Source organism: Zonotrichia leucophrys, chromosome 2 (genome assembly GCF_028769735.1).
Source record: "Zonotrichia leucophrys gambelii isolate GWCS_2022_RI chromosome 2, RI_Zleu_2.0, whole genome shotgun sequence".
Taxonomy (NCBI): domain Eukaryota; kingdom Metazoa; phylum Chordata; class Aves; order Passeriformes; family Passerellidae; genus Zonotrichia; species Zonotrichia leucophrys.
In genome coordinates this window covers 115050585-115122673 of record NC_088171.1, presented here as the reverse complement: position 1 = coordinate 115122673, position 72089 = coordinate 115050585, and the positions used below count along the sequence as shown (strand labels likewise).

General features: G+C 39.7%; 1 protein-coding gene across 1 annotated transcript; it reads left to right on the top strand.

The window, feature by feature from the left end:
• Positions 1-22607: 22607 nt before the first annotated feature.
• On the top strand, positions 22608-45676 carry BPNT2 (3'(2'), 5'-bisphosphate nucleotidase 2). The gene is made up of 5 exons (XM_064706126.1): positions 22608-23326; positions 35543-35702; positions 36648-36743; positions 38573-38734; positions 39869-45676. The coding sequence occupies exons 1-5, from the start codon at positions 22940-22942 to the stop codon at positions 40138-40140; spliced, it is 1077 nt and encodes a 358-aa protein (XP_064562196.1). The 5' UTR covers positions 22608-22939; the 3' UTR covers positions 40141-45676.
• The last annotated feature ends 26413 nt before the right edge of the window (positions 45677-72089 follow it).

The following is a 72089-nucleotide window of genomic DNA, read 5'->3' as shown; positions in this document are numbered from 1 at the left end:
TTTGTTCAACTTTTTCAAAAATTGCACATTTATAATTTTCCTGGCAAGAATCAAATTAAAATTTTGAATTGCTGATATCATCTCAAAGTCCTGCACTCCTACGTGCTCTCTTTTGATTGGGATAACTGTTTTGTTAATCTTCAGACTTGGAAGATTATTTGTCATATGGGTTTACACTTAATTAAATATCAGTTACTTGCTTTTTGACTGAAGCAATTTGAACTCAAATATGCCCTAGAGGATTCTGAAGCAGAAAATTAGTCTTCTACCTCCCACTTCCAACATGTTGATTAAATTGTTCTGAAATTTCCTGAGGTGGCCAATGCCATATAGACCTTGAAAGAGAGAAGAAAGTTCTTTCAAACACAGGGCTTTTACTTTTTATCCCCCCATCAAATACTGTTGGTTTTCAATTTTATTTTTCTTTTCCTCGAAAAGTTGTCAATAATCACTACTGAGAAATCAAAGTTAGTTAATCAAAATCTACTTTGACACAATATCTGAAATTTACCTGTCCTACAATACAATCTCCTAAAGTTACTCTTCTCTTTTTCCCTCTATTCAAATTCCCTCTGTGTGACTCACAACTGGAACAAAACTTGGCTTATCCACCTCTCGCAAAAGTAGTTTTGTCAGCAGTTTAGACCATCTGAAACAGGTTTCTCCTAATTTCTTCTTTTGGAGCTCTACCCTTGGATGCACTTAATTAAATATTAATTGTACCCAGAGGAAAAAAAATAATGGGGAGAGGGTGACTTCTGCTGGGTGGAAATGGGAAAGTCACATTGCAATCCCTGCTCTAAAAAGTATGTAATTATACATACAAAGCAGAGCAGAGGGGGGTTTTCAGAGAAAAAAAAAACCTTCTGAGACACCCATAGGTGCAACAATTTATCTTTTCACCACTTTGTCTCTCACTGGAAATACTTTCAACAGTGAAAGAACTGGGAGGTGGAGATGCAGCATTAATAGTGCATCTCCCTGGGCTTTTTCTGCAGGACTAAGCATATCCTGAGACTGTTTATCTTGAGACAGCCTTGTCACAAGATGGGTACAGAGGTGTGTGCTAAGCCACAAGCTAGCAAAATTCGAGCAGTTTTTATATGTGCACACAATTTGGGAGCAGCCCAGTCAAGGTCCCAGGCACAAATGAATTTATCACCCCATGTGAGCAGCAGCCCTTCACCACCACTGAGTAAAGGACAAGCTGTGAGCGAGGAAATTGGACAGGGAATTTCATGTGTGACAAATGAGATGGGCTTTCCTCACCAGCACTACAGGCACAGCCATGGATGTCTTCATCACATCTGACCTTAGCCTCTCTGAAGGGGCAATGAGAATTGCAAGACATCTGGACAACAGATGTGAAATGCAATCCACCCTTGTCTACTGTGTTTGTACCATTATATTCTGAGCAGAGCTCAGGGACGTGTATCATCGTAAATCACAACACAAGGTGAAGGATAACTGGGACTCTGGCAATCCACCTCCAGATGGGCAAAGAGATGTGCAGGATCAGAATAATCAGGCAAACAGGAGGAGTGAGTCTGATAATTAATATATGAGAAGGAAAAACTTGTTTCTGTAATAAGAAGTAAATTGAGTGCCTTTGGATGAACCTTGCTGAAGTGATCACTGTCCACACTGTTTGTACTCTTGTGTTTCTTGGCTTCTTGCTTCCCCTAGTGGCAGAGGTGCAAACTCTGGTGACCAGAGATTGGTTTTGGATGCTTGGAAATTTAAGCAGTGATATGACTGGGGGGAAGAACTGTTGCCTCTCACTTGGAGCTGGCAGGGAGCAATGACAAATCCAGTAATGCAGCATGGGAAACTGTAGTGCCTTAGCAAGCTAAACTGAACACAGTGTTAAAACTGGACCATAAATAGGGCATTTCCAACACTGGGCTGGAAATCCCAGTCCTTTGTTTCTTTTTAGGTAGGCACACAAGCCCCAGTAAGAGAACAATACCCCATCTTTCTGTCTGCTATCTAACCATCTATAGAGAGCTCTGCTTGAAAGAGATAACAATGGAAACACGAGATAAATGTTGGATAACAGAAAGTGCACCAATGAACTCCAGCTGACTCAAATTTTCCATAGAGCACTTTTCACACTGGAAAGTGTATGGAAAGGCTGATTTTGAACAGTCTTATGCTGAGTTTATCTGATTGGCTTGGCCTCCCTAGAACTGTAATACAACTTCCAAAATGTTAAAATGTGCCAGTCTGTCATTTTGCATTTTTACACTTTTTTTTCATTCTGAAATACTTTGTTTAATTTTTTTTCCTTAGACATCAAGATAATTTCAGGGAACAAAAGCCCCTTTTATCATTGTCCTCTTGGAATAACCTGAAAATCCTTTTCCAGACAGAAACTGACTTTTGTTTTGTCTTTGTTTAGAACACTTGGAAAGCTGTCATTTCTGTTTTCCTTTTCTTTTTTAAAAAATAAATTAATTTATGAAACTGAAAACTCAGTTACTTACAGAGCTACAAATCAAGATGACCATGCACAAACCACCAGCAGCAGACCAGCAGGGCTGATTGCTTATCAGGTATCACAGAATAAATTAACTTTCAAGAAATCTTAGAAGAAATGTCATACATGGAATTTTGGCATGGGAAACCCTGAGAGAACTAGATGGGGGTTTAAGGCCAGCAGGATCATCAGGAAAACAGAAAAAAGGAGGAAGTTACAGGATATAAATTGGTTACTGGAGGCTGTCTCTATGCAGTATCTCTGTTCTGTGTTCCTTAATAGCCTGTTTGTGTTGTCACTCGCACTTGTCCTTCTGAGGAAACTAAGACCTTGCAAGGACTTGAAGTTACTAAGTCTATAGACACTTTTTAAGAAGATGAAATACACTTTTGTTATCTCATAACAGTTTGATGTAAGTACGGAGCATTGCAACTGTTCAAGCTAACTTGCCCTACCTTCCATCCTGTTTTCTAGTGAGGGTCTTCTGGGGAGAGTCTTTTACAAAATTCTGGAAAGCAAACTAGCAACATAATGAGTGGTGATGTCAAGCTTTATTGACTTGCATATGCCAACAGATTCAGCTGAATTCTGTCATAGACAATATTTGGGGATAAAGGCCTGAAGTTTTATATGACATTGCCTGTCAGGAAAGTTTTAGAAATGCAGGAGGAAATTCCCTATTTCTTATTATCTGTACTGCATTTTTCTACAAGCTATTGGAAAGCATTCAAACAGTCTCATTTTTCATTAAAATGTTGCATCTCTTCATACTGCTGATGCTATGTGAAATAGTGGATCAGGCTTTACTCTCACATAGATCAAGAGTAGATAGCACAGGCTATGAGAAAGGAGATAGCAGATTACCTGCATTTGTTGTGCTTGTATCAGTAAAAGAAGTTTGCATTTAGCACCTCAGCCAAAGGATAAAGATCAAATGTAGCTATTGAACTCAGTGAGTTATTGATCAGCAGATTTAATTCAACATGCTAAGGAAAAAAAGTTGCACAAGAAAGGCATATATTATTACCATTCAATAAGCCACTTTTTCTGACTTTCTGCCTCTAGTGGGTACCAATAAGGAACTCTGCCAGGAAAAAAATTACACAAAAATCTTGTACAGCTATTTTCCCATGCTGTGCTCTGAAATATGTAGAAATCCTTCCTGACACAGATTTTTTCACTTGCATCCAAAAATATCGAGTATATTTTCACTTGATAATCTACAGCAGCTTATAATGTACAAAAATACATGTGAGAATGAATAGAGTGGATGGCAACTCTGCTTCAAAGTCAAGGCAGGCTGATTAAGATTCCCTGTGCAGCTTCCCCGAAGCCTCGTTCTGTGCACTTTTTGTGACATTGTCTCTCATTACATGCTCACATACAGCTCTTTTCACAGGGCATGAGTGCAATCTGTGCCTCAGATGAGCAATGATCACTGACAGAGGAATTACTTCATGTTTTCTGCATTGTTCAGCATGGATTGCACATTTTCTGCATTACACCATGGCAGAGAGCATCTCTTCGCTACTCATTTTGGTCTATTCTCCTCTGCATCAGATTTCTTATCCTATCCATTCCTGGTCCCACCTTTTAGTCTTCCCATCTTAGTCTCAATTTTCCCAGTCAGGCTCAGACTTATCTGGTCTCTGACTCCTGTACATTCATTCCAGGCTGAGTGACATTGCAGTTGCTTCAAGCAGATGGAGCCTTTGGTAAGGCAGCAGAGACAGCTCTAAGCTAATTAACACAGGAAGCATTAAGAGTGAAACCTGGACTAAAATCTGCAGAAGCCCTGAGCAAACACTTGGTAGCCCCATAGGGCTGAGCCCCATGTCACCAGTGTTCAGTGCTGCTACAGCAGCGCAGTGTCCATGGCTGCCTCTCCACTTCCAGTGCCAACTGCTTTCAGTTTCTATCCATTTCTATCTTCCAGTTTCACATCTATTTTCTCTATCAATAATCAAACCAGTTTGGACTACTCTGCATACAAACTGGGATAGATGTCATCATGGAGGGGTCCTGAGACATTATTTTCTAGACAGCAGCAGAAATGGCAGTAATATTGCTATTAATCTCTGTGTCTCCAACACAGCTCTGATATCCCTTTATAGCAAGGCTTCCACTTTGCCTCAAGAGCAGAAATGTTGCCCTATTCACACAGACTGGATCTTGGACACTAGCTCAGAGGCAAAAGCAAAGCTGTTTGGCCACCTTGCCCTGATACTCTGTGGGCCATCAGTGCAGAAAGCAGATGCTTACAGGAGTCCATTCATCAGAGCAGAGCTGTATCTCAGGCTGATTCTCAGCCTGCAGCTCTCAGCATTGCCCAGCTAACAAACACATACAGGGGCTTTCTGCAAAAATGCAGTGCAAACAGGAAAGCTTGAGGCAAAAGAGCACATGATAATCAACATCAATGCACTAAATGCTTCTATTCAGGACAACATAAGCTCATTTTACGTTTGCTTACCCAGGACTTTCAGTGTCAAAAGAAATACTGAAAGACATTTTTTTCCAGCTTTTTCATAAATTTCAGCTTCCAGCTTTTATTACTTTGTAATTAGCCATGCATATTGCTTTAATAAAAGCTATACCCAGAGAGAGAACTCCCTAATAGTCCCTAATTTGGTCCCTCAAAAGGAATTTGGCAACCACCTCAGATGATTAAGTGGTGATCAAGTAACTGCCTAAAACTGAGAAGCAAGATGCTGCTCTGCAGCCTCCCAAGATTTCTGGTAAATAGCTGAGACTTGCATTGCCCCTGTTACCCAGGGAGGAAGGCAATCTGCTGGATGGTGCTGAAAATTAGACTCTTCCCTTATCTCCCTATCTTGCAAACGCAATATATGTTTGGCTCCATGTTTTATTGCTTCCATTCTCATCCTGTAAGGAGCCTTGAGGCTTCATGCAGTTATTGCACAGCTGGGGTCAATGCAGTTCAAGGAGAAGGTACTACCCTGCTGAGTTACCTAAGCCTATTCTCACCAGAAGACTTACCTGAAAAGTTTCCATCCATCTATTTATAAGATTTCGGAGTCAATTAGCCCTTTCATTTGTAGCATCTGTTTCACTCAAAACTTGGTTTTGTTTCTATGTGCTTTTCTGGTGGTCAGAAAAGTTTTGGCAGCCAAGCTTTGAGGGAAATTTTTCAGAACCTTCTAGCCAGATATACACACATATATCTAAACCTGGCAGTTTGAGTTTTTATTTTCAGGATGAAACTGATAATCACTTTTACATTCAGCAAGACACTGCATGAATTGAAGTTATGGGGCTTTCCCATCAATTTTTACTCCCACTTTTTTTTTCCTCCGTCTCAAATTTGCAGATTAGTATGCTGATAACTGCATTGAGATTGCTGATGTTTACTCCAATTTATGCTCAACCTGATGAGAGCAGCTGGGCCTCCTGTTTTTCCTCTGTCAAAGCCACTAGGACTCCATCATGGACTGTCAGCATGAGTTCCAGCTGCATGGATAAGGCAATGAGTGAATTTAGAAACTTCATCTGCAACCAGCTGTATGCCGTGTGTGGCAGTGCAACCTCTTCAAGCTGGTGGTGACCACATCCTCCAAGAACAAACCAGTTCAGAAATATGTTAACAACACCATCATGTGGCACAAAACAGCTCCATCTCTGTGACCTTCCTTAGGAAGCACTCTGGGAATCATTCAGGAAACTCCATCAGGTTTCACAAAAGGTCAAAATGTCTGCCTTGGTGGCAAGTGGAAGTCCTGAAAGGAAACTGTCCTAGTTTTTCTACTGCATTTGTTCCTAAGTGTCAAGTTACTTTCTCTACAGGTATTTGAGCACATAAATGCTTTTGTGCACCCATTACTCTCTCTAGTAGTTTCATTGTTGGAATAGAGCAATGTGCACTTGAATTTCAGATTATTTTTTTCTAAATAAAAAAAAAAAAACAACAACTTTAAACTGAAAGAGTGGAGGTTTAGACAAGATATTAGGACAAAATTCTTTACTGTGAGAGTGGTGAGACACTGGAAAGTTTGCCCAGAGAAGTTGTGGATGCCCCAAACCTGAGACTGTTCAAGACCAGGTTGAATGGGGCTCTGAGCAATCTGGTCTAATGGAAGGTGTCTCTGCATGTGGAAGGGGAGGTGGAACTGGATGATCTTGAAAGTCCACTCCAAGCCAAGCCATTCTATGATTCTATGATTGATTCTATGACTGATTCTATGATTTATTCAATAATTGAAGAATTATTTAATAACTGTGTGCTGTGAGAGGTTATTTGTGTACACAGGCACAAGGTCATACAGACAGAAGTATATGTTTATACACATACTTCTACACAGAAAGGAATTCTACTAACAGTTAAATGCTCAAATATCTGTTTATGATTCTCTGAGTTCTGTTTACTGACAATTCTTCTTTCAGTCGTTAAAAACATGTGCTCATTGATTTCACACTATGAACTCCCTCTGCAGGGAGATAGAGGTTTCACATAAAATAGGACAGAAAATGTAAACAGTGAATAATGAGAACAACATGAGTTTACAGCAATCTCAAACTCAGTTTCTTAAATTCTCTTTGCATGAACTTTATCTATGCAGATTCTCTCTGTCTTCAAGCAAGGAAAATATTGAGCTGAGAATGAACAGAATTATTCACATTTCAATGGCCACAGATAAAAAGGATTCACATATGCTCTTTAATCAGACACCAAGCATCTAAAAAACAAATAAGTTTGCTACATCATTTAGACTGAGTATTCTGTTCTGAATCTTGACAGACTGTTTGAGGAAAATCCTTGTGGCCTTGGCTTCTCTGCTGAACTCAGGAACTAAGATATTATACTGAAGCCAGTAATAGTGTTGTCATTTTCCACAGCTACCAAACATGCCAGACCACTAGACACGAGTCAGAAACATATTCTAGACAGCATGTAAATGAACACATTAATAGGAAAATATTCTCAGGTATGTATGCTAGCTGTTTCAGGAAATCTTACTCTCTTATTCTCGTCTGGGATGCAAATGATGCTTTTTTGTTGCTGTGCTGTCTCTGCCTCGGGCTGTGGGGCAGCCAGAGGGGAGGCTGGGTCAGGGGCATGGCCAGGGGCTGGCACTTCGGTGTGCTTCATGGGAGAAAGGGCCTCCAGGGTTTCCAGTCATGCTAGCCAGAATTAGCCTGAGTTTAGTGCAGTTTTGCTTGCTCTTTGGGGGTTACAGGTGTACAAAAGAGAAAGCAAAACTGAAGGAAATGGACCCCATATGCAAAAATCTACTGAGAAAGGGAAAATTTATTTTTATATCTTCACATATAGAATGCTTCATCAAGCAGATGGGAGGGTGTTTGCTCTAGTTTAGACTTTGTGTCCTAAAATTAGACCTGTGGAGACTAAGAACCCTTTGGCCAGCTCCTTCATAAAACAGGTGGTAGAGCTTTACCTCAAAGTTCTGGCTGATGCAGGATTCCTCACATTTTAAATACTTTGTGCTTAGTATTGTGAAGGAAAGCTACTGAGGCAGTGGGTGGGTGCATTTTTCCTTAGGGATATGGTATAATGTGATCAGAGTACTTTTCAACTGACATTAGCTATGTAAAGAGCTAGCTTGTCCTCTGTTGCCTGTCTACTCAATAGTGAAAACTAATTTGCTTGAGAGAACAATTCACTTCAGTTCATGAGCAGATAAATGCAATCCAGTAGTTTTACTCTGCTTCCACAGACTATGATAGAGCCTAATTACTGAGATTTACAAAGGTAGGTGAGATGAATCCCACACAAGCTGTCTCACCTTTAAAAATGTATGTGGGTCTTGCACAGCCCCTCAAAATCTAAGAAGCATCAGGAGGTTCTTGAAATCAGGCAGCAGGGTGAATATAGGCATGTTCTTGCATGTTTTTAGAAATCCACAGCCTTACTTCCTACAAAACTGAGTGCAAGATTCTTGCCTGTTATAAAATGTATATGCTTAATTTCCCTGGTAAAATATGAAACTCTCAGTCCTGTCTCCTGCTATGCCCAAAATGCTTGGCATTAGGACAAAGAAAATATGTGCCATTTGTCCCTGAAACTGTCTTCCATTCCCACAAAGCAGTGATGGCCCATGGATTAATGCTAGGCAACAGGGGAGATGTGTGAAAAGTACCAAAGGAAAGCACTCCTTAAAGCTGCAAACAGTCATGATGCTTTCTAGCAATATAACCAAATAGCAGCTTTCATTCCAGTTCTTCCCATTCCCTTTATAATATCTACCCAGATAGCACTATTCTCTGGTGTGTGTTTTTCTCATCCTCCAGCTCTCCCACCACAATTTTCATCTGCTCTCTGGCAGAGTCCTGTCCCAAACAACTTTCCCTTGGCTCATGGAGCCCCCTCCCTTATGATCTCCTTTCTGATTGCTTTGGGAAGACAGAAATTGGAGACTTCTCTGAACTACACACACCAAGAATTACAGCAGTTTGAGAGTCTCTAAGTAGAAAATATTTCAACAAGATTGTGCTAAGTCTCAAAAATCCATTAAACAGAAATAACTTTCTGTAACAGCATAGTCCTGCCACAGTTGGGTTTTGTCTTCATGAGACACATCAGCATCTCCTAATACAAATGAGAAAGTTTTACATGACATCAAAATCACACCTTTCTAAACTCAGAGTGTGCTCTGACTGAAGGTGGCATAAATCTCAAGTAATTTCACTTTTATAATTATTCTAGGTTTAAGGCAGTGTAATAGGGAATAAAATATATTCTAGCAGGCACTGCTAGTCCTCACTTTAACATCACATTTTAATTTCACGGAGAATTTTCACTAACACAGTTGAAAGAGGAAGATGAAACTAGAACATGGAAACAAGTCACTTTCAAATGAATTTTTTTATAATGACTTCCTTTGAAGCAGCTTGCAAGCAATGCAATCACTCATCCAAAATGGGGTTATTTTTCTAACTTTAGCTAATGTTAATTTAAATAACATTTTAGTAACAGTGAAAGAAAACTAACACTTGATTCCTTTTAATTTTGATTAATTATTCCAATATTTCTAAATATTTTCTAAATATTTTCTGTGTTAGATTCTAATATCACTTACATTTTGTTTTTCCATTATTTTAATTTCATTAGTTCCAAATAAATTATTACAGATATTTCCCAGGATAATGTGGAACATAAGCATTATTTAATTTTAAATAATCATTAAAAAGTGCTTGATACAAATGTTATTCCCACCTCCTTTTATTTATGCTGAAAACAGGAAAAACCTAGTGACTCCAGGGAGCTGAGCAGCATGCAAAGCATGATTTAAACACTACTAAAATGAAGGTCTAAATAGATTATTTTAATGTGGTTGAACAACCACCAAGGCTGGGATCACATAATTTCTTTACCATCTTAAAAAAAAAGTTTAAATGACAACATTTTGTAGAAAAGGGCCCAAGGACTGAGCATAACGAGTGCTTTGAGATATGCCTGATTCTGCAGCCTGCATTTACAGCCTTGAGACATCAGCTACTGAGCAAGGATCCTCCTTCATCTCAGCAGAGCTGCTGAGCTGAGCCTCCACAAGTAACAATTGTTTTCTCAGGAGTGAAATAACTCTTTCCCCAGAAGTAAGCCTCTTTAAAATGTCCAGATGGCGACATTACCTAAGTAACATTCTAGAGTGATGCTAAATTTACAAGGTGCCCATGGCAAGGGATATGTAGAGAGACATCTGTGTTTCAATGATACTTCACCAATAGTTAGAATTATCAGCAATAACCAAATAGAAAAAAAAATCCCCTCATGTTCATAACTTAAAATATCTCTCACTGATAATAAACTGCCATCCAGACTTCATTGAATGTAGACTCCATATGCAAGTATGGAGACTCAATCAGTGCTTTTGGTAACCTGTGCCAGAATTTGACCACTCTTACAGTAAAAAAAAAATGTTTTCTTGTGTGCAGTTGAAATATTGCATGTTGTAGTTTGTGTCCATCACCTCTTGTCCTATAAGTTGTCATTCAGGTGTGTCAAATGTACCACAAAATGTTCATTTACAAAATATTAGAATGTTCAGACCTTCTTTCACAGAATGTTAGAATGCTCAGGCTATATTTCAAAGAATGTTAGAAGCTTTTATCTTCTTTTCCTTAAGTTAATTTTCCGGTGTGACCTCCAGTTATTCAACACAGACTTATTTCTATAACTGGATTTCTCAATTCAATTTCCCATTAAATAGAGCTCTTACACACAGTTAGCAATGACATGCAACAGATATGTTGCATGAGGAAAGAAGTAAATTTATTGAACTATAGTAACAAAAAAACTCAAAACAGTTTACCTCTTCAGTCATTTTAGCAACTGTCTTTAGCTGAAGTACTGCTAACTCACACACTGTGATTCTTGTTTTTTTTAAACCTTCTGCTGTTTGTGGAAGGTTTTAGAATTCACCACAGTACCTGATTGTTAATGTACCCATCTTTTCACTGTTTCCAACCCACCTCACCTATGAGATGCTTCAGTGGATATTTCCACTAAAGGCTTCCATTAGTATTGACTGTTGCCCGCATCAAATGTTTAATGTGCACTGTCAGGTTTAATCATGTGTTTGCTTGAACAAGATCCATTATTGTCTTTGCTTGTATTACAGAGAGAGCTTAGTAGGGTTTCTCACTTCACAAATTATTGAATTTTTCTTTGATGAGCTGTGCTGTTTGTTTTAATTATTAAGAATCTCAGAGAATTCTGAATGATACAAGACAATGGCTTTTCAGTCAGCACTTTTGACTCTGACTTGCCCCAGCATCTCTTGCCTGCCCTGTGGAACAAATCTAAAATACACAACACAAGGAAGCATCAATGATTGTCTGTGTAATACATACATATATACATACATACATAGAGAGAGAGATCCCTGGAGCACCAGCTAAACCAATTTTGGTTCAGGCAGTGTAGTGTGACAAATTTACACATGGACATTTGCTTCAAACACTTTCTGGACAAATTCAGCTCTGCTGAGATCCAACACCAGTATGTTAAAGTGCTTGTTAAGGCTGCATGTAGCCCTCTGGTGATTGTGTTGATGGATGACAGCTTTCTACTGCAGGAAGAGACTGAGCGCCTAGGGCTGACTCTTTCACATGTGTTAGCCTTATTTTTTTGACCATGGGGTTTTGTTCATATGCCAGTATCTTGGCAACAGCAGACAATCTGATTCTACCAAGTTCACTGTTTCCTCCCTGGGAAATTAATACAATAATGACATCCCCCAGTTTAACCTTCTGTTTGCCTTTTGGGGTATGGAATGTCAGATTATTTAGTGCTGTGCACTACAAAGCAACAGCTCTGGGAGCAATCAGCCAATAAAGGCTCTGAACACTGTTGCTGTGATGGGGACAGCAATCATACCAGAAATATAGCACCAGATACACAAGTACTTTGGCAGAATGTTACATTTGCAACCTAAGAGTTTTAAAGTCCTGAAATTGGGGACCAACAATAAGAAGGTAACCTGCAACTTCATGAAATGTCGTAAAGTGCACCAGAAAGAAATAAAAGTTTCTGGAAATAATATATTACTTAGACTACAGAGGAAGAGGCATAAATTCTTCAGGAGATTGTATCTGCAATCTCTTCAGGAGATTGTATCCTACCTGAGTAGGACTGCAGTCATGTTCAGCAAGGTATTATTTGAATTGTTTGGAAGACAGCATTCATGAAACTTCTGTCTCATCCTTTAAGGTTATCTCTTATGATGTGGAAAGGCACTGATAAAGTTGAATGAAAGAATAACATGACCTATTTTAACTAATTATTCCTTTAGGGTCCTGCTTTAAAAATAGCTTTTTTCTTACCTCTTTGTCATTAGTATCCAAATGTTCAAGATTATGTTGCAAGGTATGTATTCAGAGTTCATTCTGCTGCCCCTATAAGGAAGAAAGCTGAACAGGGTCTGGGAGTGCCACTGGTCTAATGTACAAAATAGGCAAAAAAAACACCCCAAAACATGTACTGATTCCAGGCTGATGGGGTTTTTTAAAAACATGAATATGGTGCACAATGCACTTTTAATATCTGAACAGCTGTGTTCATCTGTCTCCCTCTCTTCTTGTTCAGATTTTCCAGCTACATCTAGAGCCTGGACCCACATATTTGGTTGAACTCAGCTCTAGCACACCCCAACACTTCTGTGTGACTTTCAACAACACTCCTTGTCTCTGATGTTAATGCAGGAATCTGGCTGGTTGGAGACCTGCCCAGTATGTGCTAACAGACCACAGCAAACTTGTATGGGAATGTGAGCCACATCAGCTTCATGAAAACTAGTTTCTCTCTCCTTCTGAAACTACAACACATATTTCATGCTTCCCTGGCTGTTAATTTGCTTCAAAACTCAACATTTCCACACTGTGATTGAAGAACGATAAGAGGCCTTCATAGTGAACTGGCAACATTTTAAAATTGGAATTCTGACCTAAATATATTCATGGTCATCCTGAGACTACACACTGAAGAATGGTTTAGCATAAGGTGCAAAGAATTTTAACAGACGTGTTCACATAAAGATTTTTACTCTCAAAGAAGTGTCTTGCTCATTCACTTGCAGAAAAACAGGTAGAAAAAATGGGATTTGGAAGGAAAATCCTTACTTTATTGGATTCAATGTGCTTCAGACTAAGTGTCTTGGAAGACATTCATTTTATTCCAGAGAAACACTGTCATTAGGAGAAAACTGGCAAAATTTTGTTCACAATTATTCTTAGGAGTAGAAGTCAGATTAACATGGGCCAATTGCAGAAAATAACTAGGACAATATACCAAAATAAGGGATACATTTTTATGAGGACAAAAATAATTTTAAGTAGACTTTTCAAGCTCTTTAATATTAAAATATATGTATCAATCAACAGTATTTTCTTTGACTAACCAGGAAAAATTGTTTAAGGCATCAAATTTTAGCCTCTTTAAAAAATTATTGTTACTCTTACTGCTCAGGAGAATAGTAATAATAGAAATCCATATTACTTGTATAGAACATTTTGTGAGAGTCATAATTACATGTAAAGATAAAATGCCAGTCTGCAATGTTCAAACAAAATATAGTTACTTTTGGAACCATTTTATGATTAACATCTAAAGGTACTTGGGAAAAACATCCACTTGACTGATAAAATTGCTGCATGCAGTTCTACTCGGCTTAACAGAACCATTTATTTGAATACAAAAATATGCTTTTTTATGAGCATGAGAACATTGCCTCCTGTCTGAGAGCACATCTTTTGCTTCTGCAGGGAATGAGATCCTGATTTTGTGCTGCTCCTATCCTTAGCCTACTGTTTTCAAAATTATCATGGAACATGTTCATAATCAAAAAATGACAAAAGAAGACAGCCCACAGTTTGAAGCAAAGGCAAATAAGAGCTTTCTGAAGCAAAGAAAAGGCAAACAAGAACCCCATTGTTTAGATATATTTAACTGACATGAAGATACATGTAGGTGGTGCATGGTTTTCTTTCAGAACTGGGGATCAACTGCCTTCACAATACTAGTAAAAACCAAAAGAACAGCATTCTAGTACACTTGTGTAAAAATTTTATGCAAGCAGAAGGATGCCATTTTTAACAATGGATGTTACTTTTGAATGTCTCAATAAAACATTTCTTGACAATGCTCATCATAACTACAGACAAAAAGTTTCCCATAAATACTTGAGAACAGAACACACTGCTACTTTAAACTCATAATTCTTCAGCTAGCATTCTCCTTTCTTCCCACTGCTCCTTTTCATCTGCCTAGTCTGACAGTTAGAAAAAGTACTAAAAGGACAAAACACCAATTATTATTTCAGTTATGTCTTCCTGTATAGCCCTTAAATCTCACTTTTAATATCCTAATTTTTCTAAATAATGTAATGCAAAATTATTATTAAAAGTCCATCTTTGAAAATTCAGTATTCTAATCAGGACTATACCAGAAAACAGTGAGACATAAACATTTCTTATGGCTATTGGAAGAAAGGGCAGACCACTCAGGAAGACTACAAGGATATTGTGAAGTTATGCAAGGAGAAAATTGGAAAGGCCAAAGCCTAACTAGAATGAAATTTATTAAGCCAGTAAAATGACAAAAAAAGCTTAAAAAATGTTTTTAAAAATACATTGTCAACAAAAGGAGGGCTAGGGAGTATCTCCATCTTTATTCTATGCAAGGGGAAACATAGCAGCAAAGGATGAGAAACAGACTGAGATTCTTAATGCCTTCTTTGCCTCAGTCTTTAGTAGTAAAAACTAGTTATCCTCAGGATATTCAGCCCTCTAAACTGGAAGACAGAGATGGGGAGCAGAATGAAGCCTCCATAATCCAAGGGGAAATGGCCAGTAACCTGCTACACTACTTAGACACACAAAAGTCCACTGTTCATTGAATAAGATCTGGCTGGATAAAACTGATGAAAAACTCTCTGGCCAGGCCCAGAGAGTGGTGGTGAATGGAGTTAAATCCAGCTGGCGGCTGGTCTCTACTGGTGTTCCCCAGGGTTCAGCAGCCGGGCCAGTCCTGTTTAATGTCTTTATTGATAAATTGGATGAGGGGCACTATGCAGCACTACAAGCTGGGGCAGAGTGGCTGGAAAGCAACCCAGCAGAAAAGGACCTGGGAGTGTTGGTGAACAGCTGGCTGAAGACGAGCTATTTTGCGCTCAGGTGGCCAAAGGCATCCTGGCCTGTATCAGCAATAGTGTGGCCAGCAGGACCAGGGCAATGATTGTCCCCCTGTACTCGGCACTGATGAGGCCTCACCTTGAATTCTGTGCTCACTTTTGAGCCCCTCTCTAAAAGGAAGACACTGAGAAGGGGAGCAGAGCTGGGGAAGAATCTCTAGCAGAAATCCTGTGAGGAGCTGGTGACAGAACTGGGATTGTTTAGCCTGGAGAAAAGGAGGCTCAGTGGATACTTTCTTGCTCTCTACAACTCCCTGAAAGGAGGTTGTAGCCTATTCTACCAGGTACAAACAATCAGACAAGAGAGAATGGTCTCCACTTTCAACAGGGAGTTTTAGACTAGATTTTTGGAAAAAGTCATTTCCTAAAAGGTTGTCAATCATTGAAACAAGCTACCCAGGGAACAGATGGAATTATCACCCCTGAAGCCTTTAAAGAAAATGCGGATGTGGCACTTGGGGACATGGTTTATTGAACAGGGTGGTGCTGGGCTAATGGTCAGACTTAATGATCTCTTAGAGATCTTTTCCAAACTGGACCAGTCTGTGATTTTATGATCCTGTAATTCTATAAATATTTCACACAAGACAAAAACTAGCATTATTTTTATTAACAACAAGGTGAACCACTGACAATTTAATTAAGGGAGTATAGAAGATAAAAAAAAAAAAAACAAGATATGGGTGTGGCACAAAGGGAAAAGCCAAAAGCAACTAATTACCATTAGTTTCAAGAAAGGCTAGGGTTTGGAAAATCATAAAGCCTACAGTTCCATGGACATTGGGGCTGCAAAAGGCATGCCAAGGGGCGGTGCCATTGCACCAAAGCAAATTTTGAGGGCTTTTGCCAGGAGTGCTGAACCACCCTAGATTTTTAGATTGCCCTCTTTAGATACATTGTCTTTGGGAAGACCTGGGGTTTATTACTTCCTTTTGAGGTAACCATTGTCAGACATTCAAAGAGCACAAGCCCTTTTCTTGAGGGCATTCACACTCTTTTGTGAAGCTATACTGGAGCTGCAATAGGAAGTACAGGAGGCAGCTTCACAACACAGGATTTTATGGACAATATTTAGGAGCCTTCAAGTGTTCTTAACCCTCACTTTGAGCCCATGACACAACATGACATCCAGTTCCTTAGGACACAACTTCAAACATGAGCAAAATAAAATTTGCCATTCAAAAGAGCAGTTCAACACTGAACCTGCAGGCTATGCCCAATACACACTGTTTGCTTTGCTGGGTTAGTTTTCAGACGGATGAGCTCCCCAGTCTGCATGGAGGAGATGGAAACACAGCTGAGGACATGTTGCAGAGAGATCAGGCAGATTTTGGCTTGTACCCCTGTATCCCTGTGGGCAGCACCACACAGGGATATAAACCTTTAACTGGCTTGGCTTGCAGAAGAGCTCCATGATTAGCTGCCCTGGAACAAATAGGGTAGAGGTGTGCAAGGCCAGAAATAAGCAGTCGTGTATGGCAACAGAGAAGCAAAACCTCCCTTCAGCTGTGATTGCCACCCAACTGCTGAGTAGCTGGCAGCATTCAGTGTCAATTCTGTAGCTTTCTGCAGTGCTGGAAGCAAGAGAATATACTGGCTTGTTTTGGGTGGACAGAAAATCTGTGACCACTCTGGGAGGTGCCTCTGTTAACCAGCATGGTGTTAAAATGAACTTCTGCCTAGCTGAGATGGTCTTGCAATCACAACCCTTTCTGAAAGGCTCTGTTAAAGTCCATCAGCCATTAAGTCCCCCAGGCAATATATCAGACTTTTAGAGAAGACTCTCCACAAAGCTTTGAAATACAGTTTTTCACTGCCTTGAACTTACATGTCATCAATTCCTTTATAAATGGAATGGATATCTCACACTGATAAATATTTCTAACTCATATGCAAATGCTGTTCTAATTTGATACCATTTTTACTTACTTTATGTACTTTTAACTTTTGCATACAAGACCAGAAATTACTATCACGTCATTTACTATTACTCTTTTTCTTGGAAGCTTAATCTTTACTCCATGCTAAGCTAAGTAATTTACTTGATCAAAGTGTAGGCTGTACTTGACAGCTGTCATAAAATCCCTTAATATTCCTGCAGTTTGATGTCTTCTCCACTGCTTTATTGTCAGCACAGCAGTTTCCTTGCTGTCACCAGCAGCTTTTTCTGCTTTCCTTGATTTTTATGGCACTCTCCCAGACGGCTCTGTACAGCTTCAGTGCAGTTCACAAGTGCTGGGCATTTCGTAAGCTGTGGTTTAGAGTCTCCACAGCCTTGGTGTTCAGTTGCCAGTGAAATTACATTTAACTCCCAAGCTGTTTACAATTCAAACAAAAGGATTTCTCTGTACAGCATCCAAACCCGACAAAGTTACAAGCATTTAAGCTTTTTGCACAAAGATCAAATATAAAAAAATCTCCCTCCTCATATTTCCTTTGGTTGCAGTCTTCTGCACACCATATAGCTTAGCTTGTATCTACAGAGCCTCTTTTTATGTATCCCATAAGCTTTTACTGATAAGCTCACTCTTTTAATCCTCTAAGGGTTCCATACAAATTCAGTTTTTTCCCTTCTAAACTTCTTAATTTCTTACTTATTCAGAAGATATTTCTACACTTGACTCCTTAAAGACTTTTTTTTTTCAGAATAGCTGTTAAGCCTTGTACCTAACTGGCCTATTAACAAATCTATCAAAAAAAGCTAAATTCCACTCTTTCCCATTTTCCTGAACCAGGCTTGACTGTACTCACAAGATGGCGTAAGGTCTTGAAGGAGCACATTAAAAAATCTTCAGTTAGCTAAGTGCCAATCTGATTTATAAACCATGTGTCCATTAAAATTTGTTCCAAATATTTCGGCTAAATGCCTTTCTATCAGATCAAGCAGTAGGTGCCTGTATCAAAATTTCCCAGACCCCCTCCACAGATCCTTTTAGGTATCTTCCCACTCCTTGACTCCTGAGCTCACAGCACCTGGCTGCAGCTGCTCTTCTGCAAATCCAGGCTTGGACCACGCTCCTTTCCAGAGCCTCACCATAGACAGCTCTCTTCCCATCACATTTTGCATCTGTTTTCACCTTGGATGCTCTCTCCTGGATCAGGCTCTTCCGTTTTCCCTTAGGCCTTCTACTGTAACAGAGGTACTGCATTCTGTAATCTTGGCATTGCCACAAAGCCAGAACCAAGCCTGGCACAGAGCCTGACTTGCTGCAAGCAGCATTCCCTGGAAACAGCTTAGAGCACTGAGAAACTCCTGAGAGCGAGCAGGCAGGAGGGCAAAGCAGTGTCTCCTGACAATCGGACAAGGAGCATTGCTGCATTGCTGCCGGCAGAATACCTCAGTATCCACGCTAAGCTGACCTGCAGGAATGCAGGAAACACAGCTCATACTTGGGGACCATGTACAACCATGACAGATCTATTTCTGGCGGTGTGACCTCTTGGAAACTATAGGACCTGGATTCTCTCCTAGTGAGGAACACAGATGTAATTCCCACCTGGACTGCAAATTATAGCCCCTTCCTACATTTGTATTTTACAGAATCACACACTTATTGGGGTTAAAAAGGACCTCTGAAGAACATCTATTCCAACTCCTTCTGCCAAAGCAGAGTCACCTAGAGCAGTTAACATAGGCACAAGTCCAAGTGAGCAAATGTCTCCAGAAAGGGAGATTCCACAACTTCCCTGAGCAGCTTGTTCCACTGCTCTGCCACCCCCAGTATAAAAGAGTCAAGGTAATTTTGTGTATTTAAATTTATGGCCATTGGTCCTTGTCCTGTCACTGGGCACACTAGAAAGAGTCTGGCACCATCCTATTTTCACCCACTTTTGGGATACTTATAAATGTTAATAAGATCCCTTCTCTGTCTTCTCCTTTCTAGACTAAACAGGTCCAGCTCCTGAAGTCTTTCCTCATCTGAGAGATGCTCCAAACCCATAATCATCTTTGTGGACCTCCAGTGTAGTGTGTCCAGTAGCTCCTTGTCTTTCCTGAACTTTGGAGGCCAGAACTGAACACAGTAATCCAGGTGGGGCCTCACTAGGGCCCAGTAGAGGGGGAGGATCACCTCTGTTGACCTGCTGGCCACACTCATCCCAATGCACCCAGGATATTATTTGTCCTCCTGGCCACAAGAGCACTGCTGGCTCATGGTCAGCTTGCCATCTACTAAGACTCCCAGTTCTCTGCAGAGCTGCTCTCCAGCAGGTCAGCTCCAGCCTGTCCCAGGGTTATTCCTCCTCAGGTGGAGGACCCTACACCTGCCCCTGTTGAATTTCACTAGTTTCTCTCTGTCCAACTTCCCTGCCAATCAAAATTCTGCTGAATGGCAGCCTAGCCTTCAGGTGTATTTGGAGCCATCCTTTCTCCACAAAGGAAAAGGAAGTATCCATGAAAAAGGAGCACACTATGAGGAGAAAACCTTTGAGAAAAGCTGGACTATAGGTACCTAGGAATTCTTCACTGGGATGCACTCTAAAATAGAGACATTCCTTTTTTTTTGCTTTGTTTAGTCCACCTTCATGCTGCACACATTTTGTAACATTCAGCTTTTATTTTACATAAAATAACACTTTATTTTACATTAAATAAAGGCTTTAATAATACTCTTAGGTTCAGTATATCTTTGCACGATCCTCCCAAGGCTCTCAGCCCTGCATGGTCAGACAGGATATAAAAATGACTTATCCATAACTGCCACTGCTGCTGCAAACAGGATTGGATGAGGTGGTATCACAAACAAAATAACCAGAAAGGAACAGGAACTATGAGAAAAGGGAGAGAAATAAGGAAGAACCTGATTGTGTAAATCAAATGACAACTATGCACAGTTGTCCACACACACATGCTGCTCCAATCAAATGCCCTGTCCAAAGGGGAGCTATGTGTGGCTGTGAAAGAGCTTGGATGGCACTCTGCCATGGACTACCTTCCAGCACTGACAGGGAAATGCCAGCTGGTGCTGGCACTTCCACAGCAGGTTCCCTTCAGGTCCTTTGGTACCACCCGACAGCCATATGCTCTCTCTCTTGGCCTTTTGGAAGCACAGACACAGCAGATCTTTCTCATGCACTGCAGACCAAACTCAGCTCTGAACCTGAGGGACTCCTTGTCTTTTCCACAGACACACTGCAACTGCAGACACAAAAACTGAGCACTCAGGAAGGTTGCCCATGAATGGTTTCATAAAGTGCCAGAGTCACAGAGAAACAACAAGTGCTGCAGCACAGCACTTCTGTGGCTGCTGACACACCCTGTTAACCCGCTTGCGTGGCTGATGCTGCGCAAGATGTGGGCATTGCCTGTTTTCCACGAGTCAGCAACGATGCTGGCAAAGCAGGCATGACAATACACTGCACTGTAAAGTACTGCTGACAACACACTGCTAGCCTGGACAAGGATGGGAGCTCACTAGTTCACACATTCTTGCCATAGGCTCTAAAAGTCAGACACCAAACTCCCTCTGCTCTGGCACACTCCCCATTTTCAAAAGGAACATTTCCATTAAAATTTGTCCTTAGCCCTCATGCAAAGGGATAAATCTGCTTTTGCTAATAACACAGATGTATTTTTTTTCACAAGCTGATTTTATTTTATGTCTACAGCATGGTCTCTGGAAACTCATCTTACAGGTTGAAGCAATAAAGAAACCTTGCCTGAACTATCTTTATACCATCTGCCAAGAGCACTTTGTAAAGATCTCTGGGATGTTCTGGAGCCCAGGTGAAGCCAACAGCACCCTGGATAAACACAGTACCCTGGATAAATATGAAGAACCTGACTTATGGATCTTGGGAAAACAACATGGAAAATGCCAGACTGCAACCTTTATAATGATATAGGTAATTACAGAGTAAGATTGCTACAGAGAAAGACTGGCAGCATATTGTCTGTTGGTTGTGTGATTGCATTCAGTAATGAACAGTCTCTTGTAAAACCTGGCACAGATGGTACACACAGTATCACAGAAATAAGGAGCTCTCTGTCCACCATCTTCTTCAGTTTACATTACTGTTAATATTTTCTATGTTTACTGCAGGCATAAAAATGTAAATAGCAAGTAATAAATCCATTAATTTTCTACACCTCTGTAAGATCTTTGCAAACTTCCGTGGGACAAAAAGCCTAGTATTTCACTTTCTTTCCATTAAGAAACCAGTTCATAAAGTTGCAGGTTTTCTTCCTTCTTCTGGGTTTCCTCTCCCACTGTGGAGTTTAAAGTTCCTGTTTAGTGAACACATACAAAAACTTTTACTGATAGCATCAGGCAGCATTTGCTGCCTAGCTATATTTCTCATTACTGACACAAGACTACCCTGTCTAAGATTAACCCTGTATTGCTGCACAGCTTCTTACTAGTCATTATTATATGAAATGTTGAACTGTAAAATCAATGTTAAAGATCAATGTATCCTTTCAAGCTCCCATTCTGCCAGAGAAGCAACTGCAGAGAAAAAAAAAAAAAACAACAAACAATAAAATCAACAATTTGCACCTTAAAAGGAATGAAAAGCTGGAAAGCACGGATGTTAGTTTTTGCCTAATAGCACATAAAGTTTAACCTCAGCATGGTTGGAGTAAAACCCAATTCCTGAATACAAATTAAATGCTTTCCCATTCCATGATCCTTTAACTTTCACTCCCTGCACATGCACTTCAGGGAGGGGGCAATCCTGCAGGACACTGTATATGTAACCATGTACATGTAGATGCCATTAAAATGGAAATGCAGAGGAGAATATAGGGCAACTTCAGTTTGCAAGGCTGGTCTCAATTTTGGTCTATATATTTTTCACATTCTTGGTTATGTAAGTTTAACATTTAAAAAAATAAATAAAATACCCAAGAAACCTGTTATACTGCATGATCCCTAATAATCACTTCTTCCCACAGTCACTGCCAAGATCTGCTTCTACAACCTGTGTATCAACAGACAAGAACGCTGCTCTAATAAAAAGCATTCAAACAATGCTGAATTAACATGGTTCTTTTGTTTTTAATTTACTGAAAACTAATAAAAGGAATCAGAAATGAGACCAGAAAGAAATCAGAGACTCTTCCTAGTTCCCACTCCAGATGTCCATCCTGGCTATGAAGTTTCACACTCCCCCAAAGCAACTGAGGTGCAAAGAAAAAGTATAAATTAAGCCAGGTAGGCTTTTATCACATCACTTGGCTGAGAAGATAGTTGGATTTGCTTCATTTTACTGAATGAGAGGAATTCCTCGAGGAACAGAGGGGTAGACAGAATGCCACTATGACAGAAACAACAATTTCTCAGCAATGATGCTCAGCACCGCTAACAGTGCACCTTCAGAAATTTAGCAGCAGTTTATGCCAACAGCAATTCCCATCAGAAAACTCCCTCCCAGCGTTCCGGGCGGGCTCGGGGTCCTGCCCCGCGGGCGGAGCACCTCCCTCGGCCCCGCCGCTGCGGGCTCCTGGCGCATCGGCTGCCTAGAGGGAGATGAGGGAAAAACCACCCCAAACCACAGAACTCAGGAGAACCAGCGGGCGATGACCGTGTGTTTCATGGATGAGCTCGGCAGGTAGCGGCGGGACCCGCCGTGCTCCTACCGGGCAGCACAGAGCCCGGGGGCAGCGGGACATGCCCAGTGCGCGGGCCGGGCTCCGCCTCCGCCTGACCCGGATACAGACGGCGCTGCTCCCGGCCGCGAGCGTGGAGCCGGCCCGGCGCCGCCGCAGCAGCAGCCGCGGAGCGGAGCGCCCCGGCCGTGCCATGGGATTGTGGTGACCGCCCGGCCCCGCCGCCCGCCCTCCCGCCCCGCGGCCATGGCCCCCATGGGCATCCGCCTCTCGCCGCTCGGCATGGCCGTGTTCTGCCTGCTGGGGCTGGGCGTCCTCTACCACCTCTACTCCGGCTTCCTGGCCGGCCGCTTCGCCTTCTTCATGCTGAGCGAGCCGGCGGCCGGCGGGCCCGAGGCGCCCCACGGCTCTGCGCCCGGCGGCGCCGTGGACCTGCGGGAGCTGCTGGCCGTGTCCGTGCTGGCCGCCGTCAGGGGCGGGGAGGAGGTGAAGCGGGTCCGCGAGGGGAACGTCCTCAACGCCAAGGCGAAGGGGAAGACGCGGGAGGGGGCCGAGGAGCAGCTGACCACCGGCGACCTCCTCTCCAACCGCAGGATGTTCTACCTGCTGAAGGGCGCCTTCCCCGCCGTGCAGGTGGGTGCCAGGCGCCCTCCGTGGGGCGGGGGCTGCTCTGGGCGCGCTGGGAGCCCGCTGTGGAGCCCCGGTGTGAGGCTGCTCCGCACCGGCGGCTTTCCGGTCTGTAACAGCCGGCGGGAAGCGCTGCCCTCGTTTGCGCTTTTCCTTCCCCTCCCGCTGAATTTGTGGCAGTGCCACCTCACGCTCCTCGCCGTGGGTGTTGGGTTGCAGGGGAAAGAGTTGCAGCGTGTTGCAAGCGAAGCCACGCTGGTGAAACAGTATCAAACACTGCGGGCATGGAGGGGTGCGGGGAACACCGGGTCTCGCTCTTGCGGATCGTGAGCTCTGTGGTTAGGGATGCAGGTAATTGTGCAGCGCAAATTCCGCCTGCGGTTAAGATGCAGAGATTAGGAACGCCGTTGCTTTGGTAGTTATCCGTCCCGCCAGTTGTCCTTGCTGCCGTCAGTTGTGGGGAGAGCCAGGGGCGGGAGCAGCGACGGAGAAATCGAGGCTTGGGAACATAGCGCTGCAATAACCGAGTGATTAGCGCTCGTGGCTGGGGGACAGCTGATAAGCATAGCTGTGTCAATACTGTGGATCACTGCCTACCTGAGCAAAATGAGTTTGCTTTGCTCTCAGAGGTGCACACCCCTTCCTGCTCTCCTTCACTCCTGAAGTCTGGGTCTATCTCTTAAGGTCGCACCCTAAGCTTTGAACTATATTTCGAGGATTTCTGGGGTTTGTTGGCATTGTTTTTACTTTCACTTCAGTCAATGGGAACTTCTGGTTTTTGGTGTTTTTAATTCCTTAGCTTTTCATGGCCATTTGAAATGGATAGAAAGCCCTAAATTTGGATCTCAGAAGTGGTGATTTCTAGAGGGGTTGGGAGAAAAATTTGCTAAGTCCAGTTTTTTGTTATTGAGATACTATTCAATTTTCAGTAGCTGTTTTGAAAGTTGCACGGAAAAATATGTAGTTTTTTGTTTGTTGGCTTTTTTGGGTTTTTTGTTTCTTTGTTTTGGTGGGGTTTTAAAGTGTTGTAAAGAACTTATGGAATATGAAATCTAGAGGAAACAATAAATTCTTCAATGTTTGAAATAAACTTGAGATGTGACTAATCTTCCTCTGCAGAAAGATTATGCAGGTTTTGTTTTGAAGGTTTCCTAGATTTTGTCTGTTGGTGACAAGGCACCTTCACAAGCCCAGTGTTAAAGGAAGAAAAAATATTGATCCCTGTTCTCTTGCATTATTCAGTGCCCTTAGAGATCTTGGCTTTACAGCTTAGCTGGCTTGAAGCCTCTATGCTTTCTCCCCTTTCACAGATGGAGGGACTTAATTAATCTAGATGTAAGAGTTGTCTGTGCTTCTAGAGAAGGCTGTGGGTTCTGTCTGGGCTTGGAGAACACAGTGGACTGTGTATTGCCTGCTCTGTGGTCACATGTAGACTTGCTCTGGAGCCTGGTATTCCTAGCAGTGACAGTCTGACTTGTGTTTTTCTGGCAGAGGGTGTTAACTTTGAAAATCTACTTTTTAAAAACTTGGGTACTCCCTTTTATTTTTCTCACAGGTGATGTGTGCTGCTAGTCTTTAAGAATAGATGGCACTTTCAAAAGTGCAGATGTGTTCTCAAAGGCAGTATAAAACTAAAAATGTGTGCATATGAAAATGTGTGGAACTAAAATACCAGGCATATGTCTTTTCTTTTTCCTAACTCTTCCTTAGACTGACTGAGCTTGAGCACTGAGGTTATCTAGGATGAGTGTACTTGACAAAATTTTCAGGTGATTTGGAGTTATTCAGTCTGACAGATCAGCTGTGGGACATTAAGTATTCTAAGAACATGATGGGGATAACAACAGCTTACCTCATGTGGTGTTTAAAAAATACTCACTAAGCTGTGTATACACTGATAAGCCCATGATGAAAATGTATTCATAAACATTTGCCCAAACTAAAATCAAAGCTTTATTTTACTACTGTGTACATACTATGTGTGCTTCTCAGGTGTGAAGGCAAAGTATCATCTCAATCTACTAATCCTTCAGGTGTAACTTCAGAGCAACCCATCTAAAACTGCAGCTCTTTCATGGAACAGAGCTGCTGAGTCTTGGTGTGAATATAAGGATTATAGAGGATTTTCTGAGGCAGTATAAATTGCATCATATAAGAAATATCTTCTTTATATCTGTAATCTTATCCCCCTTGTACAGAGTGACACTCCAGCGTAAAAGATGCTGCTGAAGTCAGGTAAACCTCCTCTTCTCTCCTTGCTAGAGAAGATGGTGCTAATAAAAGCTGTCAAACAAAAACGGCAATAATTCCAAGAGTAAGCTTATGCAAAATGCCAATTTTCTCACATCCTGTAGCTCTTGAGTTTAACAGGAGAACCTCAGTGTTTAAATTGTTGCCAAATGCTGCATCCAGGAAGAAGATGAACAAACACAAAAACTAGGTGCTAAAATATGCCTGTAAAGCAAAGAAAATGGAGTTGTTCAGTCTTGATGAGAGAAGGCTCCTGTGAGACTTTACAGAGCCTTTCAGTGCCTGCAGGGGGCTGTAGGAGACCTGGAGAGGAATTTTGTACAAGGGCATGTGTTGACAGGACAAGGAAGAATGATTTTCAATTGGAAGAGAGCAGGTTTAGATTGGACATTAGGACAAAATTCTTTACTGTGGGCGTGGTGAGGCACTGGACCAGGTTGCTCAGAGAAGTTGTGGATGACTGCTCCCTGGAAGTGTTCAGGATCAGGCAGGATAAAGCCTTGAGCAACCTGATTTAGTGGAAAGTGTCCCAACCCATGGCAGGGTGAGATCTGGAAGGTACCTTCCAGCCCAAACCATTCTATTACTCTGTGATTCTTTAAGAATAACTGTGGCTTTCCAATATTTCAGAATAACCAAGGGGAGTAGTCATTCGACTGAAATAAACTTAAGTCAGTGAACAGTGTTGTATTCCTTGTTTGGTGCTGCTGGACATAAAAAGGGAAAACATGCAAACAGTTTTTCTGAAGCAGACCTGAATCTCTTAAAGTGTGGTTATTAAGAGAAGATAGAAGAGTTAGGCTTCTCACATGCAGAAGCTGAAATAAATCTGGAAGAAGCCTTATCATACTAAGAGGTGGGATTTATAAAAAAAGCCCTTTCAAAATCTGAGGGGAAAAAAATCCCACAGAACATGTTTGCCTTTGTTCTCTTGAGTAAAGGTATTGTCTCTACAGAGGAAGAGGAACTCCACTGCTGACATCAACTGCTCTGTTTGATATAAATAGATGCATTTGCATCAGTTCAGACTTCTCAAGGCTGTTTTAGGTAAGATCTAGGTAGGAGTGGCTCAACACAGTTTTAAGACTGTGTAGATTTAGATTAGATTTAGAGGTGGTGTTTTTATATCCCTCAGAAACAGGCCTGAGAAAAATAAGGGGCAAGTCACTTACTGCTACCTTGGGTGTTACCCAGTGTTGTGTGATTGCACTCAACAGCAGTAAATATTTGCATGTGTATTCCATGAAGCATCTTTGTACAGTTGATTTGAAAATATACTCAGTGCTAAAACAGATGCATTGCTTTCTCTTGGTGAAGTTCTCAACTGCAGTTACAGGCTTGAGGTGTTACTGCTCCTGCCAATATGTTGTCCTCATTCATTTGTAGTGCTAAGAAAGAGTTAAAGGTCTCATCCAGCTGTAATCATCCCCTCTGCTGCTTTCATTTTTTATTTATTTTGTTTATCATTTCTGGGTTACTTCTTTCCTGGTTGGTTCTCCATGTAGCCTTATTTATTCTTGTGCTGGCACAGTGATGGTGTGATAAGGGCTGGGGTGGGAAATAGGTGAGGAGATTAAGGAGATGCTTGACCCAGCCCTGCTGCTGGGGTGGGAGTGGACTGGGGAAGCATTCTTTCCAAATTCAATGCTGGTATGTTCTGCTTAGAAGAGGTTCTGTGAAGAAATGATCTCATGATAGCAAGGTTTCAGCAGCATTACCTGCTAAAAGATCCCTCTCAGATCATGCCTTAGGGTCTTACTCTTTTAATGTGGCCTGTCCAGGGATCAATGTCAGGACCTTGATAACTGATTGTATCCCGAGTAAAAATTTCAAATAAAAGTTATTTAAAAGAAAGGTATTTAGGAATACCCTGGTTCAGTTCCCACTACAGCCCATCTCCAGCACATCTGAAGGAGCAGCCCTGCTTGATCACAAAGGGAGGAATGACTGACAGACTGCTCCTTAAACTTGCACTTTGACCAGATTACCTCTTATCCTCTGACTGAAAAAGCCAAGTTTAAAGTGACCCACACAATTCTGCTGGAGTTATTTTCACAGGATGCAGAATTCAGTCTTACTGGTCAGATTGTATTCTGCCCTACATTTTCATTTTGAGCTGTTTTGGCTTCTTTATGTTCTAAAGTTGCACCAGCTATATCTGTTGTTTTCTAGTGTAGATACTGAATAGAGTTTCATCTTGTCCTCTCCCTTTTTTTATATTGCGACTGTGGTGGAAATGAAGTCTTCCTCTGTCCCAGTGTTTTTCTTTGAGCATCTTTTTTTGAGTCTTGTCACTATTCTAAATCCAAATGTTCTTATGTCTCTTTCCCAGTTGTGACTGATGATAAATACCACATTTCAAGCTTATGCCTGATAATGCTGCAATCAGCACTTGAAATGAAACTTTAAGAACATGTCACTTTTACTTTGATTTTCTTCTAAATTAATCTGACTTTTGAAGATTAATGACTGCAAGCATTCCTTTTTTATCAGGCTATCTGAAGTACTGTCTAGGTTTCGACTCACTGTTTACAGGCTTCTGATCACAGTGCCAACTACCCTACGTAAAAAACTGGAATTTCATCTGAGGTGGCAAGCTCTGTAAGTGATACTGAGTCTCTGTGAAAGGCAGGTGTATTAAAGAAGTGGGTTTAAAAAAGGAAATACTACTTAAACTTCAGAGGTATTGCGCTTTAATGAGTAGGTTCAGTAATTTGTCTTTTCATGTTGTGAGAATGGCCTCCTCAGGTCTTAGGGAGGAGAACTTTTAATAAAGTTTGTGTTCTTCTGACCCAGATGATCTTTGCAGAACCCATTGCCAGTGGATTTCTAAGTTAAACAAGAAGTGTGCATGTTGATCTGAAATCTCAGTAATAGGTGTTGTCTGGAGGTGATACATCTCCTAATATGGGTTCCAAATGATGCCAGATGACTTATGCCCACTCTCTCTGCATGAAAATAAAGTTAGACTGTAACTTTATGCTAATAAGCTCTGTGATTATCTTTTCAGATGCAATTACAAATAGTTTATTTGGCTTGTTTGTACACTGCAGGTGTTTAATCTATCATCGGAGTGTCTGGAGAGCTGCATTTCTTAGTGTAGCCACTCACAAACAGTGGACTTTTTTGGGTATTATCATTTTTATTGGTAAATTTCTAATCTGTCCTTATTTGGATGTTTTCTTAAAATGAAGTTCTACAACTCTTGTGACAAAGCAAGTCATCTCTTTCTCTTTGCTGGACTTGGGTCTGTATAGAACTGTAATAGAGAATTTTGCCATCTGCTGAAACCACTTGTGTGAGCTAATAAGCAAGTGGTTTTATTTTCCTGGTCTAAAATTCTAGATATTTCTGCAGATTACTGGTGGAAACAGTGAATCCTGTGACCCGTGCTGATTCCCTCAATTCCACTTTGTTGTTTTCACCACACTCTATTCATTGTAAGTCCATAGAAGCAGAGTTGTCATTGGATGTCTTTATCATTTATTAAATCCTGTTTGTTTCAGTCAGCTTCCTGCTGGCTTAATGGCCAAAGTCACCTAATGAGTGTTGATAAGCACTAATTGAGCTTCTTGACTTTTAGACTTGTCCATATTCTTCTTTCCATATTCTGTCATCTTGTTCCTGCATGAAGGAACTTCTTGTTGCTAAAATAAACAAAGATATAGTTGATGATAGAGGAAAACCTCTGTCTGCTTTGACTTAGGTGCCTTGAAAAAGGCTGTGTCCTTTTTCAGTGTTGTGGTATAATTATAGAAATACTTGTTGTTTTCTGATCTAATCAATGGCAACATGAGACCAGTTGGTTTTATGCCTCTGATTATTTTATACATTTGTATGATTTTATACCTTTCACATTTATATACAAATATGCTTTGTTGTTTTAAACTTAATTAAATAAAATTAAAAGTTAAGACTTTAAACTTATAGTTTCTAAACTTAATTACCTTTTAATAAGTTGGGTTTTTTGTGTTTTTTTTTATTTTAGAAAACCATATGATTCTACAAGGTCTTCTTTCCATTCATAATAAAATCTGCCTTGCTAAAACTATGTAAATTGACCCTTGTCAAGAGGAATATTTTTGAGAGGCATGTTGATCACCGCTTATTTTTCCTTTCTAATATGTTGTGGTAATCTAAGGAGGAAAAGAACCTTTTCAAAAGCAAGCAGCTGGCTTTAAAAATGTCAGTGTATTGAATAAAATCTGGGTTGGCTTTTTTTTTTACTATGCTGGTAAGGCTACTAGTCAAATTTTTTAAAGCTTAAAAGCATTTTACATTTACAAAGAGAAGTGGTACTTTGATTTCCCAGTTTGCATTCTTTTCAGAGTTAATTAACCCAAGAAGCAGTTTTCATTCATCACTCCTGAATTTGAAAGTTGGACAGAAGGGATCATAAATGGTCCTGGATGCATGTGAGCTAAGTCTTGGCATGATCTTGTGTGAAAGCACACCCCTCCCTGTGTAACAGATTCTGGAGCCTTGTTTTGTAACCAGGGGAGGTTAGATATTTTCCTCAGATACTGGAAATAATGGTGCTTTGAGTGCTTTTTGCTGTCCTGGAGAGTGCTCTCCTTTTGAGCATATTGATATGTCCTGACTTGTCTAGTGGGTGTTTGCATTCAGAGGTTTTGGCATCTGATTCCTTCACAGATTTTGTGTATGTACAGATGCTGTGAGAAGCTGAGACAGCTTTCACCTCTGATACATTTGAGGAGAAAAACAGAGAAGCAGAGCCAATGGAGGCAGAACAGTCAGTGTAGCACAGTGAGTATAGGGTTGCTCCTCGGCACAGTGCAGCAGCAGTGGTTGAAGGGGTCTTTCAGTGGGGGAAATCCCAAAGACTGCAGGTTGAACCCCTCTCCTCAGAGTTGGGACATCTCTGAAGCACAGTCACATAAGAGCAAATCAATTACAGTCCCATGAAACTACCTTGTAGGTCAGTATGCCTTTCAAGATGTGTAGCTGTAGGTATTGTGGAGTCATAAAAACAACTTGTGTTGGGAGGGACCTTAGAGATCATCTTGTTCCAGCTACCCTGTCATAGGCAGGAATGCCTTCCACTAGACCAAAGCTGCTCAAAGCCTCATCCAGTCTGGTCTTGAACACTTTGAGGGATGAGGCATCCACAACTTCTCTAGGCAATATGCTCCAGTGGCTCACCACCCTTACAATAAAGAATTTCTTCCTAAAATCTAAGCCAAATCTCTCCTCTTTTAGTTTGAAACTATTTCCCCTTGTCCTATCCCTATCTGCCCATGTAAAGAGTTATTCTCCCTCTTTTTTGATAAGCACCATTTAAGCACTGGAAGGCTGCCTTAAGGTCTCCCAGGACCCTTCTCTCCCTTGCAGGCTGAATAAACCCAGCTCTCAGCATGTCTTCATAGGAGAGATGTTCATCCTTCTCATTATCTTTGTGGCCCTTCTCTGGACCCATTCTAACAGGTCCACATCATTATTGTGCTGAGGACTCCATACCTGGTTGCAGCACTCCAGGTGGGGCCTCACCAGAGGAGAGCGGGAGAACCACTTCCCTCCATCTGCTGGCCATGCTGCTTTTTGGATGCATCCCAGGAGGTGTCCCAGGAGGTTGTCTAGGCTGTGAGCACACATCCATAATAAACCACAAGTGTGTCTCTGTTATGCTGCTCTCAGTGAGTTCCTTCAGTCTGTACTCATGCCTGGGATTACCCCAAATCAGGTGCAGCATCTTGCACTTAGATTTGTTGAACTTAAAGAGGTTCTCATGAGCCAGCTTCTCAAGTTTGTCCAGGTCACTCAGGATGGTATCCCTTCCTTCTGCTGGGTCAAGTGCACTGCTTGGCTTCATGTCCTCTGCAAACTTGCTGAGGGTCCATTTGATCTTACCATTGTCATTGATGAAGATATGAGAGAGCACCAGTCCCAAAATGGAGCCTTGATGGGGACCATCACTGACCTCCATGTGGACGTACAAGTTGTTGACCCAAACTTCCTGGCTGTGTCCATCTATCCAATTCCTTATCCACTGAATAATCTTTAAATCCATGTCTCTCCAATTTGGAGATAATGATGTCATGTGGGACCCCATCAAAGGCCTTACAGATGTCTAGGCAGGTGACACCAGCTGGTCTTGGCCCCCTTGTCAACTGTTGCAGTCACTCCATCTAGAAGGCCACCAGGTTGGACAGAGAAGAACATGAACTCTTAGTGGCTGCTCTAGACATTAGTACAGAAGGTATGTGTAATTATAAAGTATCTTCCACCATCCACAGAGGACATCTCTCAGTCTCTCAGAAAGATGGTGTTGAAATCACTGTTGGTTTATTGTTTGCAAATGTTTGCGTTTACTTTTGTCTCTCTCTTCTTTCCTGCATCTCATGTCGGGTTGATACAGGTGGCAGAGTTGAGTCTTGGGCATGCATGATCATGATCTTGGGCATGATAATCACTGGTGAAGTGGCTGCATAGGCCATGCAGCAACAAATTGGTCGTGCACCAACAAACCAAAAACAATCACCTATTAATGTTTTACTAATGCTCCCCTGTGCACACTCCAGGCTTACAGGCCTCCAGGCTTTTAATTTCCTGAGTCCTATTCAAATCAATAGACTTATCTATTGTGTCATAAAATCAGAGTAATGTGGGTTGGAAGAGACCTTAAAGGCCATCTAGCCCAACCTCCTTGCAATGAGCTGAGACATTTTCAACTCAGTCAGATTGCTCAGAGCTCCATCCAACCTGACCTGGAACACTTGAGGGATAGGGCATCTACTACCTCTCTGGGCAACCTGTTCCAATCTCTGGTTTTGGAAGGTAATACCTGGAATACTCCAATGTTCATATTCTGACTGGTAAATGTTTACTCTCCCTGTTACCTGAACTCTGTGTGGGGATGTTGTTTTGGGTTTTTTTTGTTTTGTTTGGGTTTTTTTTTTCAGTTTGAGTAGCTTAATTGGTATTTTTATAATACAGGTGTGATAATATTTGTGTTGTGCTTGTTTTATTTTCTAATGAAACAGCACTAAGATTTGGATTTCAGAGGACATCTGTTTGCATATATTTTTTCACTTTAGCTTACCTTTGATGAGTGAATTCAAAGGCAAAATACAGTTCCACTCTTTCAGACCAGGGAAAAGCCTGAAGTGGTGCACCATGCCAGGGACAGCTAGCTAGTGTTCAAGCAGGCTTTTTTGGGTGATAAGCTGCCATAAAGACAGCATGAAGTGCTGTTAGGGACTGAACCAGCGCAGGACAGAGAGCTGCTGTGAGATTCCTTGAAGTCTTTGGGTGGCCAGGACTGTTGGGTGTTGAGAGCACTGCATTTATCCAGACAAGTTTGTGGTACACTGGAGTTGCTTCCTGTGCTCCTGAGCAGCTCTGTGTTCCAATCACCAGCATGCTGGACAGGAGTGATCTCTGTGCAGAGGTTTCCAAAGGCTGGAAACACCTGACCATATCGGAAGGCACAGCATGGACTGATCCTGGTATTGGTGTTGGACCTCTGCTGCTGGCTTCCATGAGCAGCATCCCTCATTTGTTAAGGAATTCCTGCACCTTATGGGCTGCTTTTGGGGAAGCTCTGTACTGGTGAGATGCAGCCAGACTGCCTTGTTTAGGAAATAATGGGGGTTTTCTTGTTGTTGTTGTGGTTTTTTTTTTTTTCTTTTTAACTTTTCAGCAGTATTCCATGCACTGATTTACATATATAATATTAAACCTTTGTGTTTGATGCAGTTCTTTGTGAGGAGGGCTTTTGCTTCAAGCATAAGTGGGGAAGATTTCCAAAATGTAGTTAACCTTCATGTCAGTGCTCAGCTTCCAGAACTTCCCCAGATGGGCTTTTGCACCTTACAGCTGTTAGGCAATTAACCCCAGAGAGTCTTGCTCAAATAAGATCTAGTGCCTGAAATATCTGGCCTTGTGATTGTCTTTCTACCATAGCTACTCCTAATTTCGGAGTGAGGATTTGGGATTGCAGTGGACTGTATATCCATATTGCTTGAGAAAAGTTTAAAGTGTAAGGTCATGGCTTCTGGAGGCTGCCAGCAAATGAGAATGACAAATAGGAACATGGAGTTAACACAGAGGAATGATTTCCAGGCATATTCTCGTTCATTAACAAAAAAAAAAAAAAAAAAAAAAAAAAAAAAAAAAAACAAAACAAAAAAACCAAGAGGAATAAAAGACGTTTGAAGGGTTGATGAGCCCCTCTCAGGCAAGTATTCAGGCAAAGCTACAGAGTAAATGGTCATGGAATAGAAGAACGAGTGAACCACTTTGGGGTTTTGTTTTTGTGGGTTTTTTACTTTCTCCAGATGTCTTTGCAACCTTATCACTCTTTCCCATATATTTTTCTAGTGAAATAATCATACCTGTTGAGAGAGACTCCTAACAAGCATTATAAATGCAGTGTCACGGCCACTGCTACAAAATCTGAGCTAGCAGGTGATGTTTCTCTGAAAACAGTACCTTTCAGATAGTTTCAGACTTTGCACTCTAGTGTACTGTAACAACAGGTTTAACAAGATATTCTTCCTTTTGCGCATTGGTTCCACCCCCTTAACTTTGTGGAGGCCCCTTTCTTCTGTTGAGGAAATGTTTTTTTTATGATGGTATGTCATGGGCTGTAGTGGAACTTAGACTGCCTAGGGGCTATGTTGAGACTGCCAAGTCTGTGGAACTGCTCATCTTGACTTTGCAGGACTGTTTTCCCCGGGGGAAATGCAATCATCAGGTTTATTGTATAGTGACAGATGTTTAATTTGTAAATGTCACGGCAACTTCAAGAGCTCCGTGTTTGGCATATAATGCTTCAAATACTGGTTTTACGTGAGAAGACAGCTATGATGTATGGCTGGAGTTGCTGCAGTTCTTCTTCCTTTTTCATTTGGAGTTCTCTTGGAGAAAATGGCCCCTAACCCTTGGCTGATACCGTTACAGTTGAGGTGTGTGTGATGTCTTTTCTTGTCATGATGTGAGTTATGTAAAAATCCTGCTCACATAAGGTCTGTCACAGTCAAATGTAGTCTGATAGCTCCTTCATTTTCATTGTCTTTCCATGTCACTTGCCTACAACATTTGGGATAACTGTGTCTCTGGTCATCCAAAACTATTGTGCCACTGCAGTCACAAGGACGTTGTGTTGAGTTTTGGAGTTTTGGAGTTTTACTCCATTCAGTAGATTGGTGCTGTGTGCTCCACTACCTGGCCAAACTCTGCTTTGTACTGAAATGCCTTCTGGTGTGGAGTAAAGTTCATTAAGCTGGGTAGCAGTTGACAACAGGCTTAAAGATGACTTTTGACTGCTGTTAATAAATGTTCTTCATGGGCCATCTTAGGACCTTACCCCAACCTACCCTAAAAATTGGTATGGGATGTTATTACTTGTTTGTGAAATAAATTTGTCTAACAGTTGTGTACTGGTTAAATTCAACTGAGCTGCTTAATCTTCTACTTGTAACTCAATGCTTGCAGCAGGAATATGTATACAAAGATTTCTTCTTGTCCAAGCCATGCAGAGTCTGCACAATATCTGGTGATAGTATATCTCTACATTTCCATGTGCTTCTACTGGTTTGTATAAATTGAATTTTAGACGCCCTACTGTCTGTGTACTGTATGATTTCTCCAGAGTCAAATGTTCTGCCTGTAGTACTTGAAGCAACTGCATTTAAATATTGATTTAAAAAAATGTTATTCATACTGTGCGAATGTTCAGTAGGGAGACCTGCAGCCAAAGCAACAGTGTCAAGCTGTGGTGTGGTTCACAGTAAAATTCTGGATTGTGGTTTTGCATTGCTTATCACATGAGTGTAATAATGAGAAAATGAAAAAAATTCCTGTAATTGAGGTGAAGGAAGGAAATGAAAATGTGAGCAAACCTGTAATTTTCACAAGTGCCACAGTTACTGTATTTGCAGTTAATGCAAATACTTCTGTAGTTACAACATACTTTATGTTAATGCAACTACTTTTGTTGTCTTACCACAGATAAATTCTGAGGAGCGTGTTGATACAGCTGATCAGGAGACAGTCTCCTGGGATCACAGTATTCCTGAGGACATAAAGCAAAAAATACAGCCTAAAGAGGTGCCAGCAGAAAGTGTCACTGTCTGGATCGATCCATTAGATGCTACACAAGAATACACAGGTAACTGATTCTTGTTGATAAATCATGTGTGTAATTATGATGTTTGCCTTTTACACTGGAGACAAGATAGTAAGTAAAAGGACATCTCTTGTTAAAGTGTCTTATGTCAAAGCTAGCATGGTTTAATTGAACAGATTGCATCATGAAATCTCTGTAGTTCTCAATCTACAACATTTGCTTTTATGTATTCCAACTCTGAAATTACTTTGGTGCCTTTACAAGTAACTAGTTGCTATAATAAATGGTAACTGTCAATTATGGATTGTACTGGAATTACACATTTCTTTATTTTAGTCATTACTGTGGTGACTCTAAGTATCTTAGATTTTGGGTTTTGTTTCTTTAAATGGAATACTAAGTAAGTATCCTATTTAACTTGATATAAGAAATTTTTTGTTGTCATTTTTCAAAAAAGCATGTATAATTCAGTCTTCCCCCTTTTAAAATGTTTTAGGATGTCACATAAGCAGTTCAAGGCAATCCAACTAAAGTTCTTGCTGAAAAGTACTAAGGAACAACTGGAAAAGTGGGATTTTTTTTGTGACTATGTAATTGATACAATTATCCTTTCAAGTGGATGTTCTTTGGCTTTTGAATTACCATTTTTGAGCCAATAGAGGATAGGAGGTGAGGCAGAGAAAGGAGAATGGAGGGGCACGGATTGCCATGAAAAGATATGTTGCATAAGACACAGCTGTTAGCGTTAGATCTGGTAGGAGTATAGGTTACATCTACTGAACAGGAAAAATTGCTGGAAACCTGAAAAGTCTTCAAAGTCTATTGAAAACTGAAAGGTTATTTGAAGATACATTAAAGTTCTATAACTGCAAGAGGCAGAATATAAACTAGTCTTCAGAGAATAATCTGAATAATCTCCTGTCTATTTTCCTTTTGTGTTCTTGGCATCTGATTGTAAACTTGCTCACTTTCTTGTTTTGCCCGCAGAGGATCTTCGACAGTATGTCACGACCATGGTTTGTGTGGCTGTAAATGGTAAACCAGTAATAGGTGTGATACACAAGCCCTTCTCGTCATACACAGGTATCTTCATGCCTTCACCTATTTCCATGATAGTCAGTCATAGGATTAATTGAAATTTGATGTTTCAGAGAACATCTCTAGGTATAAATGAGAAAATATACCAGCAGCAAAAGGGCACTGCAGCAGACCACACAACTAGAGCTGTAGGTGTGTTCTGTGCTATAAAACCACAAAGGAAAATGCTGCCCTTGTTTAAAATAAAAATGATGCATTTAGAACAAACAAACTGAAAATATTTTAAAAAGCTAAGATCTCTTCAATTAGAGTGCTTATTGCAAACAAAAAAAAAAGTTAAACCTACAAATATGGTTTGATGTGTGCTTTTAGTTTTTAGCAAAAAGAGTGCTTTGCTCATTTAGCAGAATAGCTTGGATCTGTGATAATATACCCAGGAGCTGCTGTATATTCAGTGTGAATTTAAAAAAGATTGAATAAAGATCTTAATGGCAACTGTTTGTGTGTAGCAGGCAAGACTGTCTAGCATAGCCTTATTGATTATCTGACATGTTTTTAATGCCACAGCTGTGAAGTAATTAATTTTTCAGTATTAATGATGTATCAGCAAGCATTGCTGCAAGTTTGACAATTTGCCTGCACTTCTCAAAGCTTCAAAGTAGTTTCAGTATTCATGTTTTATTGTGTATTTAAAACAGGAATTGCTGTTTACATTTTCCCTTAGGCGATACTGACCTCTAGAGTTCTGAAATTTTGCAGTATCTCTGGAACAAAAATTAAGTCTAAATAAATGCATTTTGTATTTGTTGTCTTTGTTTGGCCCTAAAACACTAAACACTCAACATTTTGTGCTAAATGTTTTGCTGTCTATAAATATGAATTTAATTACCAGTCACTTAAGTATGTACTATATTCCAATATGCTTCAAGAATCTTGGAGATTTTGGAACATATGTTTTTAGGTGTCAATATCTATCTAAAGAAATGGCTTTTTAGTAATGTTGAGAATTTATCTCCTTTGATAAGAGTGAAGTGTGCAATGTTCAGACATGGAATCAGAGGAGATGCAATGAATTCTGTCATTCTGCGTGACAAGTATTCATTTTCCAAGCTGGAAATACCAATATGTTTTGAGTCAGATTGTTCCTAATACTACCACACAAATACAAAGCAATAAAGGGCAGTCAGCATTGTTATTACACAGAGCTCAGTCTGTTGCCAAACAATCTGGTTCTCTGCTGAGATGAAATTGCCGGGTAGTTTACTAAGTAAATGTCAGATTAATGGTTAGGGGATACCACCTACCAAGCTTGGCTTTGAACTTCATGATGAAATAAGAGGGAAGTTGTGGATTCTGAATTCTGTTCTCTGAAACACAACATCAAATATTTTTCTTTGTAGCACCATCCTCCTGAGCTATTTCCTTCTTTAGCATTACTATCCCTCTGAACAAAATGACTCCACAGCATTTTTAGTATCTGCTTTAAAGGGTAGGGGGGCTTTTTGTTCTTGCATGAAAACATTGTCTGAGGAAATACTGGATGTATTTCTGTCTAGGAGCCATCCTTTTAACTTTGGTGGGTTTCTAATTGCAAATTCTGAATATTAACTACTTGGGATTTTTCCTTCTTATTCTGTGTTTTGGAATTATCACACAAGAACAGTCAGTTTTAGGATAATGCCATATGCACCAATGTGTGTGTGGCCTGTGTCACTTCCCTTGTACTCACCCCATCCTCTGTCAGCCCTTTCTCTATTACAGGAGTGAGAGATATTCAGTCAGAAGTATCAATTCCATATTGTTAATAAGTACCCTTTTATCCTTACACTTAGATTGTCTTGTAAATCTTAGTAGAACTTTTGTTTCTCTTGTAGCTTGGGCAATGGTGGATGGTGGGTCAAACGTAAAAGCTCGTTCCTCCTACAACGAGAAGACTCCAAGGATTATTGTGTCCCGCTCCCATGCAGGAAAAGTTGAGCAGGTTGCACGACAGACATTTGGAAATAAAACTGTGATAATCCCCGCTGGTGGAGCAGGTTTGGTTCTTTAAGCATCTTATCCATTTTGTTGCTTCTGGATATTTTAATGGTGTAGCTCTTACTAGACAAAAGGGTATACTGTAGTGTCTTATCTTTTTCCTTTTGTCTTTTGATCTTCACATCACTGAAAGCAAACACTTGACAATAGGGACAAAGTTTTTTCTGTATTTAGGAGCCTACATGCAAACTTGATTCAGACTTCTGGCTGTTCACAAGTCAGTGTGTTACTGAGTCTAAGCCTAGGCCAGCAGTGCTGTTGTGGTCCTTTCATTGATGCACACTGATGTGTGTTCATGGAAGGCACTGATGCCTCAGTGGGAGAAAAAGTGTTGTGTGACCACAGGCACAATCATGAAAGAAAACCTGTTGGTTGTTAGTTAGCTGTTAGTATGGTTGATTTAAAAAAGAGATTAAGAAAAGGGCCATTGAAGTTTGGTATTGTTTATTGCATTTATGTCAAAAGAGGAAAATTAGTATCACTAAAGTCCATTTTTATCTGCCTCATACTCAATTTAAAGGAATTTTAAAATACTTTTTACTTATGCAATGTCCTTGTGCATGTTATTGACAGAACATAAATGGGGAGACACTGGGCTTTTTTTCCTTATTTTCGCAGAAATGTTATCTTTGTGCCTTTAATGTGAAAAGCCAGAATTCCCTTACAGATTGTTTAGTCAAGAATGTCTTGTAGTGCTTCTTGATAATGACTCTAAATGTCAAAGTGAAAGTGTAACTGATTATAGCAGGTCTTGTCCAGGGCTTGACTCTGTTTAAGAAGATAAAGAAATGAACAGATTAATGAATCAAGAATATTGCTTAAGGAGTTGAAAATCTGAAAAAAATCCATAAAAGAATGGATACTAGTTTGAGCAATTACTTTGTAGTGCATAATGAAAGGGGAATGCCCTGGGCTGATTTACTTTATTAAAGAGTGGTATATACATCTTCCTTCTATTGCAGTAAAAAGCCAGGGAGAAAAAGATAGACTTGAGCATGATGTAGAGATTGAGAAATAAATGAGTAAGCATAAGAGCAGAACTATATTTGCGTGTCTGGTCTTCTTCTTGGAATGTGTTTTGACAGGAAAGCTTGGTTTAATTTTTTTTTTTAACCCCTCCCCATTTCTTCCAGGTTATAAAGTGTTGGCCCTCCTTGATGTGCCTGAAAAGAATCAAGAAGAAGCTGATGTGTATATCCATGTCACCTACATTAAGAAGTGGGACATATGTGCTGGAAATGCAGTGTTGAGAGCTTTGGGTGGCCATATGACTACCCTGACTGGTGAAGAAATTAGTTACACTGGCTCAGATGGCAATGAAGGAGGACTTATAGCCAGTATCAACATGAACCATAAAGCACTAATTGAAAAACTTCCAGATCTGGAAAAAACGTCACACAAATAAGCATGACTGATGGAGAAGTACAAGTTGTGCTTTTGTAGCCTCCGGATGCTCTGTCTGAAGAAGCAGGTGTGAAAACCTGCTGGAAAAAATGCACAACAAAGCAGTTTGGTGTGGGTTTGGGGACTATATCTTGCATTGGGTTTTGTCAGTGGTGGTATTTAAAAAGAATAAAATAATAATAATAATTGGAAGTAGGAAGGGGACAATGGTCTCGCACATCAGTTTCCATGTTTTATTTTTTTCAGACTGTTTTCATGCAGTTCTTATACTCAAGGTGCATTTACCGTATATCTTGGTGAACATAGGTGAACTAAGGAAAAGTCCAATTTTTTTGGTAAAATAACCTAAGTATTTCTCACAGGAATTTCTTGAAACCTTTTACATCTTATTGTAGTTTTAGTGATTCCATAATAAATTAGGTAGAAAAAAAGCTTGATTTTTATAGGCATCTGATAACTGTAATTGGTTTATCAGGAGTCATGACCTCGTATTTTGTATCCCCTGAATGGAAAGCACAAGAAGGTTAATTCAAATCTATATGCAGCAACAGTTTATCTTTGACAGTGTGGCACTCTCTGCTTTTTAAGAGAAAAAAGGAAATGTTTTTTGACTTCTTTCCTGAAGATGTAAACCAATTTTAGTTCAGGTGGGTTGTGAATATCGGTGTTTTATTAATCAGTGTAATTATTTCCTTATACCTTTTTAAAAGAAGGCAGCATTTCCTTGTATAGTTTTTAGCAGTTTCTTCTTGTCCTTGATTTCTGCAAGCAATGTTGAAGATGCATGCTAGATTTTTCTCTAATGTAGGGCTTGTTCATCATGTGATGTTTGTGCCTATAGAAGCAGCTTCCTTCAGTATCTCTTATTTTGTTTGTTTGGATTTTCTTTCCATTGGACAGAGTCACAGGAAATGAGTTTTACAGAAATAATAGGTTGACTGGTTAGTTCCATTTCCAACACAAGATATAAACCAGCACTTTTTCTACAACTCCAGGAACAGCTTTTTCTTTTTAGCTTGCAGCACACTCTCTCCTGCAGAAAGCTCTTCAGCCATTCCAAACAGCTTGTGCTTATTTGGTTTGTGGTAATTTACAGAGGGAGAAGAAACCATTTGAACTTGAATCTGCTTAAGCAAGTTTGAAGAACATATGGCACGTGAAGTACAGCAGGGTCTGCAAAATTTTGCTGAAAACAGAATGCAGGTCCTTTGATATCAAATGGCAATTTGTTGTACCTCTAGAAGTTGTGGACTTCTATCTCCAAACATGTAACCATCTGCATTGTTGTTCTCTGCATCTCCCTAAAAGGTTTCAAAAGGTTAAAATATATGTGTTATTTGAATTATCAGAAAATAAGCTGCCCATCTCTCCTCAAGAATGCTAAAATTCTGAGTTAATATAGATGGTTTCTGTTCAAAGTTTGTTCTGTAAAGGCTTAGGCTTCTTGATCCAAACCCTTAATTTTTTAATTTTGACTTCTTTCATATTGTTAATGAGAACTGCTGTTCTGATTAAAAAGAGGTTTTTCTCCTTAGGTCAGTAATGGAGAATGTTTAGATACTACTTTCAACTTCTAGCTGAAGTTCACATTTCCAAAAGACTTCCCAGATGCTGCATAATTACAGATACAGACTTTTATTTCTTAAACTAACTGGCAAAGGAGACTGAAGCTTAGTCCTATGGGCCTTTACAGGTAGTTTTTGGAGAACTTCTTTTCCAACACAGACACTATTGCTGCTCTTTAAAAATAACTTTTACACATGTAGATAATACACAAAGCAATTTTACTTTCAATTCTTAAATTTAAGAAACTTCTATATGCTATAAGTGATCATACCCTTTTTAAAAAGGATTTGATCTATTTCAGAAAGTTGTTGAGCTTCCAAACTTCAGTGAAGACTAAAAGAAACATATTTATCAAGGTTTTAAGATTTTACAAGAAGATTGCAGCTTTTTAAGGCAGATTTAAATGTCTTAAAGCCTAATTTAATAAAAACAGCTGTTTGTATGTTTATTTGTTAAAGAACATGGATTAAAATTTAAATATGAGAAATAGCCATAGTTAGCCTAGTATAAAAACCTGATTGTGTCACAGAGAAGGAATGCACAATATTTAAGTAGGCAATTAAGATAAAATCTGTGGCAAGTTGGGGTTTTAGAATCAGCTTGAAATCCTATGTAAACATACTTCCTAAAAATGGGACTGCTTTTATTCTGGGGAATGCTTCTATCACATCCTTGCATAAGCTGTGATCAGACTTCCTGTATGGGAAATTAAAAATGTTATGTAATGTACCAGGGCTTAGTTGTATCAGTTGAAGGCATAGACCAGTGAACAAAAGTATTTGCCTACATTATTTTTCCTTAGGAAAACAAAGTACCTTAGGAGAGGCCCTCTTTTTCTTCCTCCCACATGCTGGCTAAAATGCCTAGCCTTCCATTAGGAAGACTTGTGCTTGTTTAGACACATTAATATCCTAAATCGCTTTGTTGCAATGGATCACAGTGTTCAGTACCTTTCACAGGGGACCATTATTGGCCTGACCTCACTCCTGGTGAAACTGAGGAGGAGGTGGGAGTGTGGTGCAGGTGCCCAGTTAATTACTTGTAGTAGAGCCTGAGCTCGTTTCCCACAGTTGAGGGCTAAGGTAGTGCTTGTGGTCTCCCAGTGTAATTTAAAGAGCTCTGGTGTGAGAATAGGTGAGCAGTTGGTGAGTATCAGTTTCAGATGCCATTTTGCAATAAATGTAACTCTTATGCAGACCAGCAAGTATTCACAAGTGCTTGCTTAGTGCACACATCCCGGTGCACTTTGTTTGTATGGTGTTAACACTCAGCTTGTCATTTCTTTGACTGTTTACACTCCTTTCTGAAACATTCTGCTTAAATTCTGGCTTGAATATTTGTTTGGTCTCATCAGTGTGGATGTGACTTAACCTTATGCCCAGAGGGTAGGAAATCATCCATATCCAAATCTCACTGCTGGGCTACGTCAGTGTTCTTTATATCTTAGCCTTTTCCACATGAAGCTGTCATACACCATGCTTAGGGATGCTACTTCAAACAAGTGCATGTTGTAGGTAGGTCCTACAAAAGTATATATTTTAAAAAATCTTCATTAAAAAAATCATAGTAGCATTCTAGCTCCAAATAAGGGAAGTAAGAGAATGTATTATTTTAGCATTGGTTTTCCAATGGTGGATATTTTGAGTGGCTATTATGATTAAGGTGGTTGCAAGTGAAATTATTCTAAAGCTGTATGTATTTTCTCTTTTTCATTCTTCTAAAAAGAGTATATGATAGCATAGATAATACGTGGTATTGTACCAAGAGCCCTAGCTTTCATTCCTTGAATGAATATTTTTAAATAAATGGAGACAGAAATTAATGGATTGAATATTGTTTTTAACTGGTTTTGAGATTAACCTGTTTGCCAGACTTTTACAGATGGGTTTAAGAACTGTTTGTTCTGATCTACAGAGCATGTAATGATAATGAAAATACATAGCAGATATGGCATACTTGGAGAGTGAGTTAACGATACAGGTGAAGCTGCAAAGTCATCTAGTGATATTGTTCCATATATTTACTTCATGGTTGTTACAAGGGACAGATTTTCTAAGTGGCTTCAGGTGTGAGAAAAGTTTTGATTTTGTTTTTTTTAAATGGCCAGTGGCTGGAGACCAGAGGTGGGGAGGGGAGTCAGTACAGTATGGGGTTAATCTCTGCTTTTTTGTTTATAAGTAAGTGTATTCCAATGTCTTACTAGCATCCTGTTACCTATTTGGGTTGCACAACAGTAGTGCAGTGTTGGATACTTGTGATTTAATGTCTAAAACAAGGAGTCCACATCTCCCAAGAATTGTGGAATGAGAAGTGACCAGGTGTCATTCTGGGCTTCCGCTGTGTTATGCCAGCAGAGAATGGCTGCTTTGTGGTCTCCTGGATGTCATTCCAGTAGCGCTTTCTCTCACAGAAAACTGTTTTTCCAGGCTACTGTCTCCCCAGTTATGCCCAACTTCTTTGTAAATCTGTTTTCTGAAGTAAACAAGCAGTTGAAAGAAGCAGATGAATGTGCAACAGAGGACAATTATTTTTGTTTCTTTGTTTTTAAATTGCAGTAATTGTTTCATGTCTCTTGTCTTTCAGGAGTTAGTTAATGGTACAGGTAAGGTTCAATGGACCACAAATAAGTGCCTGTGGGATTTTAAGCCCAAGCAGGAGGAGGGCAGGAAGGACTGCCTCTAACCAAGGCAAACCTCAATGGATGATTTTCAGTCAGGCAAATCACGCTGAGTCCTTCATCTCTGCTTTAGCGGTTTAGGCCCTTTCACACAAACAGTTACAAATTTGACTTTGCCAAAATATCACTGATAGTCTTGTCTTCTAATCTGCTGTCCTCAGTGATAAAACTGGACTATATCTGCTTCACTGTAATGTAACTCCTTGAGGCAAGAATGTGCTAACTCTGAGGACCAATTGTGACCTGTGAGCCACACCTTCCTCGTGGCAGCTCTTGCAGTGTTGACCTAGTACTTGCTGCAAGTGTCTTCCCACCCCACAAGCAGGCCATGCATCCCTATTGAGAAGCTGCTGAAGCCTTATATATTTTGGTTTTCAGGTGCCACAGCAGCTCTTTCAGCTCTTCTGTAAGAAGTGCTCATCCAGTTTCCTCTCTCTGGAGCCATTAATTAGTGGCTATTTTTCCCTCTTTGCTCTTCGTCTCTCTTCCATTCTGATCCTTGATCCTTTTTTAGTCAATGTGCACAAGCAAAATGAGAGACCAGAGATGAAGACAGTCCCAGAATAAGAGGACTCCAGCAGTCAACTATCCAACTTATCCTGAAGCTGGTAATGTTTGGGACTAAGGTCTAAAGCAGTGACTGATTCAACCAGAAGTTGCCAACAAAACAATGGGAACATGGAGAGGTTCATGCAATTAGGGGTACTGAACATACGGTTTGGTAGTTAAACACCCAAAAAGAAGAAGAAAATGGTTTTTCATTATAATGTTATCATAATGTTCCAAGCATTTGTCATTTGTGCCCCCCCAGGTGCAGAGCTTCATTGCTTGTGAATGAGACTGCATTGGTCCTCTGTGAAAGAATTTGTCGATTTTGTTGAACTCAGTAGCAGTATTCCACAGAACTCAATGTGAGCAGCACCAACTCAGATAAAACAGGAACAGTAAATAAAGCTAAATTCTGAAAAGCTCAACCTCTGTCAATAGAGCAAATAACCTGGGTTGTGCTAGTTACCTCTTAACAGCTTCAGTCTGCATTTGGAAATGTCATCCCAGTGTCTGAGGTCTTTCAGGGTTTTTTGTGTTCTACAGCTGATAGAGCCCACTTTCAGGTAACATTGTTTTCTACACCAATTGTTCCTTATTTGCAATACATATTTTATTTATTCTCTCCAAAGGATCAGCAACACTCCAGCATTTCTACTCTTGTCCCACCAAATTGTATTAGCATTTTCCAATTGTGTGCCAAATTGAAGTAACAATTCTATAAATAAAGTCTCTGAAAATACTGGTTTGTGAGGGTGTTTGTCTATGTTTTTATTTCTAGGGGGTATTTATTCTTTATGCTCCAGAATTTTTTTTCCAATAATGCACGTCATGTTGCTTCAGTTGCACTGGATCCATCATGTGTGTGAGACTTCCAGCCTGAGGAGTTACTGATAAGTCCAGCCAAGTTTATGGTAAATATAATTCAAGATCTCCACTGGTTTTGTTTTCATATCTGTGTTGCTGTGAAAGCTGGTCAGTTTGTGAAAGTGAGTGCTTAGAAATCCCCCAGATAGTATTGCTCTTTGGATCTAAATTTTTTTTTCCAGCATCATTTCCACATCTCTTCCTAATTATGTTACACCATTCTGCTCAAATCTGTTTCCATGAGGAGTAGCAGGGCAGTAACTGTACCATTATTAACCCTTATTCTATTACTGTACCACTCTTCATATGTGAAACCATGGAGCTAGTTGAAAGATCCTTTAATGTCTCACATCAATATGGCATTTTGGGCAGTTCTTGGATGCAACTGCAAATATGTTTCTTTTCACCCTTACCAATATGTGCAAGACTGGATGTACAATGAAATTGTCATCCTGGACTTAGGCAACATATGCCTAAGTCCAGGATGACAATTGATGACAACAGAGTTGTACACAGATGTTTTGAAAACCCTAGGTCATGTGTGATCTATCAAGATCAGGAATTTGGAGTCTGTTGTGATGCTTCAAACCACTTCAGAGAAGATTCAACCTGTCAGAACCCACAAAATTCCTCTGGCTGCCCTGGAGGACTTGAGCCCCTGCCCAGGGGGTTCGGAGACCTTGGCACGGAGCCCAAGACCCCTGTGCCTTTGATTTAGCCCTTGGAAAAAGCAATTGCCAACCTTATATGAAGAATTACAAGCCACAAAAGTTTAAGTAGAATGATAGTGAATTTATCACAGGGTGAAAAATAGATTTTTTGGGGCTTTTAGAATGGGGGTTCAGTGAGCAAGATGGAGGAATCTGGATGTGTCCAGCCTTTCTCCTTCTTCTTCTTGGCCTCCGTCTTCTGCTGTGATGTCGGCACTTTTAGATTGGTTTAGAGTAGAAGCTCGCTGTCTAACATAGAAGATAGGTATTGGAAAGTAATTGTAAATATTGTACACGTAGTTTTTAGTATAAAAATATAACACCACCCTGGGGGCAGGAAGAGTGCCTCTGATTGTCTTGCTGAGCGGACCTCAGCAGGTTGGGAGAAAGAATTTTGTAGATAAGGAACAATAAACAACCCTGAGACCGAAAGAATTTTGTAGATAAGGAACAATAAACAACCCTGAGACCAAGAAATGAAGAATTCTAACGCCTTCTTCTACAGCCGGGCTGGGAAAAGAGACTTTCTAACACATCTCGGGGTCACTCTGACCAGCTAGAGATCCCGAGAGCAATCCAGAGGAGAAGGCATTCTTCCCACCTTGCACAGTGAGTCAGTGAATGTCTGTGTGCATGTGGTACATGGCTTGTTGTAAACAGCTGTATCTTTTGGGAAGCCTGAAGGGTCCAGATAGAGGCAGATGTGTGCTCCATGCTGACAGCCCTTTCCATGAGGCTCTCAAATGTGCCTTTCTCACACCTGATCTATCAAATCCTGCCCCAGGGCCAGCATTTTGCAAGTTTCATTATTTAAAGTAGCGTGAAAGGTAGTATGTAACACTGCACAAAAACTATACAGCCCATGGTGGGATCCTGCTTCTCAACAACGTAAACCAAATTTGTGTCTCCGGTTTGTCTGTTGAGTCAGCTTCTTGCATATCTTGTGTTCCACAAATTCTTGGTTTTATTTATTCTCTTCAGACAATCATGCTGTCCATATTTGATTTATAAATGTAAGCTAAGCTTGTTAAAAAATGCAGTAAGTTTAGTTTATGCTGTGCATGCCTGAGAGCCATTTGTATCTTTCTTTCTTTGTACAGTAGCAAGATGGTCCTGAGTAGACTTCTCACCTCTTGGCACACAGGCATCCTGCACACTAAGTACAACCTGCACACAGAATATTTTGAGCTGGAAGCAACCCACAAAGAGTCCAGCTCTTAAGTGAACAGCCCATACAGGGACCAAATCCACAAGCTTGGCATCATTTGCAAAACTGTGCTCTAAACAACTGAGCTGAAGGCACTGCTGTCACTAAAAGCCCTCCTACAATGTTGCTTCATTCACACTGCTACAATAACTAAACTGTTTTCCAGGATAAGGCTGCGCAGCACTGTTTTAACTCGGCTTGGGCCCTAACTCAATTGTTTCAAGGTATTCTAGGAGTCTGTCAGTCAAAGAGAATTCCTGATCCCCAGCAAGGGGTTGAAGTCCTGCTGGAGAGGATGGAAGTTTGGCCTGGCACCAGCAGTGGGTACAGAAGCAGAGACTGTTCAGTCAGGTGGCTGGGAAAGGGCTGTGGGAATGCTTTGCAATCAGGGCAGACAAAATGGAGTGGCTGCACATCATCCCTGCTGTGGGCATAATCCTGGTGACCCTTTACTTGTCATACATTTTAAGTAAAATTACAGGAATTCTTCCAAATTAACTGCTGTGTTCTAAATAAAAAGCACAACAAACATTGTGCTAATAGGTAATAATTCTGTTATGGTATGGACAGAAATGAAACTTGACAGATTTGGCTGTTATATTTGAAAACTGCTCATTTTTCTTCCAAATGAATGTGTTTTTTATAGAATTAAGGATGTGTCAAGTTTGCAGTGCTCTCATCTGAAATCCACCTGGGCTGGGTAGATATGTTCTGTTTGTATTTGCAGAGGGCCAATAACATGATGCACGTTCTATTTCTGCAAGGGGATAGTGTTCAACTAAAATAAATAAAGGGGATAAAATAGATATGAGATCTGTACTAGGGGAAAGGAAAGGGCTTTAACCTGCTTCTGATAATATTCTGGAATCTTAATACTTGAACCTGTTGTAAATATTTGTATCAGCAGTAAAGATTTTAGTTTATCTAAGCAAAAGTAAAGTATTTCTTGTATGCAACATTTTCTACTGGAACTGAACTGAAGTAACCCAGATCTCTCTTTGCAATTCTGATAAGATAACAATCTTCTCTTACGAAAATAGTTTTAGGCAGGTGGAACAATGGCTTTTGGAACCTGAACTGCACTCCATCCTGACAGATTTCGACCAAGAACACTACATATGGCAGAAAAGTTTTAGTGTTGACATTGGGATTTCTAAAACGCTTAGAACAGAGGAGAACAGACGGGAGCAGAGGCCAGTAGAGGGCTCTGTCTTTTCATGAATCCCCTGAAGAGCCAAAATGATCTCGATGCCTATGAACTTACACTCCTGTTTAATTTTTACAAAGAAAAGTCACCTTTTATTTCCTTGCTTGTGACATGTCTTCAGTTAAGCGGGCACAACTGATACAATTAGATCTTCCTTCAAGATAACGAAGAACAGGTTTCTTTTTGACCTTTCTTAAACATGAGAGCAATTGTACCCATCCTTATCTGGAATTGTTAAATCTTGAAGCGACTCCATCACAGATTTCCAGGCTCTTTCAGGCCACTGTGCTTGCAAGAACAGTGAACACACTAATATTTTATCAGCTTCTTGCTACTGAAGTTGTTTGGAGTTTATTTTTCTTATCTCTTGCCACTGGCATTTCTTGTCTTTTGTGTTCACTTCTCACATTCAGGGAGAAAACAGAAGTAATTTTCTCTTTCTGCCTTTTGCAGGAAGCTAGTTGTGATTTCATCCACAACTGCCTTCCAGTACTGTATTTAAAATGCGATATTTCTTCTTTCTTTGCATTGCCTTTAATTTGTACCACATGCACTTCTAGCAACTGTCAGCTCCAGGCCTGTGGGACAGAGAAAAAAAAGAAAGGCCCATGTGGCCCTTGCTCCAGCTGCCCAGCTGAAGCAGGGGTGCATTGCTCTCCACAGACTCTCAGTCAGCCAAACCTGAGGCAAGATGAGAGAGAGGAGCAGCTCTGGAGAACATCCATTTGCTACATCCCAAACTTCATTCTCCTGCAGGGATGGTTGCTCTCCTACTGAAAGCCAATGTAAATGTGATATTGTCTGCCAGAGGGATGGTACAGATACCAGAAAATCTAACAACAGCAAAAGGAAGAGCTGGGGAAAGCTAGGCATCCTAACTTTAAACAGAGAGCTTGTTTGGGAGTTGTCATTTATGTGTGCAATTCCTTCTGTTAATTATAAATAGCTGCATATTTGAGTGCAATACTTAAAATGTGAAAATGCTTTGGGAGATTTAAGAGAAAAAGGAAAGGAAAGGAAAGGAAAGGAAAGGAAAGGAAAGGAAAGGAAAGGAAAGGAAAGGAAAGGAAAGGAAAGGAAAGGAAAGGAAAGGAAAGGAAAGGAAAGGAAAGGAAAGGAAAGGAAAGGAAAGGAAAGGAAAGGAAAGGAAAGGAAAGGAAAGGAAAGGAAAGGAAAGGAAAGGAAAGGAAAGGAAAGGGGAAGGGGAAGGGAAAGGCATTGTCTGTTTGTTTGAGCAGCTGTCCACACTATAAATTGAAATACTTTGAATCACTGAGTCTTTCTTGGTCTGTGTTCATCACAGGCACTTTCTGCAGGGCAGTCTCTCTGCATCAGGACTTGGCTGAGCTTCTCTGTGGGGGTGGTGGTTCGTTGTCCTACACATTCACTGGGCTCATCACAGGCAAGGCCATCTGCAAACTTGCTGAGGGTGCACTCAAGCCCACTGTGCCACTGATGGAGGTATAAAACAGCACTGGTCTCAGTGTGGGCCCCCATGGGGCATCGCTGATCACTGAGCTCCATCTGCCCTCTGCCCTCTGGATGGGACCTTCCAGCCAATTCCTCATGCACTGAACACTTCAACTATCAGCTCCACACTTCTGATCCACAGATCCACAACTTGGAGAGAGGGATGATGTAAGGACTATGTCAATGATCACTCAAACCAAATATTTAGTCTGAAAATTTCATGTCAAAATGAGATGAAAAATCATGATGATTACATATTGACAGCCAAGAAGAAAATATCCATCCATGGTATTTAATAAAACTTGCTTTTAAGCCAAAGCAGAAAAAATGCATAGATTAATTACTTAGGTTTTGGTTTGATTTGTGCTTCTTTGTTATTTTGTTTGTAGGTGTTTCTTACTTGAACTAACATGCATCAAAACCAAAATTTATTAAAAATACAAAGTTCACTCTTTTATGCTTCAATATTTCAGTATGATATTGTAAGTGCCTAACAGACAAAGAACAGGGAGTTTGCTTGAAATGGTAATGAATAATTAATGGTTCAAATATGTTTTCCATGTTGGAGAACCCACTCATCTGTATTTGTCTGCCATGCCCTAGTTTGTGGATGACACTATTTAAAAATGGGACAAATAATGTAAAAAAAATAGATTTGCAGGCTTTTCAACATCTCTAGACATATTTTTTATATTGCTATACTGAATATTAAAATTCCTGACAGTAACAGACTGTTAAGAATTGTCCTCCCTTTTTGAGCCATCAAGGGATTTGGGGGTTTCTTTACATTTTAAAAGGCACAGATCTGAGCAATATTACAAATATCATATTCTGAGCCTTTTCACACTTCTACCTTCACAAGTGTGCAATAAAAATGGCTATAAAAAGGGGCTTTCTCAGACCAGTATGATCATATGTTTCTTGTTTTAAGTGGTTCATTGTAGTAATCCTTCTCCTATGTCACCATTATGGTGCCCCTAGTTACAGAGGGGACAGAACATCTGAGGCTCTTCAGATGATGAATTGCATCAATTTCCTGCTGCTTCAGTACAGCCATTTCTCCCTAAAAATTGTGAGCATTAGCCAAAGGGCAAAACTGTATTACTTTAGGTAGAAATTCAGATCATCCTCTGTAAGGACATGAGGTGGGCTCAGGCTCGGTTTCCTTCTTGTAACCCTAAGTGGAAACCCTTGATTTTTATGCAGAGACAGGAGTTTTGTCTCAGGAGTGTTTCATGTCTTGAAGACTCTCCAAAGAATTTATGATGGGATTTGACTCAAATCTAAACTGCTTTATTCAGCTGATTCCTACTGTGGAAGGGTTTGTGAGTCCTTAATCAGAACTCAAATACTTGAGTGATTTGAAAATCCTCCCAGGATGAATTCCCACATAACTCTCTCATAAGAAAATTCAGGATGGGAATTAAAAGTAAAACATCACAAAGTTCTAATTTTTGGCACTAGTAACTTTTGAGTTTCGCTTCTTTGTGTGGATGTTAAAATAGGTATATTTCTGTGCAGTTTTTATCAAAAAAGCTGTTAGACATCTGAAACTTCAGAGACAATTCTGCTTCTCTATTTTTTTTCAGAGCCCTAGGTTCGCTTCAAATTCTTTGTGTGTAAAAAAGAAAAGGATCAAATCTACAGAACAATTTCTATGATGGTGGAGGCAGATTTGAATACAAAATCTGTTTTCAATTTCTCATTTGTTATAAGGCATTAAATGATTTATGTCTGATTAAAAATCAAAACCTTTCCAAATTGCCACTTCCTTTCTTTCCCTTTTAGTTCTTGGCGCATGACTGTGTCCTAGGAAGCAGAAACTTGTGCTGGGAGATTAACTGGGAAAGGATTGGGGTAATGTTAGGTGAATTTAGGTGAGTAATGTTAGGTGAGCAGTTCAAGGAACTTTCAGCTCCTCTGTGCTATAGACAGTAGAAGCAGAGGCAGGAGTGCATTTATCTAGAGGTACAGAGTGTACCTTTCACTTTGCACTGAAAGGGCTAAATTGTAGGGAATGAGAAATTTCTCTTCTTTGGGCTCTCTATCTGGAGTCTGGGGCAGACTTGGCTTGTGAGCTCATAGAGCAATTTGTTCTCCTCTACCTCCATTTTGATGTAGAAAATACTGAAATAAATTTAGAAAATTTATTTTAGAATGCAGAATAATGGCAACTTTAAACATGAGCATGAATTTATATCTATGTCAATCTTACCAAGCTCATTGTCTTGGCCTAACAATGAAGTTAAGGTTTATCTATATTTTTCCTGTTGCGATTTACTCTTTTTGAGAGTGCTAAGGTATCACACAGTTGCTCTATAAGTGCTAAGAGAGGTGTCGAAAAATTGATGTTTCAATGTCTTTTTTTTTTTCATTTTTTGTGAGGTGAAAGAATGAACTATTTATAGAAAAATAAGCCTATGGTGGACACCATAAGATGAGCCAGGATCACTGTCTCATTGCAAAAAAACCCAAAACACATGCAAGGTGTATCATGGCCAGTAGATAACAGAAATTATGACTATTAAAAAATTATGACTGCATTTGTTATTATTACTGTTACTTGGGCTTATAGCAGGGAGAAGGGAAAGAGACAATTTCATAGCAGCTTGAGGCATACCTTCAGAGATATTAGGGTTACACCCTTCTTGGCAAATGCAGATTGTGTAACAAAAGGCTTTTGCAAAACTTCTCTGTGAGAGTAGGATGTGGTTGTGGAGTTTCCAGGCTTGGAAGTTTTCAACATCAGGCTGGATAAAACTATAAACAACCAGATCTAGGTCTGGTAACAGTTGTGTTTGAACAACCTCTGGGACAGTTGGGCTATTGACCTTTAGAAATCCCTTCCTCTCAACAGTTCTTGAGCATGTGAGATTAGGTTAATTTTGTTCTGAATAGCTGTGGGGAAAGCCCTTTGGCAGGACTTTTGGGTTCCCTAGTATTGCAGAAGGTTTCACATGGCAAACACATGGGTTTCATTGCCCCCTTTAAGCTCCTCAAGGTGTGAGCACTCAGCATTTCTGCAAATCCTGGTCAGATCATCAGAGGATGGCTGTGGAAGTTGGTAGCTCTCATTTAGTGCAAGTCAGAAAGCGTTCTGAAACAAAACTGTCTTCCAGGATTTGTTAGTGATTTTTTATTGGGTTATTATTTGCCATATCTGCTGACATTTTTTATTGCAAATTTCTCATCAGTTATTTAAGCTGTTAATAAAAACTAGGATCAGTGTACATGGACTTCAGCCTCTTTCGGAGATAAACCCTCTAGTGAGAATCTCTGCAGCACTGAGTTACTCCCATAAACAACAGCTAAGCCAAGTCAAGCAGGGCAAACAAATCAGTGAGAAAGAAGAACAGGCAAAACTGGGACTATTTCCAAATTCAGCTGTTTCTTCATGGAAAAGAATGACACTCAGTGGACTTTTTTGGGTTGTGTAGAAAACACGTCCTGGGCAGAATAGCTCCAGTTGTTCAGGCACAAGCTTAAGAAGGAAAACGTCCCTGCAGCTGAGAGACTGCAAGGCTGACATTCATGGGAATATTTGCTCCATTTTTTCTTACTCCATTTCTATCAGGCAGAGGTAACAGAGAGAACCTTCAGGAAAGCGTCCTCAGACATATCTCCAAATGCTTCAGGTCAGCTCCTAGCCACATGAATTAAAAGTTGGTTTCAGACCCCCTCTTTTATTTCTCACTTATTGCCTCCCCTCCCCTACATTCCTCACTCTAACCTTGGTAATCAGGCATTGCCCTGCCGTGGATTCCACTGTTATTGTCACAGCAGAACAAACCCATCTGCTGCTGCTTCCCCCCCGGCTTCTTGCTGCCTCAAGCACTCTCCTGACCCTGTGCAGAGCTCCTTTAATCTCTCCAAGGCAACACAACAACTCACCTGGCAAAAAAAAAATAAAAAATAAAAGGAAAACATTTCAGATCTGAGCTGGGTGGTCACTCAGAAGGAGAATGCAGGAGGCAGCAGCTGAATTGCACTTGCTTGACACAAAACTGCCTGCACGACACTGACCTACTGTCATCTTGTGCTCTTGAAATGCAATTGTACAAAATTGTTTTGTTTTTCTATTTCTAGTGAAGTGAAGAAGCAGTGTATATTCTGGTACCTAGGTTGTGTCAGTCTTGGAAAATATTTCACCTTCATATATCCTGACAGCAGAGTCCAATACACTAAAATTAGGAAAGGACCATAGATCATTTTTATAGCTTCATAACTGGTCTCATGAAAAGACTTATGGAAGATGTTTGTGTGAGGAGGCTTCTGCAACCTGCACACAGTGGTGCTTTGGAAAAATCCCAGGCTGGCTGTCTGCTGTTGAACGTGTTCTGTTCCAAATTTTGTGATCTGGTAGCATCGGTGTCAGAAGGATCAGAGAAAGAAGCTTGGACTGTCCCTCCTCTCTCAGCTTCAACTGTAACACTGGTATGAGCCTGAATACTGACCAAAATTCTGATTTTCCTAGGGAAATCAAAACATGAATGTGGTGAATTGCAATTATAGAGATTGAAATTTGTGCCCCTACTTGGTGATTTTGTGCAAGTTTGCTACCCAATACAACCAGTATTCACAGAATTCACAGAATGACTAGGTTGGAAGTCATTAAAGATCATCCAGTCTAACCCATGCCCTAACACCTCAACAAAACCATGGTACTGAGTGCCACATCCAGTCATTTTTTAAACACATCCAGGGATGGTGACTCCACCACCTCCGTGGGCAGACCATTCCAGAACTTTATCACTCTTTCTGTAAAATCTTTTCTCCAGTAATAGTTTCCTGCTCACCTCTCCCAACTCTGCAACACTGAGGGTGCCCAGTTTAGTCAGAATATTTTCTACATTTTTCTATTGCTGGTGAGTTCAGATCTTTATTCCTCTGCCCTGTGACAGCCAATATTGTGTGCTAGTTTTAAATCCATCCATATACCAAGTGTGCAGAGTACCAACCTGACCAACTTCTTGTACCCAGGTCTGTCCAAACAGGAAATGTGTCACAGGAGAGTAGCCAGGAATCTCCCAAAATATCACTTTTTAGCTAAGAGACTAATATTAATATACTCACTCATTAAACCGGAGTATTTCTGGTGTCCCAGATTTGCTAATTTCTGCCTAAGCTGTACAAACATGTCCACTGTGCTTTCTCAGTCTCATTTCCCAGCACATAGTGATAAAAAAACATCCTCTCATCTTCTTTCACATCAGTTAGTGATTTCTTTAGCCAAGGATGACAGCTGCCTCTCCTGTTGCAATGGCAATGCAAATGTGGTCCCCTCTGGTCTGACTGGTCCATGGCCTGACTGGTCTATTCTGGGTTCTCAGGTTATCATTCCACCTGTTCAGATGTGTGCCCACACTGGGATTTAAGCAAGAAATGAAAGTTGTGAGAAATAACAGATGAAACAACACATCTTATTTATTTTGGAAATATTGAGTCTAGTGCTGATGAGACTAAAAAAAAAAAAAAAGAAGAAGGAAAAGGTGAAAATGGACAATAAATGGCCAATGCAGAAGATTAGGAAATCAAGAAATAGTCTGTAGAGTAACCAAAACCATTCTATAAATAACTATAATAAAGAAAATAAAATTTCAGAGATTCACTGGTCAATTTAGTTTGAAAGCTTGATTTTTAATTCTGTGCTGGCATTATTAAAAACACCAATATATTATCTTTTTTGAGATAGTGTAACAATTAGCTTTTAAGATATGGCCATATGCATTGTCTAGAGACATGGAATGCTTTCAGATTATTAAGAGAAATTTGATTTAATAAATTATAGACAACATGCCCACCCCCCCAAATTTGAAGAGTCAGAGCTAGAAGACAGCAAAGAAATTAAAATACCATTTTCCACATTTAAAAGTAAGTAGAGATTACACAAATACTTTTTTTTAAAATTTACTTAAAGTAATAACACTGCCTTCCAGAAACAGCATAAAATAAGCAGACAGTTGTTGCCTATGTGTTTGTTTGGAGTCCTACTCAATCACAGAATTTTTTTTCATCAGGTTTTACTCTGCCTTCTGCCTGTGGGTTGCTGGGGATTTCGCTACAAAGAAGAGTTGGTTGTGTGAAAGATTTACCTGTGCCCCTGGAAAACATTGACTCATATTCCTGGGGCTGGTTTTCCTTGTGCAAAAAGGGCACTGCACACCTGGATGGACCCTCTGTTAAACCCTTCAGCACAGACACTGAAAGCACCCTCGGGGCTGCCTCCTTTTTTTTCCGCTCGTGGTTTGGCATTGGGTGAGCAGGGGAGCAGCTCTGCTGCACCAGGGCACGGAGCTGTCCCACACCATGGCTGTCCCTTCAGCCCACACGTGCCTGGGGCAGGACGGGGCTGCTGAACACCCCCATCCTCAGTGCCAACCCTCCGCCTCACCCTTCCCCTGGCACACAGCTGCCAGACTCAGGTCTGGAGATCTGTAAGATCTCCCTACAGTAACAGGGAGATCTTAAGAAGAATACCTTGCATTGCCATCTATGGTGACAAAAGTAGTCCTGAAACAGGTGGAAGATGGAAATGAATAAAAATGAAAATTTTAAATTATAAAAATGAATGAAAATATAATGAAAATAATGAAATTTAAAAAATGAAAATTTTAAAATTAACTACTGTAGTGAGAGGATGAACACCATTGAAACTGTTTCCGATAGTCATTACTAATTTCCTTTTTTTTATTCTTTCTAATTCAAGTTCTTCAATAAGTACAAACCTCCTCCATTCCATTAATGTTTCTGCAGGACTGGTGAGCTACCAAATTCTGCCACAGAGTGGAAGCAGAGTATCATTGTAAACCCATGCTGGTGTAAGCAGCAGCTCCAGCTTTCTAATGGAGTAAAAGCTGTGTCAGTAAAAGACAAAACTTCAAACTTTTTCCTGCACCAACTTTTTTGCAGCATTTCCCTCTCAATAGTATTTGTTATGAATGATGACAAAGTACCTGGAAACAGGATGCTCACAGGTTGGCTCCCCTTTTGGACTGTGATGTATTGTTTGGCTGCAGGAAAAACTTCCTTAGCCTTGTGCTAGGATGTCAGGATTGTAGCTTAAAATGAAAACAGTTCTTTTAGAAGGTACTGATTAAGTGTTAAACAGGTTTCCTTTCTGAAATGGCTGATGAGTAACTCAGAAGTTTCATGTCAGTGGAATAGAAGTGGGTTTAATGTCACACAAACAGGCTGAAATTTGTGACTGCATTATTGGATGGTGTTTTTTATAGTCAGACCTTTGGGTGAGTGCTTGCTAGAACATCTGTCATTTACAGATGTGAACATGACCTAGACCAAGCTATCTCCATGCAGAGTTCTTTCAAATAAATCTTTGAGGTAGTAGATGAACCTAAAAATTCCTTTACTTTGGGTGATGAGTAAAAGGGTTCTAATACCATTGAGTCCTAGGTATGTGAGAGCTTGTTGCTTTTCCTAATATTTGTGTGTGCATGTTTCAGAGTGAAAATCATCAGGGATGTCAACAGCCTGGAAAGTTACAAAGTGAGCTCAGGGAGTTAATTTGCCTTTTCCAAAGAAGAGGAGACTAAAAATACATGCATGGTTAGAGGGATGAATTGAAAAGACAAAAACTGTGTAAGTTATTTCAAGTGATATCTGCTAGGAGGAAGCTGAATTTGGAAATTAGGTCCTACTAATGCCACCAGTTTTACTGACATCATTAGATTAATGTTATTTTTCTTTTAGAATTGCATGTGAATTGACAAGGAAAACTAATCATAGCCCTGTTGCATTTTTAGGAAGCATTGTATACTCTCAGATAAATACGACAAAATCAGTGCTACAGCCCAAAGAAATTCTCGTGTGTAAAACTGTCCCCTCTGAAGAGAGTGGAAAGGATTGGTTTTGCACAGATGTTAACATGGCAGGACACATCCTCTGATGCAGACAGGCTGCTGAGGGGGGTGCTAATAAGCATCAAAAGCATGCTCTGAAACATCTTTTTCATAATATGCTGTCTGGTGAAGGTTAAGGAGAAAAACTTAAATGTTTATCTGGGTAAGGCCCTGATTCCTTTGTTTCTTCTTCCTGTCTGATACCAAATTGTGGAGTGCTTTGAGCGTCCGAGGAGAAAGATACTTATACTAACAGAAAGATGCTTATACTAACAGAAAGGCAGGAGTTAGAGCACAGCACCTGCAATGGTGAGACAGCAGATGGACTGCACCCCAAGCCTTGAGCCTGCCCCCTGGACCACCCAGGTGATTGGTTTGAGCTGCATCCTTTTCCCAGGCAGGACACAGGACAGGGGCTGGTGGCAGATCTGAGCACCAGATCAGGAGTGAGATTCTTCATTTCAGAGGCAAAAATTAGAGTCTGTCCCTGCAATGCCCAGAGGATGTGAAGAGTGATTTGCTGCTGTAGCATTCAGTGAAAACCTTCTTAGTTGCTGACCTGTAGGCCTCAGGGATATTAAGTTAACCTTTTTAATTCCCTTTAGCTCCCTCTCCTACTTCCCTTTATTGCTGCCGGCCCAAACTCTAACGCAGAACTCAACAAGATTTCAAAAAAGGATTACAAAATCCCCAAAATCTTCAGAAATAGAGACTTGGGTTTCATTTTTTTTCAGAAAACAGTGATGATTATTTTAACGGAATAAATTATTTAATGGAATAATTCAGTCATAGCATGGCAAAGTTGTCATTTTGTGGGGGGTTTTTTGAGTGGTGGTGGTCTTTGTTTAAAAAGGAGAGCTTTTATTCAATGGCTCTGCTTTCTTCAACTTCACTAGTTTATTCAATTTTCTTTAGTTTTTCTTAATACAGGCAAGTTGTTAGAAGAACATTGGTGCAAAGATAGAATATAAAATCAACTCTCTTTACAGTATTGGAAATCCTGTGCACTTCCTGAAGTAAAATTACTACAAAGGCAAGAGATTTAAATAACTGTGATTCCAAAAGATAACATATATCCATGTTCATTAAGTATATTATAAAAGTGTTAAAATACAGGTGACAGTATTTATTTTGAATCTTCTTAGCTTCATTACGATTCTAATTCAAAGTAGAGAAAACTTTCATTCCTGTGTGTCAGTTGCTGAATTTTTGTTACTCTTGCTCGACACCCATTTTTAGCAGTGCAGGTGACAAAATATCCAGATGTCAAATGGATTTGTTATAGTCAGGGGTGACAAGGGTGCCTTGAAACACAAATGCCATACTGTGAGGCATGCCAGACTGTGGGATCTTTGTTGGAAAACATCCTTGACATCTAATCTACCTGCCACAAATTGCCTCTCTTCAAGTTAGACACACCAGAAAGGTGATTGCACCATTGTTAGAAGGCAAGAGAATAGCTCTGGGGCTGGAAAAAATAATTATATTTTATCTGTGTTTGTTTACTGCATAGAAATATTACTAATTAGTATGTTTGTTTCACCATTGCCTATCACCTTTGCCCAGGGGCTGCATTAATGCAGAGATTTCAAACAGATATATTTGTATGTGCGCTTGGTCAAGATTCTGTTTCACAGATAGCATTTCAGCTGGTAATGTTCATTTCTCTGCCACTTACAGTGACCAATGCAGAAGAGCCCTGGGAGAACAAAATGGTCATATTCAATTACATATTTTCATTTCTAGGAAAAACAGTAGAAAATTGTCTGTGTAATTTTCATTGCTGCTACAAATTTTCAGGGAAAACTAGCACTGTTTATTTTTGAGATCTCTGTCATGTTTTGTTTGGTCATGAGGATTTTGATATGAGCTCCAAGTTCACAGGTGACAAGGCTTTTACTGAAGGAGCCCAAGAGTTATATAAGTCCTTGTTCCCTAAAATTCAGGTGCACAATTTTTTTCCATTCTGTCCTTACTTTTATGAGCATTAATTTTTTTAAGTATTACTTTTTTTTTATTTGCTTATCTTTCTGTATTTTGAAGTATTTTCAATAGAGGAAAAACTATATGAGTCTTGGGCTCTTTTTGTGCAACATTCATCATTATTGGAGAAAAGTGGTCTTTTGCACTCTTGGAGGAAATTAGCTTATGAACTGAAAAGTAATTTGTGGTATTTGAGGAAGACATTGGACATTCAAGGTAACACAGCAGTGAAGCCTCTCTAATAAGGCAAACCAGTAAGCAGTGCAAAATATCCAATTGATTAATTCAGTAAAGAAAAGGCCAAGAAAAAAATGCTGCTGCTTTTTGTACCTGCCCTCAGCATGAGGAGCTGCAGGAAGAGCTCTCTCTGCACTGGATGCTCATCCCAAGCTGTGCAGCAGGACTGCACCAAAGCATGAGGAAGGAGCAAGATTTTTCTGCTGACTTTTAAGGGTGTGGGAGCCTTTTCCAATTGGGTAGAATTTCTAAGAATACAGGGTGGAAATTCTTTTCTTTACACCACCTGCATAGACCTGAGTCTGCTCTTCAGGGATTTTCTCCTGGTGACCTGTAGGTCAATAGATGCTGCCTCAGGGCCAGAGGAAGTTCTGCTCCCTCCATCTCCGACCTCGGTGCTTAGAAATGTATTCCAGCTTTTCCAAGGAGACCACTGCTGTGTAAATTATAACAGGCAGGACTGAACTCTGGTGAGGGCAGACTCAAGGGGGGGATATCAAACTCCACATATTGGAACATGCAGCTTAGGAGGAAATACCACCCCTTTTCCTTTGTCTCAGGCTGATGAAGGCTAGCAGAATAACCTATGGCAAGCTTCATTGCCCAGATACAAAGCATCAGTTCAGTGACTTAGAAATGAATGCCAAAAGGGAAAGAAAACCAACCCAAACTTCTCCCCAAAAAACACCCATTAGCCTTTTCCAGATCAGGTGCAATTATAGTGCCTGGTCCAAAATTAATCCAGACATTCTTTTAAACTCATGTCAAGTCATTTATCAATTGAGCTAAAGACAATATACATTATTCAGAACTTTATTATTATTAATAATATTGGCATTTTTTATTGTTATTTTTCTCCCTGAGGCCGCTACAGGATTTGGGAAGTATTTCAAACAGAAATTTGAAATCTCGCTCTTTAAACAATCACCAGTATTGTCATTTGCCTGGAAGCATCTATGCAAAAAGAAAAATTTCCATGGGAACAGTAGGTGATTTTGTCATGCCTGTAACCTCTCTAATCCAAGGGGTGGGAGACTGAGCCAGAGTCTTCAGTTCTGGCAATTATGCTGGTGGTTTCTAGTCCAGAGGGGAATATATTCAATAAGGCAAAATGGTGATTCACATATATTGGTAATGTAAGGTCTACCTTGAAGTATGATTTCCTGAAAAGCACCACTCTGCTCTACCAAAAATGGCCAAAGACCCACATTAGGACCCAGATTAGGAAGTTATTTGAAATATATATATATAAAAGAAAAAAAAATAATACTCTGGAATAAAACAGGCTTGTGTTTCCAACCTGAGCCACTGCAATTAGATTCCATCTTGATTAACTGCTGATTAATTACTCTCAGTTAACATTGAGAAAGAACATTTGTCTCCCCCCATTACTTCTGTCTTATTTAGATCTTTTCCTTTATTTAAAGTTTCTCTTTAGGTCCACAGAATTTTGAACTTATTATAGGAATGATATCCAGTGGAATAAAGGCTCATGCTCTAATTTTGTTATTTAGCAATCAAGCGAGAAAACAGAAATCAGAATAAACTTACTTTGAAGATAACTGCTTCATTATCAGCTCCATGTGGGATATGAGATGTGGCATTTTTGATTTTAATAACAATAAGGAGATCAAATGTGTTATTAAACCTCAGTCACTGGTATTTTCTATAGGTAAAATTTTACAAGGTAAAAATGGGTAAGAATAGAATTTCATCATTCATTTGGAAATATCTTGACTGTAATACACATGCAGTTTATTTTAAAATACTCCAACAAAGAAAAAGCTTCAGTTGGATGAAGAAATTCTTGAGCCTTTTTCAACCAGTATGTTAAAACAAAAGAGGTTCTTGGGAAAAAAACTCTGTAAAAAACCCCCATGTCACTAAATAACATAACAAAAGAATCTTCTTTCAATTGCAAAGCCAAAATGAGCATTTGGAAATTATATTCTTTTTCAATTTCAGTAGCACTTGCAAGCCACTCTCTGTGCTCTCTGGCTAATATTGGAAAGTCCAAGTTGCTTATTATTTTCTTTCCTATGAAAGGGCACTAAATACATAACCTCTGAGCAGAGAGGAGCTAATCATGCTGTGTTTAGTCAGTCCTGAATGAGAGAACAGCTCAGAAGTGTGGAAGATGTATATCTCAAAACACTGGGTGGAAAAAAGAGAGCTTTCAAGTGGATCAGTCTTTATTTTTGTTCTTCCTACGTCATTAGGTAAATAATTTTGGTCATTTAAATACTACAGCACATGTCTTTTGCCTTTGCACAGACTTTTCTATGGAACTCATATTATTTTGTACCCAATTATTCCCAGGCATCTTGCAGTAAAGTGCCCTGGCAGGAAATATGTATTAAGAGGTGCTAGAAAAATAATTACTGAGGCCCAGACACAAAAGGCTTTGCAGAGCACAAAGACCCCAGGTAGAGTGGTTTAATTACAAAAGATGACACAAACAAAGTAGACCAAAGCAGGTCAATTTTAGCTGGAGAAAACGCAGAACAATTTACGACTCAGCTCAGTCAGTCTAGTGGAAACTTCAGAAAAAATCAAATCTGAGTGAAATCTTGACTCATAGATGGTCCAAAGAATTGCTTGGACATGAAGGTTGTTTAGGTTAATTGTGTTTCTCCTGCCTTATCTTCAGCTGTATGGCAAACCTGCTTCATCCGTCTATGTTAGAGGATCAATGTGCTCAGGGGCATGGGCACCTACTAGGGAACAAGGATTTTGGTAAAAAACATCCCAGGTTCTGTCAGAGATTAGGAATTACCATCAACAAGACCTGTACCTATGCATACATATGTGCACATGTGCATATATATGTGTGTGTATATATTTATATGTATGTATGTATGTATATAAATCTATGCACACACACGGGCATATATATAATCCTAAACTCAAAGATATACAAATTAGGAGCTTAAATGTGAAAAATTAAGAACAAAAAGGCATGCAAGAAAAGCTCACCCAGCTGGCGTCTCTACAACCAGGGCACTTGTTACCTCTCATCATGTTACTTTATGGCACAGGATGGTCTCTACTGATCCCCCGGTCACCTGGCATATTTCTGGCAGGTCAGGATTCCCTCCTGTGGCTTCACAACACCCACATTATGGGCATGGTTGGAGTTATTTTGCATCCTGCCACCTTATGTATATCTGAGATGTTGCAGCACTAAGCTAAAACCTTCTCTGAATCTTGCTGAAGTCAATAAACCATGATATTCCACAGGGGTCCTGGAGGCTGGGACTATTCCTACGGATACAACATTTCCTGGAAGAAGTAGCATAATTGTCATTATTTGGGAGCTGGAAAATAAAATAGTGCTCTCTCCTATTTTTTCAAGGAGCCGACTTCGAAGGTCTCAAATGAGAAAGAAGCAAAATTAAAGTCTAGAAATTGCTTTCCTTTTCTTGATCTTATTTTGCATTAAGTACATATAATTTGGACACAGAATCCACAAGTTTTCTCACAGTGCTGACTAGTTCTATTTCCCACTAAAGCTTCCAACAGAGAAAGTCATGAGTGGTAACAAATAAATATCAGTGCAGTGCACTTTGGTTCCTTTTATGATCAAAGAATAAAGTGAAGACAAAACTTTTTCCAAGAGAAATAATCATGTTGATACCCTTTGGATAGGAATTTTACTAGAGCTAGTCTCTCCTTTGAGGAAAGGCTGAGAGCTGGGGTACTTCAGGCTGGAGAAGAGAAGACTTTATTACAGTCTGCTGTAATAAATAACATTACTGGCTTGCCTTATTTGTCCCTCTATGTGTCCTTGCACAAACAATCTTAAAATATGATTAGTTAAGGACAACACTCTTATTAGTCTCTATTAATGACATTACTTGTTTCTATTCTTTGTCACTGATTTTATTAAATATTTGAGGAAAAGCTTAATCTCAGTAGTTGTGAGCCCTCTGCGCAAAACAGGTTGGGAAAGTGGCACTCACACTGTCCTGCATTTATACCATCTTTATAAGGAGAAAAAGCATAATAAGAGAACAAGTCTGAGAGGCTGGGGAAGGACAAGGGAATTTTTTTTTTTGTGTCCAGGCTATTACTGCATTGAAATCCATCCACTGTATTCAGTAACCTTCTGCATGGGCTAATTTTTAGGTTCATCTTGATCACCAATACAAGCACATTTGGAAGGGAAATTTGCATGGCTAATCATGATTGAGCATAAGGGAAGATTTAAATAGGCTTCCCTAAATTAGGCTGACAATCTCTTTGATCAATGCCAGGATCAAGAAAATAAATTTTTAATCCTCATTCTATTCCTCATTCATTCCTTTCATTGTTGAATTTGCCAACAATAAATGAACTCATCTTGGGAATGGACTTTATGCCTTCAAAACTGGAAAATTATGTACTTTAAGTCCACAGTCGCAGCTGAGGGTCTGCGTCCACAGTGAGGGGCACAGCAGCAGCTGGCACTTTATTTCAGAATTGTGGGAGTATTTTGAAAGCAAGCTTTATCTCTTCCTTTTGAGAAACAGCTGTCAGGATATGATGGAATGTTCATGAACATTGTTTTAAAATTAAGGTAGGTTTATTAAATTATTTTAGTTGAGAACAGATTTTGTTGTTTTCTGTGTATGAAGGTTGACAGTTTCTGTCACCTATGTCTGCATCTCATCCACAAATCCAAGTGATCTGGATGCTGCAAACTGCAATGATTTCTATGTGAACATGGGAATACATTTTCAAAGAGATGGGCAGAAGGTTGATGTGAGAAACAAAAATGAATAACACTTTACAGCGCAACCTTGACATTCAAAGCCACTTGCTTTACTCTTTATTTTCTGTTGTAGAAATATAAAGTGCAAATACAGTACAAGTAAAATATGCTAAGAAGTGAAGTTTGATGTAATTTTGAACATGTCATTCAAGGGATCACATTAAATGAGGGATGTCTTGCTCTGTTCTTGATCTGTTTTTCCATTTGAGGGAAGAAGTTGGTGTATCTTTAGAGAAGCAGGATGCAATAGAAAATCCATATATAACTTCCAAATCATTGCAATATTGTATTACAGTTAGTGGTTTCCAAAGGTTACTCATGTATGAGTTCAAAATGGGCTCTTGCATCCCAGTTGCACTCTTGGCAGACATTTATCTGCATAGGCACTTGCTTCTCATGAAAAATGTATGATCTGTATTGTGAGAATAAATGAAGAGAAGCGAAGCAAAGAAGTTCCATTTTCAGCTAGTTGCTGCCTGTCAGACTGCACACCATTTCAGCTCTCAATTGTTCTTTGCTCTCTGTCAGTGATAATTTTCATTTTTTCAAACATCCTTAAGCTTTAGTGTGCACATTCAAACTGTTTAAGATGAAAATGATAGAGATCTTGCCTGCAAAAGTTTTGCTAAAGTCAGCATGACTTTGTGTGCCTAAGAAGGCAGTACTGAGTGACACTATTGTATCTTCTTGAATGTGGTGGGGATTACACTGGGCCAGGTGACACAACAGCCTTTTCAACCTGTCCATCCAGCTCCTCTCTGGGAGGAGCTGCCACCCAAAGGCAGTCATGGCTCAACAGGAATTCTGCCAGCTCCAGAGCTGCCCAGGTCATAGTCAGTCATGCAAAACCAACAAAAACCTTTGACAGCTTACTTTGGACAACCTCCTACAGGAACACCCATCCCAGAGGAGAAATAGAAATCATAGACGTGAACAACTTCTCTCTTTCCAGGTCCACTGAGGTTGTTAAGAGATAGATACACAACATGAACATCAAGCTTTTGCATGAGAAAACACAATGCCTCACTACAGGATCATTTTATCTCCAATTCACTTATTTGCTTCTTTTTATCTTCAGTAGGACAGGGGATTCCTTTCAACTCAGAATTCTGTTATAAACTCATCTTTATTTAGTTTGTAGTAGTAATAAGAACCTTGGAAAACTAGAGGTAAAACATTGCAACATACTGGAACATGTGAAGTGTTCCCTGTTAAAACAGATATTGAGTAATGGATGTAATGACATACATCTACATAAATCATAGCTGAAACCCTGCCCATTATCCCTGTTTTCCATTCCACCACACTGGTGGTTTTGTGGCCCTGACATTCATCTGGGATCACCTTGTGTCATTGTAAAGCAGGTGGTGTTTGTACACTTTGCAATATAAACATACTCATGATACCACCAGACATCTTAATGTCCACACCCTGTGTGGCACAGGTACGGACAACGTGTCAGGATGTGGCCAGTGACTGGCAAGGAGAGACACCAGGGAGTGCAGAGAGAGCCCTCTCATCAGTAAGTTACACGTCAGTTAGAAACCTTTCTTTACCTTCAGCCCACACAGTTATTTCTTTTAATACCTTTTATTGTTTGAAGGATAAATAGTTTCATATGCCAGGCATTATGTTTACAGACCTGAACCACCCTTTGTTCAAAAAGAGAATCCAGGCACCCTGCCCCAGCCTTTAATTGCTGCTCAAAGAAGGGAGTTCATTTTCATCTCTTCCCCTTTCAGAGAAAAAAAAAGACCATGAGATTTTTTGAGAATTATGTTCTGCTGTCTTCAAAATGCCCCATGACTTTGGGCAATAGTTATTTTGCATGCAGTTTTCACACTATATTCCTCAGAAATTGTGAAACTGTGCAGTAGGTTGAGCAGAAACTCTATTCTCATTAAGACAGTCTTCATTATTTTCAAATGTTTTAATTTAAAGAGTTCAACAAAATGCTTTTTCCCCTAGTATGTTCAACAAACAGTTATTCAGGAAAAAAGTTCTTCAAAAAGAAAATATCATGCTCTCACTTTAGTATCTCTCTGTAGTTCCCAAGCTAAATAATCTTTACTTGGAGGAGAGAAATTATGCAAGGCCTTCTGAATGCTCTCAAGTTCCTAATACTTTCTAGTACAACAATAGTCCTGGGGTTTTTTTTCTGTTAATTCATCCTACTTCATTTCAATTTCCACACTTAGTCTCTCAAGTAGTTAAATTTTTCATGTGGCTGCAGAAATCTGATCAACATTCTGCTGTAAAACATGCATAAAAATCTGCCACCATTATTACGAACCCTCACAAAGTTATGCAGTCTACTTTGTACATGAGTCATGAAATGCTAAAAATTCAAGAGAAATCTCCCAATGAAGCTCTAATGCTGCTTTACCTGATACAAGAATTGTCAAGAAAATCCTCACCTATGAGTCTTTATGTTTCATCCTTTAAGTGCTTTGTAAAAAATATTGCTCATGTAGTATTATGAAATTCTCTTCTGTGAATTATTAAGCCAATGATATTGGGCAAGTGTATAATTTTTAGTTATGTTTCACTCATTGAACAGTATTTTGAAATATATCACTCAAAACATACAAGCAACAACATGGCATGAAGTTCTGTTATGACATAAAAAATCTAAACTTTTCTGGGAAAATCTAATTTCTCAGGACATTTTTAAGAAGAAGCAGTCCTTTTATCTAAGGGTATGAATATAAGGCACATGTTAGACTGCTGCTCATAAAATTTTGCTTGGGATGAAACAGTCTGGATTGTTCAGAAACAAATTTAATTTTCAAAAATGAAATCTGTTTCTGATCATTACCACGCTGGGGTCCAATGCAAATTGTTCTGCATGCTTTAAATTTAAATCATTAGTAAGTCATTTAGTTTTCTTGTCTGCTTCTGTGGAAACAAAATATTAATGAAATAACATTGATTAAGTAAAATGGTATAAATAAGGAGAGAAACAATTCTCTCTAATTTAGTCTTTTATGACATTAACTGACAGCAATGAAGGAAAGAGTGGCATCCCACAGTCAATCTCATCCATTTGACCTTCAAATTTCTTTCTTTACCTTGCGAGGCTTGCAGTGAACGCTTCACAAAATCCAGAATCCAGCCTTTGGTGCAGACCATGGCGAGGCCTCTGTCACCCTGCAGCCCATGGAGGTCCATGGGGATGCAGAGAACCACCTGTAGCCCATGGAGGTCCGTGGGGATGCAGAGAACCACCCACAGCCTGTGGGAGATCCCACACAGGTGTGCCTGGAGGAGACTATGACCCTGCAAAGAGTCCATACTGGAGCAGGCCTCTGGCAGGACCTGTGGCTCCATGGAGAGAGGAGCCCCTGCTGGAGTAGGTCTGCTGGCAGGACTTGTAATCCTGCAGGGAAAATGTCCTGAATGACATTTTGTTCCTGAGGGACTGTGCCGTGTCTGTTCCTGAAGGACTGCAGTGCAAGGAAGGGAACAAAGCTGGGGAGGTCACTGAAGAACTGCAGCCCATGGGCAGGACTTGGAGAAGTCCATGGAGGGATCCCACACTGGAGCAGGGCACAATATTGTGAGGAATCCTCCCCCTGAGTAGGAAGGAGAGGCAGAGACAATGTGTGATGAACTGACTGCAGCTCCCATTCCCTGTCCCCCCATACCACTGAGGAGAGGAGGTAGAGAAAAAGAGCGAAGAAGTTGAGCCTGGGAAGAAAGGAGGAGTAGAGAGAAGGTAATTTATGATTTACTTTTTAATTCTCATTTCTCTTACTCTGAATTGATTGGTAATAAATGAAATTAATTTCTCCAAGTCAAGTCTGTTTTGCCCATGAAGGTAATTGCTGAGTGATCTCTACTTGTCCTTATTTCCACCATGCACCCTTTTTTATTTTTTCTCTCCCTTGTTTAGCTGGGGAAGAGAGTGATAAAGCGGTTTTGATGGGCACCTGACATCCAGCCAGGGTCAACCCACCACAGTATGTCAAGACTTGATGTGGTTTCAACTAAACAATAAAAACAAGGGGAGAAAAACTTCTTGCAATAGTTGAAAACTATGAAAATCTTCACAATGTGTTATATTCTTCAGTATGGACTCAGGACTAGTCCAGTAACTCGTTGTGCTGGCAGCTCTGTGAAGGTGAAGATTGTTTACTTTCTCTGTGAATAGAAGAAAGTCATGAAGACCTCTGTGAAGATACTTTCTTCTGAACAAATTTTGTCCATTTTCTTATAATCCCACAGAGAGGATTTAGAGTGCAGTAGCCTGTGTATCTGCTGTCCAGATGGAAAAGTCAGAAGTATTAGTTATTAGTAGAAAAAAAGTGGGAGAAGGCTTACTAGACTTTGCTCTATTCAGTATTGAGAAGAGTGGATAGCTGAATAACTCTGGGCTAGAAATTCATCTAGAAATATTGTGGATTAATTTTAATAAGTCAGCTATTTTAGAGGCAAAGGGAATCAAAAATGTTTAATAGAAATGTTTCAAATAATCAAAAATATTTTTATATACTTCTTATAAAAATGGGTTTTTATATAATATATAATGTTTCAAATAATCAAAAATTGTTTTTGTCTACTTCTTATAAAAATGGGGATTTATACAATACATAAAATAAAAAATATTTTATCTAGTTGCATTACTATTTTAATGTAATTTTGTGTAATGTTAGGTTTTAATGTGTATAATCTCTTCTACACAAGCCTCTCTAGAAACATTATTATTCTGTTTGAAGGGCTACTTCTAATATTTTAAATTATTAAAAGTTATATTTGTAAAGTAGTTTTGTGATATTTTAAGTTGAACACCACGTACTCCATGTTAAATTTAATTTATAGTCATGTCACACATAGTATTACTTGCTGTGAAAAGTAGTAATAAAGTCCATTTGACGCAGTCTGTATTTACTCTGCAGAAATTACCAGTGATATACAGGGTAGTGAAAGGGCATGTCATTCAGAAATATATTCTGGACAATTTTTTGATATTTTGCTATCATATGTGGGATAACCCAAATGGGGCTATTACCTCATAGTATGCTATAGTTGTACCATTCAATACTCATTTGGCTGATTCATTAATGACAGCTGACATCAAGAAAGTAATTCTGATGTAATTCTGTGCTGAACAGTCAGAAAGAAAGCATTTTGAAAACAGTTCAGAACTTTTTAAAATGCCATCTGTATCTTCTAAGCCTCAGTAAAATGTGAATGAGTATAACCCTCAGAAAGAATAAACCTGTCTTTCTATTATTGAAAAAAATTTATTAATTTTGTTGAGATTATGAACAAATTACTTCTGTACAAGGCAGTAAGGAAAAATAGGAAACTTAAATCTTTCCAGTGTTTACATTTCCAGGCATATGTGGCTGTGACATTTTCAGATTTTAACTTAGTTATTAGAATTAAAGAAACCAGAGCCAGTGGTTAACTAATCTAGAGTAAAATCACAGAGATCTCTCTGCAAAAATTTGAAATAGTCTCAATTTTAAAAGACCAGATAAAATATTTTTTGTAATTTTTTGTATCTCATTTTTAAGCACTTACCTGTGAAATGAAAACTTTAAAATGAAATCTCAAAATGTTTATGTCAGAAAAGAGATGTGCTAACTTCTCTGACATTACTTTGCTCCCTCTTTTTAGCATATTTTTTAACATTGTTTGGGAATTTCTTAAATGCTCATGAATACTTCTGATCATCCAAAAGTATACTGTGGTGAACAAACTTACTGAATAAAATAAACCAGATAAATTGAAGATATCCTCCCATACTGATCTGAATTTTGCTCTTCTGGGTTTCAGGAGTCACGATTTTGAGACAGAAACCTCTTCTGTATCTAATAAACATGCAATATATACCTCTCTCCCAAGCTGTTTATATTTACTGTGCATATATAATCAACATTTTTCTGAGGTGAAATCTGCTAAACAATATTGTTTTGATGATGGCTTTATTTGAACACTTATTGCTTGATGTTTCCATGGCAGCAAAGTGATGGTGAATCTCTAAACCATATTCTTTAAAATCCCCATGCCTGCAAAAATAAATTATTCATACTCAGAGCTATCTCAGTGCTATCTCTAACTAGTTCTGTCAGAGTTTTCACCTTTTTTTCCCCTCTGTTTTGAATCAGATGTTTTGAACCAGATGAAACTTTCTTGGTTCCTGAGTTTTGACAGGCTGATAGACACACACTCAGTAATCAGTGTAAGTTTTACAAGGTCCTCCCAGAATACTGGTGCTTGCCTCTACCATTGCTATCGATTTTGTTCTAGAGATGTGACATTATCAGGAGGTTTTTGGAGTCATTAGTCATCTACCATGGTTTCAGTGGACTTCCAGGAAGTCACATGATAAAAAGCCTCTGATTTTTAGCATTTTTAAAATTACTTTAGGACTTTGAAATTAACTAAGTGCTTGAACATATTAAGGCATTTTTAAAAATTAAATTCTAGCAAATAAAATGAGAAAGAGATCTAAAGCACAGAAATCACAATAAAATCATAAGTAAGGAACTAGGCTGTCCTCCACAGGCTATTCAGACAATGTGTGATGTGGACACTCAGTGGTGTTGCCTGTAACTGCTTTGCTGGTCATGAAGAAAAACAATCAGAAGGATGTCTTGTCATAAATGTGCAGCTGAAGCAAAAACAAATATACAGAATTAAAAGTTAGAGCAATGTTTCACAATAGTAAATTTAAATAAATTATTCTCCATTTAAAATAAATTTGTCTCTATGTCAGGACAACTTAAAATAGGTGTGATTGCAACACGAAGGAGAAAGAAGCCTGAGGTGGTTAAAATGTCTTTGATGTCAAAATTGGTTCACTGTGGTGCGAATGTTGAAGATGAAACAAGAAAAAATTCTCCTATTGAACAAAGATTTG

Excerpts from the sequence above, each read along its gene's own strand:
- BPNT2 (XM_064706126.1), top strand. The coding sequence starts at position 22,940 with ATGGCCCCCATGGGCATCCGCCTCTCGCCGCTCGGCATGGCCGTGTTC. Across the intron at positions 35,703-36,647 it reads TGCTACACAAGAATACACAG|AGGATCTTCGACAGTATGTC; the intron begins GTAACTGATTCT and ends TTTTGCCCGCAG. Across the intron at positions 38,735-39,868 it reads AATCCCCGCTGGTGGAGCAG|GTTATAAAGTGTTGGCCCTC; the intron begins GTTTGGTTCTTT and ends CATTTCTTCCAG.